Genomic DNA, 71481 nt, shown 5'->3' with positions numbered 1-71481 from the left:
TACTGCAGCAGTATGCAATATTAGCCATGGACAGACTCAGAGATGCTCACTCACTCCAGCACACACTGACACATGCACACATGATCAATTTCATGATCCTCCTGGAGGAGATTGAAGACATTTAAAAAAAAATCTTTTACAAACGTTGGGGATGAATTGGCTAGTATTTTAATTCAACTTTATACTATTACTATATTTGATAAAGTGGAGCGAAATTTCCGTTACACACTGGAGGGGAAGCGGTACACAAGGCTTCCCTCCACCCTTGTTAGACACGAGAGCCTTGGTGGATGCTAAAGATAACTTTGATGCGGTAATGCTGTTTTTAATGGTCAGAAATGACAAAAACTATTGTCTTACCGTTACACTTTTGTTTATTGAGCTACGCTTGTTGTCAAACATAACTGTGGCTTCTGACCATCTGACAGGGTGCCATTATTGTACTAAAGTTATCGCGTACTGTAGTGCTTAACTGTAGGGCTTAACTGTACGATTTCCTTTTTGTAGTCAACCTGGTTCAGAAATAAATTACTTTTTAATGCACAATTCCCTTTGATTGTTTCTTCCTTTTACTTGTACAGCTTTGCATTGTAATTCAAAACACTGACACTTGCATTCACGTTTGTAGCTACTGTATATCCATGGTAACATGTAACATATTTTCTGTAGCACAGTATCATCTGTAACAATCGTTTCTATCTCCAGGCTGACACCACTGACACGGAGTACAAACAGGCCAGTGGAGAAACACACCAGGAGTTTATGGACTTCCTCGAGGGCCCAGAGGCCAGACAGAGAGCTCAAAGTATAGTTAGTGTCATAACCAGCACCATGGAGGGTAGGTATCGTACACCATGGCATGAGTATCCCATCTTGAGATTATCTTTGGTATTGAAAAAAACAATTGTTATTTTCAGTTCAAAATATTTTTTGTTTTTCCATCACTTGTGTGCATCAGAGCTTGAAGAATCGAAGCATAGGTGTCCTCCTTGCTGGATTGATTTTGCCCACACCTTCCTCATCTGGGAATGTTGTCCAGCATGGCTGAAGATCAAGAGGGTGGTTAAACTAATTATGATGGATCCATTTGTGGACCTAACCATTACCATCTGCATTGTACTCAACACAATGTTTATGGCCATGGAGCATTCTCCAATGTCCCCCAGTTTCATCAAAATGCTGTATGTGGGCAATGTGGTGAGTGGATTGTAATTGTACAAAAATGTTGTTTTTTTTGCAAAATAGTTATGATGTTTGTTAATGATCCCCATTTCTGATTTTTGTTTTTATAAAGATATTCACTAGCATCTTCGCGGCTGAAATGGTCCTCAAGATAATTGCTTTGGACCCATACTATTACTTCCAGGAGAGATGGAATATTTTTGATGGAATCATTGTCAGTGTAAGCGTGGTGGAGATTGGCCTGGACAGAGGGGGTAGCATGTCTATTCTGAGGTCATTCAGATTGGTAAGTCTATATGTGTCATATAGCCAATATGTTCCGGTGCATTTTGTGTGGAGAAAGATTTTAAAATGATATGTTTTCCTTTTGTTTTTACAGCTGAGAGTATTCAAGTTGGCTAAATCGTGGCCCACACTTAACACACTGATCAAAATAATTGGTAATTCAGTGGGGGCTTTGGGCAACCTGACGCTGGTGTTGGCCATTATCGTCTTCATCTTTGCTGTGGTTGGCATGCAGCTGTTTGGAAAATACTACAAGGACTGTGTGTGTAAAATCTCTGACGATTGCACTATGCCCCGTTGGCACATGAATGACTTCTTTCATTCATTCCTCATTGTGTTCCGAGTGCTTTGTGGAGAGTGGATAGAGACCATGTGGGACTGTATGGAGGTGGCTGGGACCCACATGTGCATCACTGTCTACATGATGGTCATGGTTATTGGAAACCTTGTGGTACATCATCATCTCTTACGGTCAATTCATGAGTCCAGCTTGTCCAACCCATGATTCAGTTTTATAGCTCCACACATTTTGTTGTTATCATAAAGTACAATAGCTAAAAGATGACGCAGTCTTACATGAAGTCATGTCATTATCTGATAGGTGCTGAACCTGTTCCTGGCCCTGCTGCTGAGTTCATTCAGTGCTGACAATCTGCAAGCGCCGGATGATGACAAGGACATGAACAACTTGCAGGTTGCCATTGGACGGATTCACAAAGGCTTTGCCTATGTCAAGTCCCTGCTTCGAAGTAGATGCAACAGTGTCTGTCTCAGGAGGAAGAAGAAATGGAAGGGTGAGGACAAATCTCTGGATGCGCTCCACAAACCTTTAGGACCGAATGGTGTCCCCAACCATACCATCAAAGACTATCCTAAGAACGGAAATGGGGATGTGACTGGAGTAGACAAAAATGGAGACAAGTACATAGTCAGCAGCAAGAGTGATGATTCTATAATGTCTTTCATCAACAATCCCAGTCTGACTGTCACAGTTCCTATTGCTGTGGGAGAGTCTGACTTTGAAAACCTCAACACTGAGGACTTCAGCAGCGCCTCGTCTGATGCAGCAGGAGCAGGATGCCATATGGTAAGGATGCTCTTGTGAATTGGTCCAATTGGTCTTTCAAAGTACCTTTATGGTAAGAAATGAGTTGCTCATTTAAGACCTTTAAAGTCTTTTCAGCTATGTCACTAATGTTAATGATGTGTGATAGACGACAAAGGATTTCAGTGTTGGTTGTGGTTCTTGACAAACATATCTGTTGTTCTGGCTTAGTGGTTTGATCTGTCGCAGTAGTCACATTGAAGCACTTTGCCCATAGTCCATGACGTTGAGGTATGAGCGTGTTACGGGGCATTTTCCCTGAATATTCTATATACCATGACCCTTTAACGATGAGAGGCCATATAGACAGGAAAACGTAGATTACATTATGTGCCATTTAAGCCTGAGTGCTTGGGAGCTGAATCCTCCTCTTAAGGGGTCTCTTTGTGCTTCGCATTGAAGGAAAGCTCACAGTGTGAAAGAAAAAAGAAACACACTGTCTGTCTATATGATTCTTGTTGCTTTACTTTGTAATTTTTCTTTTTCAAATTTTGTCTCAACTATCAATCATTTTTGCCTGCAGGCAGAATTTGATGTGAAGATTTGTCAGCAAAGTCGTTGCTGCTTGCTTGCTGCTGCTTTACATGCTCTCAATGTTTTAGAAGACTCGTAGGAACACTCTACATTTCATTCTTTCTCACCTTTTTAACAGATCACCCATTCTTTTATGACCTTACTTCATTCAATCTGCAGTCCTGAATTTGTATTTCATTTCGATGCTGAAATATTTTTCTTCATTCAAACATCAGTGAAAGTCAATTTCATTTAAATACAATTTATTAATTAACATTAAGAATTAACATTCTCTGGGGTTTTGAAATATTTGTGATTTTGCATCGTGACATCAAATCCATTTAATAACTGCAATGAGGCATTGTCCAACCAGGATATTTGTCATTTTAAAATAACATAGTGGTTTTCTGATTTCAGCCCATTCATACAAAGGCTTTCTGCAAACCATGTTATAGATATTTAAATCACACTAAAGGAATCTTATATTTAATCTTTCACAGTTTACTCTTGAATTTGCTGAAGTGCATCTGACAGAAATAGAATGGATGGATTGAAGCACAAACCATCAACACATTGACTTTAGTGCTCGCAGTATATCGCAGTAACATGCTTACATCATTCCCTGCAAGACATCAGCTGGTCCCAGGACAGCCAAGTGCTCCTGCATTCTCCGGGAAGGCATTCAAGCTGGTTTCATCTATCAGCTATTAGGAGACACACCCTGTAGAAAGCAATACAACAGCAGACTGAGGGAGAGACCAAGTGGCTACTGTACAACACCGCCGGGCTGCAAATCTCCTATGATATTTAGATCATTCTGCATTATTAAATGTACTTAGTTTTTATTTTTCATAGATCTGGCTGTATACAACAAGTACTGTGCAAACCTTGTGTGTCTCTAATTGGCTAAGCAAACATTTGACAAGTTAAACAAGTGATGCTGGCAGACAGTTGTAGTGTGCTCTGATCTTTTTACTCTTGTTTATCTAAATGCATAACATCAACGATATCATTTTAGAAATGTAAAATGATAGTGACTAATCAGTGTCACCATCACCTTTGGTATAATGTCCTGTCTTTGAGAGTCGGGTATCCTCTATGAGAGACAACACTAGCAGCTGTAATGTAGACTTTTAATTGCTTTCTCTGTTGACAAGCACTCAACTGGTGTTCTTCTGTTAAGTCAATGATGACGTTTTTTTTAATCATTATTATTATTTTTCATTTCGACATTTAAACATAACGATGGCCGAAGAGCAAAACCTCCTATCTGAAAAATGCCTGCATCATTTTGCAGATAGGATCTTTGCAATCTGTCCATCATTTGGTGCAAGTTGGAAGAGGTTCTACAAAATGATGCTCTAAATTAAGTTTCAATAAAGGGCGGGATTATTTTAAAACAGACTGAATATGAACATCCTTCCTTGTTCTCATCATCCAAAATGAAATCCGGCAATCAGAAAATTCTGCAGATAGGAGGTTTTGTGCTTCGGCCCTCGATAAGACTTGAGAAATTGATTCATGCATGCTCTTTATTTCATCCATCATACATGTGATTCAAACTTAAACTGGGTGCATGTCAGTGATCCTTGTGAAGACCAACAACCTTAAACAAGACAAACAGCAGACATCACTTTCAGTGGCAGTTAAAACATACCAAATGCAAATGTCTTGTGCAAGTCTCTTGGTATTTTATGACTATTTTTGGATGAAAATTACTTAATTTTGAAGAGATATGGAGTGCATGAATCGTGTGGACAGACAGGTGCTCAGCATGTCAGCCTCTTACATTTGCCATGGCTCTGTTATGTTTGCTCATCGAACACCGGTTTTACTTGGCTTCATCCACAGATTGTAGATGACGATGGCCAGCTCAGCTCCTCTGAGGGCAGCACAATAGACTGTGGGCCAGGCGGGGAGGGAGGAGAGTCTGTGGACATTGAATTGGATGAAGCTATGGAACCTGACGCCTGCTTTCCTGATGGTGAATACTACTACAACCACCACTTAAACTATGGCCTTGGTGTTAATCTAATACTCCATATTACACTGGTAAATTACCATCTCCCTTTTGTCTCTGCTCAGGCTGCGTGCAAAAGTTCAAGTGTTGTCAGGTAAATGCGGAAGTGGGCTGGTGGAAGGTGTGGTGGATGCTTAGGAGGACCTGTTTCCGGATCGTGGAGCACAACTGGTTTGAGAGCTTCATCATCTTCGTAATCCTGCTTAGCAGTGGAGCACTGGTAAGACAGGAAGATAAATGTCGATAAAGTTGCTTTTGAACACCTGATTCCTTTGGGTGCTCTCATGTATTTACATATTGTAGCTGGCATCTCTCATCAGGCAGTAGATTCCCAAACTGTTGTAATTAAAGAGCATTTTGTTTGATTTCTTTGAGTTAGCGCAGTCTAACCTTACAAATATAGAACAGTTCTTGTCCTCTGTAAAGTAAGGTCAGGATATTGAATACAATGTATTTACTTTATTTGTATTAATATTGACAATGAATTACTCGCTGTCATTTACACATCCAGGCATTTGAGGATGTCAACATTGAGAAGATGAAGACCATTAAAATAGTGTTGGAATTTGCAGACAAAATCTTCACCTACATCTTCATTCTGGAGATGTTGCTGAAGTGGGTGGCATATGGATATGCCAAGTATTTTACAAATGCCTGGTGCTGGCTGGACTTCCTCATTGTTGATGTAAGTTGAAACACCTCTGCTTACACAGAAAGACATGTATACACTTACTTTTTCAAACAATTCTTAGGTTGCTGTTTCTTAAGACATTTGCTTGTGAATGTGTTCTAGGTCTCACTGGTCAGTATGGTAGCCAATGCTATAGGATATTCTGAACTCGGTGCCATCAAGTCTCTGAGAACCCTGCGAGCTCTGAGGCCACTGAGAGCCCTGTCACGGTTCGAAGGCATGAGGGTAAGAGTCACTGCATTTACACTATCACCAGCTCACTGCACTGGTAGTAAAAGCACTCTGCAGTCTGGCAAAGAGCAGCATAAAGCTCTATAACTTTGCAAAACCTAGTAAGCTGATACCCCAAACACGTGTTGCTTGTAAATGAAGCATTCCTGTCCTTCCCTAATCCTCTTTCTCCAGCTGTTTGTCCTCAGGTTGACTTATACATTTAAATGACAAAGTTGTTTGTCTTTTTGTCGTTTATTTTTCATTAAATTTAACATGTAATTATGCGCCACTGATTTTTGATTAAAGGAATAGTTTGGCATTTTGTAGAATGCGCTTATTTGCTTTTATGCCGAGAGTTCGATGAGAAGTCATATGAAGTCATATGAGCTGACCATCTTCTGGCTCCAGCTTCAGATATCAGATATCAGATAGATATAATCTGTTAACTGTCAAACTTTAACTTTTAAATTGTGCCATATCTGTTGTAACGTCTCATACTATTACAATATTTTTCTGTGCAATGCACAAATCCTGGTCTAAACAGGCATTCATTTGTCGGCTTCTGAAATCAATGTGGCATATATTGATTGTTGCTTTCATGTTGTGGTGTTCTAGCTCTTTACAGCAGTGTTAAGACGATGGTCTTTCCTCGTGTAGTAGCTAATTAATTTCCTCATTTGCATGAACAGCTTTTCATGTGCACCAGAAGTAGTGCTTTATTAATTTCCAATCAGATTTCACTGTACAGTAAGCAAATGTTGTGGCGTCGTCGTGCCTCTACACGGTGTTCTTTTTCAATGTTTCTCTAAAATGTAGTTGTAAGCACTAATGCAACTTTTAGAGACAGTAGAGAAACGCGTCGGTCTCCTGCCTTTCCTCTTAATTCTTTTCCCACCTGCATGCACAATCATTTTATTTGAGCTGTTGGTGTCAGTCATAGCTGTGATGAGCTCATACTGATGTGTATGTTGGTACTGAAACATTCACTCTTGTGTTTTCCTATTCTTACATTACTCAATTATTCTTACATTACTCTAACATTACTCAATAGTACTGTGCGTCAATTCTACATCCTGTGATTTCTGCTGTACAGATGGATTATGTTTATGTGTTGGTGTGCAGGTGGTTGTCAATGCCCTGCTTGGAGCCATTCCTTCCATCTTCAATGTGCTGCTCGTATGTCTCATCTTCTGGCTCATCTTCAGCATCATGGGAGTCAACCTATTTGCAGGAAAGTACGGCCATTGTGTCAACAGAACCAATGAGGATAAGGATTTCCCTCGAACAGAGGTGAGAAACAAGTCAGAGTGTGTGGGCAACGACACTCGCTGGAAGATTCACAAAATCAACTTTGACAATGTTGGCATGGGCTACCTTGCGCTGCTGCAAGTGGTAAGTAACTGAGCACAAGACACTTGGTGATTTAAGCTTGTAAATACATTATTTGCTGTATTGGTGGAAAACTGGAAGCAATGTAAAGATCAAAGGGCTAATACAATATTTTTTGTGGATATCGTTAATTTCTATAAAGGCTACATTCAAGGGCTGGATGGAGATCATGTATGCTGCTGTAGACTCTGGAAGCAAGGTAATCAAATGTTTGTGTGTAGCCCATCCTGTTTGTTACTTTTTATAATCTCTCTTATAATATCACAATACTTTAATAAGTTATAATACTTGATCCGTAATTATCTATCTAAGATTGAAAATAGCTAAACATAAAGAAATATTTAAAAATAAATACAATACACAGTGTTGCTATCTGACAAAATATATTTGCTTCTTGTCTTTTAATGAATGACTTGTTTTTCAAGTCATTCATTTAGGTTTTTTTTTTTGTTTTTTTGAGATTGTCCATGCAAAATTGAATAACAATCAACATATTCAACACATTTCATGCGCTCGTCAAATATGGCAACTTGCTTTCTTCAAACTAAGAAGCTCTACGCAACCTGCAAGCGTCAGTTTTGAACGTGTCAATTTCCGCTTGTTACATTCATGCACTGTCTTTTCAAAATGATCTTCCGTGTTCTCAGGAAACAACTTGGTTAGGTTTGAGCAACAAAAGTACTTAGTTAGGTTTAAAAAAAGGTGGTTTGTTTTTTACCGAGTTAAGTAGGCTACGGTTCGCAGCTAAAGTAGAGTTGCGTAACGTTACGTATCCTAGGTATTATTACTTAACTTAGGTACGTAACTTAAAATAATGTTGACTTTTGGTATAGCACAGGACACAAAAACCTGGGTTAAAGTCCTGTGTTTTTTTAACCAAACACCCACGCTCCTTTACTTGTAAATTTATTTTTATTGTCACACATACTCTGCATAGCACACAGTGAATTTTTAACCCATCCTAGTATTTGGAGCAGTGGGCAACTATTATACAGCACCAGCTAGAAGCGACAAACTGGCTCCTCTCCCTTAATCATATCCCAGTTTCAATTATCATTATTAACTTATGTGTTACAGCAACATGAGTTTGTTTGGCTTCACTGTATACAAATACACGACAGGTGTGGTCCATGAGTGTTCAATGTATGTATGAAATCGCACTTGCTGTAAGCACCAGTTGCCAAATCAACCAGGACTTAGATCTTAAGGGTTATAACTTTAATGTACTAATGTCTCCATTTTTTGTCACTATTATAGGCAAGAGACCAACCAGAATATGAGATCAACCTGAAAATGTACTGGTATTTTGTCATTTTCATCATATTTGGAGCCTTCTTCACACTCAATCTCTTTATTGGCGTCATCATAGACAATTTCAACCAGCAAAAGAAAAAGATAAGTATCAAATCTGCTGTCTAAATGTTTGGGCATTTTTGACTTGCTATTCTGACACAAATGCAATATTTAATAGTATTACTTTCTCCTCATCACCTTTGCTGTGATTTAACATTTCTCACATCCCATGTTTACTTTGGAGGTCAAGACATCTTCATGACTGAAGAACAGAAGAAATACTACAATGCCATGAAAAAGCTGGGATCAAAGAAACCACAAAAGCCTATTCCTAGACCATCAGTATGTAACTTCATGACTGCATCTAATCTGTATTACAAATCCAATCCTTGTTTCATAGCACCCAACATGTACTTGTGTTTCTCTGCCTTGTGTCTATTTCAGAACATAATTCAAGGATACATCTTTGACTTCATCACAAAACAAGCGTTTGATATAATAATAATGGTTCTAATATCGCTTAATATGGTAACCATGATGGTGGAAACTGAAGATCAGACTCCTGAAAAGGACAACGTTCTCCGCAAAATTAATATAGTATTCATTGCCATTTTCACTGGAGAGTGTTTGTTGAAGATGATCGCACTTCGCCAATACTTTTTCACAAATGGTTGGAATATATTTGATTTCGTCGTCGTCGTCCTGTCAATCATTGGTATGACTCGCCTGTTCACTGCAGTGCTCAAATATATTCACATCATTCACTTTGTCAGTATATGTCTGTGTATTGTTTACAATCTTTTTAATAGGTTTTTCTTGCTTTCTTTCCTTAGGCATGTGTCTCTCAAAACTAATCGAGCGGTATTTTGTTTCACCAACCTTGTTCCGAGTCATCCGTTTGGCCCGGATTGGCCGCGTCCTCCGCCTTATTAAAAGTGCCAAAGGAATCCGCACACTCCTGTTTGCCTTGATGATGTCACTTCCTGCCTTGTTCAACATTGGTCTCTTACTCTTCTTGGTGATGTTTATCTATGCCATCTTTGGCATGTCAAACTTTGCCTACGTCAAGAGGGAATCAGGCATCGACGACCTTTTCAATTTTGAGACATTTGGCAACAGCATGATCTGTTTGTTCCAGATCACCACTTCAGGAGGGTGGGATGGCCTACTTGCTCCCATTCTCAACAAATATGGCGATGATTGTAACAATAACACAGAGCATCCTGGCAGTAGAGTTAAGGGAGACTGTGGGAATCCTCCTGTGGGCATCACCTTCTTTGTGAGCTACATCATCATCTGTTTCCTGATCGTGATAAATATGTACATTGCAGTTATCCTAGAAAACTTCAGTGTGGCCACTGAGGAGAGCGCGGACCCACTAAGTGAGGATGATTTTGAAACGTTTTATGAGGTCTGGGAAAGGTTTGATCCTCATGCAACACAGTTCATGGAGTACAATAAGCTGTCAGAATTTGCAAATGCTCTGGACCCACCATTACGCATAGCCATGCCTAACAAGATGGAACTGATCTCTATGGATCTACCCATGGTGAGCGGGGAACGCATTCACTGCCTGGACATCCTGTTTGCGTTTACAAAACGTGTTCTGGGCGAGGGTGGGGAGATGGACATCCTAAGGGGGCAGATGGAGGAGCGATTCATGGCCTCCAATCCTTCTAAAGTGTCCTACGAACCTATCACTACCACCCTCCGCCGCAAACAGGAGGACACATCAGCCACTATCATCCAGAGAGCATTCAGGAAGTATGCAAAGGAAAATGCTGCAACGAGTCCCTCTGACAGATCCAGTGATTACAATCAAAAGGATGAAACACACATTGACAAAGGGGATCTTGTCACAGGCAAACTCCAAGACATTTCTAGTGCCGATAAAAGTGAACTGATGCCTTCAACAGCCCCTCAACCTTCATGTAACAATGTGACAACAAATGGAAAAAACAAATATGAAAAAGACAAAAGTGAAAAGGAGGTTGAGGGCAAAGATGTCGGAGAGCAATAGAAGTAAAATAATGCTGGAGATGCAACAAAGACATTTTAATTAATGACAAAATGTTTACAACCTTTGAAAGTGACTAAGTCATCCATAGACTCCCCTCCTTAGTCTGGATATCTATGCCAAACTGACCATGCTTACTTGAGTCTAAAAGTTAGAGTGTAAAATGGCTCATAGAGACTGTAGTTGGACAACTTTGGCTGTGTTCAGGAGCAAGGATGCCTTGTGGCTGTATGTGCTGCAGTGTTCTGAAAGAAACAGTAGTTAATGCTTTAACTTCTATTGCAGCTAGTTCTGCTATCCAGTGTCTTGAATTACTGTTATATCACTGACTGTTGTATTACTTTACCTACCTTTTACTCAGGCAGAGAAAAAAAACAGCTTTTATGTTATTACTTTAAGAATTCACAGTTTGATTAATTTAATTTTTAGACACTTTATTTCTTTACTTTTCAAAAGGGTTGTTTCTTCCAGGGTAGTCTTTACAACAAGCAGCACTGCCTCAAGGCTAGTCTTGCTTGATGCTTAGAATACTTGACAAATCCAAGAGACCATGTTGGAGTTGCTGCAGTTAACTGGATATGTAGACCTGCATGAATGTTTCTCCATGATTATGCATGCCAGAGTGTACTATTTTCATCTTTATGCTTCATTGTGCGAAAAATACAGACACGACATGGCTGTTTTTTTAAACATTACAGAAACATGAGATTATTCTACAGTCCAAACTAATCTGCTCTAGTATGTTTGATTATCAGTGGCAGAGCAGTAACACTTGGCAGAAATACTTTGCACATTCAGTTTATTGAATCATCAAAATCATTTACATACGTCATCTTAGCCTGCTGTGTGCTATGTACCATTTACAATATTGCTTATTATGTACAGATTTGATATGTAACTCTGCTAAAAAAAAGAGTCTTCAACTGAGGGTTAGCATTTCAAAGCTGGCGATTTAAGAAAAAGCATGTTGTTTTCACACTGTAACTGACCCTGTTATAAATGTCCTCGCTCAACCACACATTGCCGTCAGTGTGCTCCAGGAGGAGGTCGTCTATGATATTGTCTATTTGTAGGACAGCAGCATCGCTTCAAATTTTTCGACTTCAAAATACAGGTCTCCTCCATGTGTCCACCTTTTCCTCATTGCGTCTGATTTCTTTCATAGTTGTTTTTCATGATGGACCTCAACGTATTGATTATGGAATTATAGAATGTGTGGAAGAATTACTATTTATCACCTGTGATATGAAACCAAATGTATTCTCCATGATCTGCTGTATTTAGGCAGACAGAGATACTATACATATAGCAGGAGCTGTGAGGTGAAAAATGTAAATGTCTATAAAAACTTACATGGACGGTAGTTTAACTTCATAAGACAAAGCTCTATGTTTGATTACTGGTGATGTTATATGACGGTGTTGTCTAAGCTTTACTTTACTTTTCAACCTTTAACTGCATATTTTTCTTTGGAAATGGTGACCTGTATGTTTTTTTGTGTTTTGTAAACTGTTTTTTCACAGTTTACTTCTCAATCTTTATCATGATAAATATCTAAGTTGAATGAAAAACAGCTCAGAATATTCTGAATGATTGTCTCAAGGATATGGCATCACACATCTCATGTTTCCTACTTCTGTTTACATTTTATATTGGCAGTTTTGTCATTTTTCTTAGCTTCTCCCATAGCTATGACAACCCCCCTAGACTGTATCACAACCTCATCTGTTGTTCCATGTTATCAAAGTATAATTCTATTAATGTAAGTATATTTTGCATGTAAATAAAACGTTCAATACTTACACTATACTTTATGCATAACGAAATAATGTTTTGATTACATAGAATATAACATCTCCCATCATTCATATGCATAATGCTTGTAGTGTATAAATAGACTGCATGCAAGACACTGCTATAACCCATTTCACTGAAATGCCAAAAGAATAAAGATGACATGTACCTCAAGTATGCCTAAAATATTCATTTATTTTCTTTATATAAAATACATTTATGTATGGTTTTATGTATGAAAGGTCCTTCATTTAATTACTGACTGTGACAGGGGGTAGAGGTTGATTATAGGTCAAATATTCGCCCAGTGAGGCTAACCGCCCATAGGTTGGGTTTTTCTTCATTAAGAATGACCCTGTTATCATCTATGTTCTGGTGAAACTGTTCTGCTTTATCATATGATATTCAGCAACAATTACAGTACATGAGGGAGCAGCGAGTGTTTAGGAGCTTTATAATTTAGGAATTCTTTCAAGTTTGAATTGACGTTCTTGTTCAAGCACTAAATGTGTGTATAATACATAATATGTGATATGCACATTTTCATTCTCAGGAAACCAACTGAACTGGTATAAAATATTGGTTTTTAATTTATTTATTTTTTCCCGCATGCTTCTTATTCTTTTTCCACAAACAGATGAATTTTACCTTTACATATTCTACATCACAGGTGTCAAACTCAAGGCCCGCGGGCCGAATCCGGCCCACCACGTCATTTTATGTGGCCCGCGAATCCGCCAGCAAAAAAAAAAATCCCCATGGTCGAAATTATGAGATAGAAAGTTGAAATTATGAGATAGCATGTTGTCTGTGTACCGACATTAAAACTATCACAACAGGCGGACAGGAGAGGCAACAGCCCGTAAAGCGGGTTTCCAACAAGTGATTGAGTTGAAAAAGATCGACAAATAATCCCAAAATGTCCACGAAGAGAAAAGTTGATGCAGAGGGAAGAAGATGTAATTTAAGATGGGAAAGCGAATACATGTCTGTGCTTCAAGGAGAAAAACGTGTCTGTCTTCTGTGTTATGATGCGTATCGGTGATGAAGGATACAATTCACGTCGGCATTTTGACACCAAACATGGAGCTAAATTTAGCCTCCAAGAAAAACATAAAATTGTCCAAGAATTAAAAGGCAGACTGCAATCACAGCAGAATATATTTACAAAAGCTACAGCCCAGTGCATGCTAAAGGTATGTGAGCAGGTGAGCTCCGACCAGATACAGACTTTTACAAATGTTAGTTTGTGAAGAAACACCATCGCAGACCGAGTTCAGGAACTAGCAGCAATCTAACAACACAGCTAGCTAAGAGACGAGATACATCATCTATCAATGTTTGTAAGAGGCTCAAGGCAGACCTGACTGTCAGTGAGGAGCTCTTGGATGTAGCTGCCATGCACGGGACGACGGCAGGGAGGGACATTAGTGATGCAGAGAGGTGACAAAAATAGCTTTGAACAAAGTTAATGTAATAACTTGTGTTTGATGATATTTGTCTTTGTTATTTTCTTTAAAAGTTTGATCTTTGATAGAGTAATGTGAGTTTCTTAACCCTAAATTAAAATGATTTATGTTATAATAACAGAAATGTGCTTAAATATCATTTTTCATTTATATAACTGGATGTACAATATTTTTACACTTGAATAAACAATAATCAAAAGCAGAGACAGTTATTTAACAATATGTTAGGAGTAGTTATAGTTATACAGTCTTACAGTTACAACCGGCCCTTTGAGGGAAACCATGATGCTGATGTGGCCCGGAGTGAAAATGAGTTTGACACCCCTGTTCTACATGAACATTAGCCTGTCTAGCTTCTCCCAGCTTTGTCTGACAATTCTGAATGTGCAATAATTAACATCTTTAAGCACACGAATCTACATGCATTCAAAATGTACTGTCAAAAACGGCCTCCTTCTCCCTGATATGCATGAATGAAAATGTGTCAGGTGACACAATATCCTTAGAGATTAATTCATGTTTCAGAGATTTTTGTTCAAAGACCAAATGTTTGGGTTCAATGCTGTGTTTAGGTGTTCTTAACGATCGTTGAAAAGTCTAAAAGTCTTATTAGAGATTACCAGAGCACACCTACAGAAAGTGTTTATTTCTTTGGATGAAACTAATGAGTAATGATCTGACTGTTGGGATAACTTTCAGTTGAGAGGGAGGATTCAATTTGAAAAAAATGGATCTAAAGTGCTCACCACAATCAGAGACATTAAGGATCAGCTTTTACAGTTTCAATAAGCTTAATGACTGTTACATTGCTAATAGCTACCAAACCACAATCAGCATTAGTGTCAATTCAGAACCTGTAAAATGCTAGTTATCAGTGTGCAAAATGAGCACTCAAACTGTAAATGGTTGAACTTATATTGATCTTTATTTGGGATATTAAAAGCACTTATGAATGTGTGACTTTAAGCAATTCATCTTGAGTGACAAGAAAAAAACATTGTGTGCAAAATGTTCCTTAAAATCTTAACCAAGAAGGAAGCTTCTGAACAGGCTTGTGATATTTTTATTTCAGTTTAGTTTTCGCAAACATTTGTACAAGAAGAAAGAATCTGGTTTCTGAGTGCGCTTTATGGCTCCTGCCGGAAACTATTAGCATCATTAGTGGGTGGAACATTTTATTAATTATTAATAACAGTCCAAAAAGTCATCACAGTCCAACATCGCTTTTACCTATTGTGACTGCTGAATCCTGAGGGCAGTAAAACAAGAGACTGATGGCAAAGTGCTGATAATTCCTTCCATACTGTCTCACAATGATGTGATTATCAGTTTGCGCCTCACTCACTATACTTTATAGCTCACATGTTGTCTTCATAAGAAGCCAGTCAGCAGAACAATTGAGCTGCCTCTGGATAAATCTTTGTGTAACACTTTCGTGTCTATAATGCATTACATACTTATAATGCATTATAATCTGCTTATAGCACTGTATGATTATAGTTTAAAAAATCCTAAATATGTATAGTGCTATGTAAAAATTTAAAATGATCAGGCAGTTTATAATGACGTATACAGTCAAGCAAAGTACTTCATAATTGCTGGTCACTCACTGACTTTTTTTTCCAAGGATCTAACTCCCATAGTTGTTATACATTATTATAATATTTGTATAATGCGTTATAATCACTGTTATGATTTCATATAAGATTATAAATTACTCTAAGTAGTCATTGTTGGCTTTAAAGGAGCTGTATGGAACATTCTGAAAAAACAACTATTTGCTATTTGAAAAATAGAAAAGATTCTTATTCTGTAAACAATAATCTTAGCCTCTAACGCCAACTGATGTAAGAGAGCCAATGTACTTGAAATGTAGGCTACGACTGAAACCAGCACACAGCTCCAAAAGGTGGGGTTACATATTTCCTACTTTAATGACCAGTAAATCAAGAGTGATTCTGCAGATTCTCCTCGCCAGTTGCCCAGCAACATGACATCAAGCTCCTTTGTTAGCCTGCATTAGGGTGGAAGGTCGGAAGTGGGTCTGGCATCCCCACCCGTGTGTCTCGCCAGCTGTTATGGACATGTTATATGTGAAATGATGTCTATTTGGCTTGGGATGCATGGAGAGGCATAGGGGGAAAACAATTCAAAGAGAAATCTGAGAATACAGCCCATAACGTCTTTGTAATTTAATTTGCTGTAGATGGATGGGAAGAAAATCCTATTAGATTAGGTAGTGGTGAGTACCCTACCTTCCCTATGCTAATAGACACGCACACTCACTTTTTCTCTCAATCGCTAAATCACATACACTCATACGCACACACACACACACACACACACACACACACACACTCACTGTTTCAAGGGAACCACTCCCTCAGTAACTCACAACCTGCTCACAACACACGAAAAAAACATGAGGTATGACAACATACTGCTAGAAAATAGAAATCCATGAACATCAACATCTGTTTGTAGGGTAAATTAGTACATGCATCTATGTGCACTGAAGTGAAGAGCAAACAAATCACAAGTAACACATATGTAAAAAGAAATAAAGGAGTTAATTTGCAAGTGAACTGCTTGTATTATTGGGCATGGCTCTATGATCAATAATGGTCTCTACAAACCACAATGGGTATAGCCATTAGAATGCAATAGCGTCATATCCCAAGGGGTACATATTCCACTGTCTTTCCTCTAATAGGTTTTCAAATGCGTTCTTTGTAAGTGCAAAAACACATGCAGTATTCATTGCTCTTTGCTAAGTACAACACCTTGATTATCTGCCATGTAATTACTCTGTAGGATTATTATGGAAAATAATATTAATTTATTTTGGATTAATGAATTAATAAACACATAGTTGTTCATACTAAATAGTATTATTCATCATGTATATTAATTACGGTATAATTACCTCCAACATTATTGGTTTAAAACTGTGCGCTAAATTGTGTGGTACAGTAGGCTACACAGACTTTTCCCATTGCTGCACATGCTCAGGGCTCGATACCAACCCGATTTACTTTTTCATTGATGTGCGCTGCAGAGAGTAATGATTATGTGCCACAGTTAGTGCTAAATAGTATCTGACAAGGGATGGAAAGGTCTCTCTTGGAACAGTTGCACCCATACTGGACACTGACTGGTCCTGTCATGGACTCAACACTGTAGACATCAAGAGTTCATACTTAACAGTCAATACATGGCATTGCATAAGATTGGGCCACCGCTGGCAGGATGGAAATATGCTTCCACGGCAGATGGTAAACTATAAGTTAAGTTGCGCAAATGTTGTTGTTTTGTTGTTCATATAATATAATTTACATTGCACGATAACAAAAATGAGACAAGATATTGACATTAATGTCTTTCCTATACTAAGGATGGTTAATTAACTGTGTTGACAAGCAGTGGGCCAACCTAACAATAGCCTATCACCACTGTAATCCAAACTCCGTGAGTGTTATGGTGTAACTCAAGCCAGTGAGCTCCCTGAAATAATTTCCATATATTCAAAGTAGATGTAACCTCAATGTGCAATATTTGTTCTGCTTGTTGCTTCAAATGCCCTATAAGTTCATTTGATTTGGTGTCTTATAAAATCATGGCACATGATACAATTCACCAATGAATTCATTCGTTGGCTATAACCACTCCCCTTACCTTACACTCTTCCTTACCTTAAAAGCACTATCTCAATAATAATAATAATAATGATAATATGAATGATGATTATTAATAATATGAATATAGTATTATGATTATTATGATTATTTTTATTAATATTATTATTATCAGTCGTAGTAGTAGTGTCACATTTTATAAAAGGATGACTGCGCCACCTGGAGATACAAAGGCGTCACTAGCTCGACTACGTAAAGAGGGCATCTATATTAGTTGTATTTATTTCCCGAGTTTAGTCTGTCAGGCTTACGATCAGGCCGAGAGACTGTCACTATTTGTAAATCATTGCGCAAATAAACTTTACCAAGTAAACATTAAAGGCTTGGGACCTAATATAAACTATAATTGGGGTTTGGATCTGCCAATCATCCCAAAAGAGGCAGGAAAAAAACAGGAAGCCAGCGAAGAAGTTGAGCCTGTGAGGATAATTAAGGGAAATAATTAATTCCCTCGACGTAGCTGTTACTAAGTTACCGGGGTAACGCTAAAGGAGTTGTTCCAAGATGGCGTAAACACAACGTAAAAAGCAATAATGTCGTTCTTATGCTAAAGTACGATGCAGACAAGGTAAAGTGGCAGTCATCTTTTTTACACGAGTAGCCGTTTGAACACAAGCGAATCAGCCAAGATGGAGGATGAAGAGACAACGTTGGTAAGCGAGCACAATTACAGAAAACCCCAAGGCTTCAGATAACGCTAACAATAAGCCGTTTAACTTTAGCTACTGGCTGCAGCAGTAACCGAGGTCGGCTTTTTGTTTTCTAGCTATCACCACCCATAAACCCCTAACGTACATCCGCATTGTCTTCACTCTGTCTTTCCTCAGGCTTTGATACGATGCTATTGCTATGAAAAGTATTTCAATCACGCTGTGAACACTGCAGCAGCAGCTCAGAGGAAATTCAGCAATGATCCCATCTATACTTTTTTCCATGCATATGGTGCCCTGATGCAAGGTAAGCTAGAAATAATCAAATAGCATAGCATGAGCTAGTTAAGGTCACACAACTTTGCTATCTGTCTGTCATGCACTTCTGCCATCATTTTACTACAGATCAAATTCAAGAAGCCTCAATAGAGTTGGACACATTAAGAGACAGTCGAGATGTGTCTCTCTGCACGTTAATGGCTCTTGTCTATGCTGAGAAAAAAAAGATAAACCCAGGTAAGCCAGCATAGTCCTTTTTTTAGTCATGCCACATGTTTTGCTCAAAGCACTGGACACAGTTGTTGGTAAAATTCAAGTGTCTTTGTATTCCCAGACAGAGAGGTCATTCAAGAACTTGATGCTAAAGTCAAAGAGGATCGAAAAAGTGCTTCTCCCAAGAGTCTGTACTATGCGGGGACGTTTCTCTGGCTATTAGGGCGAAATGATAAGGCAAGGGAGTACACAGAGAGAATGATCAAACTCTCCAGTGGCTCTAGAGAGGTGAGATTTTCATTTTTGGCATAAGTTCGTGGCTCCTCACCTATTTGCACTGTTGTAAAACTAGGAATGTTTTTCTGTTGTTCAGGGGATGATCCTAAAAGCCTGGATAGATGTGACATCTGGGAAAGACTCCTACGCCAGAAAGGCTGGAAAGTACTTCGATGAGGGACTGAAAGAGAGAGCAGATGTTTTTGCCCTGATGGGAAAGGTGAAATAGGAATCACAAATCCATATTGAATGTTCTTCCTCAGTCACTGCTGAATATCATTTCTCATATTTCCTATGCCTTTTATAGTATTTCATATGTTTCTGATTGACTCCGTTTTTTTTATGTGTCCCTTGCCAACACTGTGATCGGTGTATATTTACTGTTTTTACTATTTTTATTCACCAGATGAAATGTCTTTCAGTTCAGGAATAGTCATATTTTGTGCTAGCCTGGGTGTACGATACTCCTTAAGTGATGTTTCCTCTGTCCTAGGCACAATACTATGAATATCGTCAGAACTACTCCGGAGCATTGGAGATGGTTAACAAGGTCATTGTTAGCTTCCCTGGGTTCTTGCCTGCCCTCACCAAGAAGATGAAACTGTTGCTCAGCCTTCAAGACTGGGAGCAAACCATAAGCGCATCACACAGGTAATTGATGAGGTGGTGAGGAGGTTTCTCCCAAGTCATACACAGGGTCACGTCTTTCTTAGCACAAGCCTGTCTGAAGCCTGTCTCTTGCGATATCATAAAGCACAAAAACATTCGCAATCACCGCCATGGATGTAAGAAGAAAAAAAACACAGCCTGCCTCTACAAATGGCACAGCATTCAAGTGCAAATGAAACACTAGCGCGATGCCTCAAACCAGTGCATACTGATTAAAACATTGTTTGTGCTCGCGCTTCTGGGCTTTGGCCAGGGTCAGACAGCATAAAAAGGCCTTTGAGCCAAAGTGCAGAAGTCTCGCACAATTCCAAGGATTCGCTGCTGCAGGTTTGCTGAAGAGGAAGAAGAGTGATTATTGAAGTCGCACCAAGCTTAGAGCCGCTGTGGTGCCCTCACTGGGATGTGTCAAGTGGGAGAGGTGCAGGGAGCATAAAGTACACTTTACATCGCTTGGCAGCGTTCACAGTTCCTTTAAGTTTTAATGTTATTTGTGACGGAGCTCAACATAGTACTGCAGCAGTGTCATATACTCTAGTACTATCAAGTGTAGCAGATGGACCTTATTCACAAACACCTTGTTTTATATTTCAGGCTTTTACAGAAGGATACAAATAACCTGGAGGCACTACGGATGCTAGCTCTACATTCTTTATGCAGAGATGGAGATATTACTGAGGTAAAGTTAAGATTTTCACATGGATGCAAATCAGCAGGAATTAAAATAACATTGTAAATACTCTCATTTATGCTGGAACGTTGCTGATCAATTTACTGAAGCTGTTTTTATACCCCCCCCCCCCCCCCCCCTTTTGGCAGTCGGTGAAGCAGCTTTCAAACCTCATCAGCAGCTTGGAGATTCTGGAACCGCACAACCCAGAGCTTTTCTACAGGATGTCTCTAGCCTTCACCCGTGTTGTAAGACAATTTTCAGAATTCTTTCTAAATTCTTAAATGCCACATTTTTGTGTCCTTCATACTGCTGAAGAGTTGTTTAACTTGTTTGGAATTTCAGCATTTACAGTGGTCTTTTTGTCACAGTGTGGACGGAATGAGAAAGTGATGGAGCAGACGTTTAGGATGGTGGAGAGAGCCTTCTCCGTGGCATCGGGGGACTCAGACTTAGCCACAGAGTTGGGCTACCAGATGGTGCTTCAGGGCAGAATCAAGGAGGCCATGAAGTGGTACAAGACAGCCATGACTTTGGATGAGACAAGTGTTTCGGCTTTGACTGGTAACGTCTTACAGTTATTAATCTGTCGTCTCCGTGACGCTCTGGGTCCATACATACATTCTTTTACATATTTCTGAAGATATAACATCTTTTATTTTCGTTTCTCAGGTATAATTCGTTGCCAGCTGATAGAGGGCCACCTTGAAGATGCAGAACAACAGTTAGAATTTCTCACAGAGATTCAACAGTCTATTGGAAAATCAGGGGTAACGTCTTTTATGTCTTATCATGGTTTAGAATCATTTATTATGTATATTACATAATAGTATACTATGCAGTTGCACCTGGCAGGAGAGGCAGCAGCTGGTCTTCAGTGTTTTCTCTTCACTTATTCTTCCCGGGAGACTTTCTGTTTTTATTCTCGTGTATTCGATCCACCTTGAACAGAATGCCTTGTCAGCTTTTCCTCTCTCCGCTACCTTACTCTGCCTCTTTTTTTATTTCCAACCATCTTGCGTCTCTCCTTCTATAAGTCAATTAAAAAACGATTTCACCCTCAGGAGCTACTGTACCTACGTGCCGTACTGGCAGTGAAGAAGCGCCGCTCCCAGGAAGAGGTGACCAATCTGCTGAATGATGCAGTGGACACACACTTCTCCACTCTGCAGAGTCTGCCTCTGGGAGTGGAGTACTTTGAGAAGCTGAACCCTGACTTCTTGTTGGAGATTGTCAAAGAGTATCTAGCACTGTGTCCTGCTAAGGTACAACTGGGAGATTCATCAATGATGGGCTGTTTGTTGGTCCTTAAATGTCTATGTCATTTCTGAGCCTTAAATGTGGGTAGTGCAAGAGAACCTCAGTCAGTTTATATACTTATTTCGCTGCTATTGATAGTTTTGTTTCTTTATTTCACACATTTGGGAATAGTATGATAAGGATATGTGGTGAGTCTCTGCAGTAAATACAACTTTGGCTGTTCTTGTTTTAGCCTCCAGCACAGGGCCAGCCTCCTGCTCCTCAGCTTCAGCACTGTGCCACATTGTTGGATACTGTGGTCAAGATTGTGCCAGGTCTCCCCCAAGGCGTCTTCATGCGAGCCAAAGTCAGATATCAGTCTGGTGAGCACTGCATTTAAAATACGTTTTGGTTTCTCTTCTGCAAATGCTTTTGTTAATCTGCATTGCTTCTGTGTTCGTTCAGGTGACATTGAAGCTGCTCAGAGCAGTCTACAACATTGTCTGGACCAGTGTCCTTCCTATGCAGATGCTCATCTGCTAATGGCACAGATTCATCTGCTGCAGGGCAACTTCACACTGTCTTCCCAGTCGCTTGAGCTCTGCCTCAGCCATAACTTTGAGGTAAGACAACCATCCGCTCAGGCTTATTTCACCCACGGCAAATGCACAAATGCATCTGTAATATTCAGTTGGGCATAGTAATACAGGAAAGAATGCAGGTGAAAGGAAGATGAAAGTTGCGTTTCTTGCTACAATCAGGAACTCAACCGCAGAATTAAACAACCTGATATTGGTTAACTACAAGGGATTGCATGTCCGTGACATCTTGCCCCTTTCAGATCCGAGAACATCCCTTGTACCACCTGATCAATGCTCAGGCTAAGAAGAAAATGGGTGAGCTGACAGAGGCTATTCAGACACTGCAGATGGCCATGAGTCTTCCAGGCGTCCGCAGAGCTGGATCCTCGTCCAAATCCAAGAACAAGAAGATTGAGCTGAGTCCAGCCGACTGCCTCTCGGTCTTCTTGGAGTTAGCTGAGGCCCTGTGGCTCAACGGAGAACAGGTAACATTTTGAGTTTTGATATGAGAAGGCTTTACATGATGCAATCCTGCTTGATTTAAAGCGCTCTTTTGATCTTTATGGTTGATGTGAAGCAATGTACTGGCCTTGAAGGGGGAAAAAAAACTTGGGTTTAATACTTCAGCATGAAGCAGCAAAGGTGATGCAGGATGCAATCAATGAGTTCTCTGGAACCCCTGAGGAGCTACGTGTCACTATTGCCAATGCGGACCTGGCCCTGCTGCGGGGTGACACCGAGCTGGCACTGAGTATGCTCAGAAACATTACCCCTGAGCAGCCCTACTACATCCAAGCCAAGGAGAAAATGGCATACATATATCTGAACCACAGGAAAGAGAAACGTCTGTATGCAAGCTGTTACAGGTGAGCAATACATCTGGATCCAAATGTACAAAAAGAAACGCTAACTGACATCTTGATGTAAGATAGTAGTTGAACATATGAGCGACTTTGAAACCTAATGCATTGTAATTGTTTGTCTGAATGGTAATGGCTGAAACTTAATTAAATAGATGACTCTCTAGGATATTCAGCCATAGTGCACCAACATGTCATCCAGCTGTGTCTGTAGTAGGCTTTAGAACCAGTGAAGATGAAACGTGCACAGTCGCCTTCAGTCTTCTGCTGGTCTCTGCTGGTCTCTGCTGGTCTCTGCTGGTACTTGTATCAACAGCTGAGATGTAGGAGCGCGTGTCAGAACCTCAGAGCAGCAGAGACATACTGCATGTCTACATGATGAACTACACCATATGTGATGTGATACCTTTGTCCTTTCTCCAGAGAAATGGTGGAGAAGCTGCCCAGCCCTCACACATATCTCTTACTAGGGGATGCCTTCATGCACATTCAAGAAGTAAGTGGGAGACGGGTTCCATCTGTGTCTAATGAAATGTTTTTACAACAATGTTTGTATGGATATTGGCCTAGAACTTAGAATGGCTTTAAAGGTGCTACGTGCTTCAAATGACCACATTATTGTGATGTCTAATCTTAACGTTCATGTAAAGGAGCCTCGCTGTGCTGTGTTGGAGCTGTCATGAAGACCATCACCAAAGTCTTACATTGGATGATTACTGTCTAAATGGGACACAGGATGTCCCTCTTAGTATGATGGAACCGAATAGTTTTGGGGATGTTTTTCCATGAAAAATAAAAAAAACTAACAAGGAACACTTCACAATGCTACTGCACTTATTTTTAAAGGAGCAGCCCGTTTACGACAGGCCTGGAAATTGACCACATTTCTGGTGGAGTGAGCTATCAAACTGAGAGGTCACGTCATGTAACTAGATCAATCTAGAAGTTGCCAAACATTGTTTAGAGACAGGGTGTCCCCATCTTTTATCGTCGGACAGCATGAGCATCTCAGAGACTGAATGAGCAACGTAATTCGTCGGCACACTCACCGGACATTAAATAAACATCTTATATCCCTTCTTCAGGTATATCCTATCTGTGTTTCAATCTATTTATCTCAATAATGTGGCCTGTTCAAGTTGACATCTGAAATATGAGAGAAGAAGTGAAATGTCCTGGAAAATAATGTGTTGAGAGTGAAGGGAGAGAGCAAACTGTTAAAAAATCCTGCAACAGCAAGCAGGAAACGAGGAAACTATTATTAATATATATATATATATATATATATATATATATATATATATATATATATATAATGATTATTTCGTCCTCTCATCCCTATACTCGTAACCAACAACAAAATACTCACAAAACAAAATCTCATCAGAAAGTTGTTCAACAAGTGGGACACATTGTGCCTGCATTGAAGTGAGTAGAGTCGGTCTGAGATTAAGTCAAAGAGGAGGAGGTATGCATGATTTCATGGAGGCGAGGCGAGCCTCCTAAGGACAGGCATGTTGACACATACTCTGGTTGTGCTGATAGGTAAGATGGCGTCATTCAGGGCTAAAATAGATCTTCCCAACTCAACCGTCAGTAATCGCATCCTTATCCAACATTCCCAACAGCTCTTAATCCTAGCCTGTGTACGGCATGTTCACAACATTTGTAAATAAGGAAATGTTATAGACGTCCTGAATAATATTTACAAAACCAACAACAAATTGTGACACCACGTACCATGCGATTCTTTTTTTTTTTTTTTATCCTCAGCCTGAGAAAGCCATTGATGTGTACGAGCAAGCTCTGAAGAAAAACCCCAAAGATGGTGCTTTAGCCAGCAAAATTGGGAAAGCCCTGGTCAAGACTCATAACTACATGAAGGTTTGTGTTGTACACTCATTTAAAGAATGATAAACATGATTCACTCACAGAAAAAGAACGGTGTTGACACAAGGCTGCTGTTACACAGGCAATAAATTACTACGAAGCAGCGCTGAAGACGGAGCAGCAGAACTTCCTGCGCTACGACCTGGCTGAGCTGCTGATGAAGATGAAGCAATATCAGCGCTGTGAGGGAGTCCTGCAAGGAGCTCTGGCCCATGAGCCAGGTACTTTAAGACGTCACAGTATTACACACACACACACACACACACAGTGAACTGCTGACGTCAAACACACCACAAGAGAATCTAGTCATGATGACAGTTTGTGCGCTGGCAAATACTGCTTGAGTATAAACAAGTTGATGCAAAAATAGAGAGAAATAGCAAATATTGTAAACTGCTTTGAATCTGTAAAGCTAATCAAAGCTTATTCCTACTTAGTTTTACTGATTGTTTTGAGCTGTCAATTGTTTTGTTGCCTTTTTGACGTCTTCTTTTTCTTTCTGTTTTTCCTGGAACGTACCAAGTGAACGAACTGCTTGCACTCTCGGATGATTGCCGCTATCTGGTCCTGTTGGCAAAGATCCAAAATAAGGTTGACAAAAACGCGGAAGCTTTACTTTCCCTACAAAGAGTAAGTGGTTGCAGTCATGTGGCTCTCTTTGTCATCTTTTCACATTTTGTATGAAATTCTTTTGCAATTTTTGCTCCGTATAGGCCCGGGATGTGCAGGCCAAGGTGCTGAAGCGGGTGCAGTTGGAGCAGCCTGACGCCGTCCCCACGCAGAAACAGCTTGCTGCCGAGATCTGCGCTGAGATCGCTAAACACTACACAAGTCAGAGGGGCTATGAGAGAGCAGTCAAATTCTACAAAGAAGCTCTTGTGTATTGTGAGACTGATCGCAAGGTCAGTGCAGCCGAATCAAAAACGTCCTGTGTACTCCCTGCAGCTGTGGTTAACAAGCACTGGGATCTTTTAGAGTCTGGTGCTTGTGTTTGTGATCTTAGTTGTTGATAGTTAGATTTGAAGCTCTGATTTATCCACCCTACATTATCCCACCAAGAGTGTTGTCACATAAATTCAAGTGAATGCACTCGCTCTTCCTAGGTGATGCTGGAGTTGGCGCGGTTGTACCTTAGTCTAGATGAGGTCGACGCTTGCCAGGAGCAGTGCAGCATCATTTTGAAGAGTGACCAGTTTAACGAAGATGCAACTCTGGTTTGTTTTGTCTGTCCTTCACCACAGTTTTGACCGTAACCTTTTTCTTTTTTTTTTGGAACGTATTCTTAGAAGTCATTTCTTACATATGTTTGTCCTTAGATGATGACTGACATTATGTTTAGGAAGCAGGACTATGAGCAGGCAGTCTTCCACTTTCAACAACTTCTGGAGCGCAAACCAGGTGCATTGGGGCCACGTTTCAAAACATTTGCGGTAAATGTGAATTGATGATTTGACCTTTTTCTAAATGTTAAGCGTAATAACTTACACCTGTTGCTTCCAGACAACTACCCAACACTGTCACGTCTCATTGACTTGTTGAGGAGGGCAGGCAAGTTGGAAGAAGTTCCCAGATTTCTTGATATGGCAGAAAAACATTCTTCCAGGACTAAATTTGACCCCGGGTTCAACTACTGCAAAGGACTGTATCTTTGGTAAGTTTGGAGGAGCGTTTGCTCGAAAAATTGTGAAATCCGTTTTAAAATTTGTGGCTCAACTTGTGCTTGCTGCTCAGGTTCACAGGAGAACCTAATGATGCTCTGCGGCACTTCAACAAAGCCCGGAAAGACAACGTTTGGGGTCAAAATGCCGTGTATAACATGATTGAAATCTACCTAAACCCTGACAATGACACCATGGGAGGAGAAGTATTTGAGAATTTAGATGGCGAAGTAGGGTGAGTGGCAGTAGAAGCATACTATGAATCTATACAGTATATCTTTTTTTGTTTAAAATCCACAGACGTCCATCTAATGCTCACCTCTTTCTTTCACCAGGACCTCCACGGAGAAGCAGGAGTCAGAGCAGCTTGCTGTGAGAACAGCGGATAAGCTGCTGAAGGAGTTAAAGCCTCAGACATCAGGAGGACACACACAGTTCCGCATCCTGGAGAACTACTGCTTTCTGGCCACTAAACAGAAGGCCAATGTAGAGAAAGCCCTTGGTGTTTTCACAGAGATTGCAAACAATGAAGTAAGTAAACCCCATTTGGTGTGCAGTTAGAGTACTCTCTTGTGTAAATACACCCACACCGGGAGCTGTGCATTAATTCAGGCTCCCTCTTAATGTCAGTCATTCTATAATCTGCACATTACACTGTGTTAGGCTGAATGTTAATGGAGTATAGTATAGTCATTGCTTGTACAGGTGTATAACCGTTCTGTGAAAAGACCATTAAGAGGGAAGTCGGTATGGTTTAGGTGTAAACAAATGGAAGTGGGATAGTGGGGGAGGTGCTGTCAGGCTGATCCTGTCTAACCAGGAGTCTTTGGTCGAATTCAGAAAGAACACGTACCGGCACTGTTGGCCATGGCGACAGCTTATATGATGCTGAAACAGACTCCCCGAGCCAGGAACCAGCTCAAACGCATAGCTAAGATGAACTGGAATCTTGTTGACGCCGATGAGTTTGAGAAGAGCTGGCTGCTCTTGGCAGACATCTACATCCATTTGGGGAAGTACGACATGGCCGGGGACCTCTTGAAGAGGTGCCTCAATCACAACAAGGTCAGCCGGAAAATATTGTCAATGTTTGAATGTTATGTGGTTTACAAGGCGGTCCAATTCACACTGAACATTTTCCCCTTATTTTGAAAATGTGCGTTACTATGTAATGGAGAGGCTGCCTTTTATGTAAATTTCTTTGTGATAATAATTGCACTTTTTTTCCACAGTCATGCTGTAAGGCTTATGAATATCTGGGCTACATAATGGAAAAAGAGCAGGCATTCCGTGACGCAGCTCTCAACTATGAACTGGCTTGGAAATATGGAAATCGAACTAACCCAACTATTGGTATGTCAGCCAAAATCCATTTCTATTTATACGGAAAAAAATGGATTCTAAAGATTATATTTCCAACATGCAATGTCTCTTTTCGTTTCAGGATACAAGCTGGCTTTCAACTACTTAAAAGCAAAGAGGCATGTTGATGCCATAGATGTGTGTCATAAGGTGAGACACCAGTGGATGTTTACAGTTTTAGAGATTTGATCTTGTTTTTATCCCGGGGATAATCTTTTTGCTTCCATCCACAGGTTTTGGCTGCTCATCCAAATTATCCCAGAATGAGAAAGGACATCCTGGACAAAGCTCGTGCTGCCCTGAGATCTTAGTGTTGGAACTGTGTGCGTGTGTGTGTGTGTGTGTGAGAGAAAGAGACAGAAAGAAAGAGATGAAGCCAATGTTTCTGTAATAAAATGTGATTGAATCCACTTTTATTGTTTGGCTTTATGTGTCAAGTTAAAAAGAATGTACATTTATTTGTAGTATTTCTTTGGGGAAAACTTCTTTAAAAACCTTGCTATGTAAATGTGAGTAAATGAATAGTTGGGTGCTGGCAATCCTGAGGGAAAACCTGCAGTGGAGTTCAGGCACTCAGCTGAAAGCATTCTTTCTTTTATTGCAAAACCTAAACATGTCAACTGATTTTGGAGCGTAAAAACAAGAGGTCTTTAACATTTATGTTGAAGCTTTATTTATCTGGAATGGACAACCTATTTTTAATTTGATACATTCCATATTTACATTGTCTTTGAAACTATTACCTACAGTTTATTTTAATAAAAATCGATATTGAAATATTTTGTGATGAATATTAGGACGTAGATAAATATGTATATATGTTAGTGTTAAGCTAATATTTGATAAATATCAAATAAAAAATATTCTGCTATATGATTGTGTCTTTTTGACCTGCTTTTTTTTATTTATTTAATTGCGTTTAAAAACACACATGAACTCTCCCGATTAAGACGGTTCTGAATCGACAATTTACATCATCAAACAAATGTCACATAGTCAAACATTTACAAGCGTGACTGGAGAAAAAGTAGAACACACAGTGGACATTTTAATGGACATAATAAAGTGGAAGCCTGCAGTGGATAGGAAGTGCCGGGAAACACAGTCACTACAGATGGAGTCACTGTGCAAGCCAAAGGCTGCGAACTGCACTGAGCAGGCTCCCTGCTGCTGGAATCCGCGTCTTTACTCCCTCAAGCATCCAACTCTTTATGAAGACCATCCGCTGTGGGGGACCGGGGAAATTAACGGATTAGATAAACCAGAGTCCGGCTGGTGAGTGTCATCTTTTACAACTTTTCAGTACGGACGCTCGGGCAGTTTCGCTTCCATGTGAAAGAACGCGTAACTTTCACCAGTGCGCGCTGGACCATGTGCGTTTATACAGTTTGTGTTCGCGTTCATAATTGAATCTGTGTGTGCAAGATGTGGTGGTCTCTCAGAGAACCTGATTGGATGCGGTGGGCCGTGTGGGGGGGGGGGGGGGTACAGCGCGTTCCTACGTTATTTGTAACCCAGCAACTGTTCCAGTGAATGACCAGTTGAACAAATCCTATTAATGGCACCATTATTGAATCTGAGGGACTCGGTGGAGACCACACTCTGCAATATCCCTGAAGTCAAAGTGAGTGCAGACCTTATAGTTTATTTAGAGGTTTATTGCGAAAGTATTTAAATCAGCAGAGATTTTGCCATGTTTTTTTTTTTTTTAACAGTTATCACATGGCTGTCATTTTGCAAGAATAACAGTGCAATCGCTATACTTAACGGGATATCGTGTCGTGGTTTTCTCAAATGTATTCCAGGTATGGATTGTGACACGCAGAAGTTCTCTGTGCGCAAGCGCGCCAGCACGTCTCCTCCCTCTACCTGAGAGGAGCGCACCTGGATCCAACGAGACGGAAGTTCTGTGAAAGGAAAGAGCAACTCTTTTTGTCTGCGCGAAAAAGTTTCTGTGGAGTTCAAGCAGCCGACAGAAGATCTACAGTCGAAGCAGGATGTCACTGGTTGAAATTTTCAAGAACAATTTAAAGGTCTTTTCGAACCGAAGTCTGTAGTTGAGCGACTGAATGGTAAGTGGTCGTTTTCTAAAGGATCACAGAAGACGATTTAAGTTGTGATTTGTATTTGGTAGCAGACTACTTTTAGCTTTACCAGGGACTGCTACTCACCTAATTAGTTTTATTTCAAAGACAAAAAATATAAAAATCTTGACGTAGCCATTAAGATGTTATTGTATTGACATGGAACGTACCATTATGTTGTATTTTTCTGAACCCCCAGTGTTTTAGATTCGACAGTTACATTAATGCTAGTTAATCATCATTTAACATCTGAATATATGTATTGATTACAGCTGAATGTCAGCCTGATCGCAGCCTGCTCTCCATTGAAGAAGAATGAAAGCTCTCCGTAGAGTGCTCCGAAGGCGATTGCACCCAGTTAAGCTGGCGATAGTGGCCCTTGTCTTTGTCACATTCGTGTTCCTCATACAATGGGAAGTTGGGAGCCCAAGCCAACAGGAGGACCCGTGGCTGAAGGAGATGGCAGTGAAGCGGGATGCCATGCTGGGCATGGTGATTGGAGCTGTCAATAACTTCAGGGATGTGATTCCAAAGATGCAGATCAGAGCCCCAGTACGTCAGCCGGACAGAGCAGACGGTGTGTCTTGTCTGCCAGGTCACTACACTGCCGCTGAGCTCAGGCCAGCTCTGGAGCGGCCACCTCAGAACCCTAGTGCTCCTGGAGCAGCTGGGAAACCTTTCCACGCTGACTCACTGAACCTTGAGGAGCAGAAGGAGAAGGAGAGGGGTGAAGAGAAACACTGCTTTAACCTGTATGTCAGTGACCGCATCTCCTTGAGCAGAGACCTCGGCGCAGACACGAGACCACCGGAGTATGCCAATTTTTTACAATCTTTACACTTTTGGTAAAACTGTTCAAAATACCTCATGTTTACCTGTTTTTTATACTCCAAATGTGCAAGAAAGCTCAAGGTGATCATTGTGTTGTTGAACATAGTAGACCAAATAATGTTCATTCGTTTTCCAAACGACTTTTCTTTCGTAACAACATGTAATTGCACCACCTAGTGGGTGTGAATGCAGCTGTGGTGCTGTACAATAAGTACTCCTCTTTCCCTATTTACTTCTCCATGGATTTATGTACTGGCCCGAGAATATCATTTAAACTCACAGACTGACAAACACCCGAACAGATTAGTGTAAAATAGATGGGGTCTAACCCAAACACATTGATCTGATTTGCTTTTTGCTGCTGGGGAAAAACTCCAGCAGAAACCACCGAGATGATTGTACTGACTGGGGCTTTGTTTCAGCATCCCTGCCCAGTTACTGTGGCCAGTTCAGAAAGCAGCACAGTTGTCTTTGGCAAATTACAGTACATCCAATTGCATGTAAGTCCAAGAACATGTCAGGAGATAGCCGGTACATGACACAGACATAAAGCCTGTCCATGTCTTGGCTATCTTTTTATGGGGAATTACAAAGTCTCTCCCGCTTTGATATGGCAGGTAGTTCAAAGGCTGCCACACATGCAGTGTCGTGGCTGAAATGGACACCCCACAGGGGAGAGTCTGCAGATGTAATAACTACACTATTGTGCAGCTCAGGAACTGTACAGGACAGTTAGATCTTTGTGCTTTTTCTCCTTCTTTCTGCAGATGTATTGAGCAAACCTTCAAGCGATGCCCCGCCCTGCCGACCACCAGTGTTATAATTGTGTTTCACAATGAGGGTTGGAGCACCCTGCTAAGGACGGTATACAGTGTCCTCCACACCTCCCCTACCATTCTCCTCAAGGAGATCATCCTGGTGGACGACGCCAGTGTTGATGGTAAAATTCAATAGGGCCCTTCAGGGCCGCTCGGCTCTCTTTGATTTCATGCAGCATGTTGGGTGGGCAGCTCTTTGGTGTGCCACATAACGTTCAGAGAGGAGCCTCCTGCTCCTTTTGTGGCCCATGAACCGGGTTACGACAGGAAGCGAGGGGCTGCTAGTGAATACTTTCCTAAGAGGAATGAGCAGCGGTTGTGCTTAGAAAGGAGTCTGCGTTAACAGTTTTAAACAGGTCTGATGTAGGAAGGAAACAAAACGCTGGTCAGGGAAGGCAGTCAATCTGACTCACTAAGCTCAGTTATTTGTAAGGAGCAGACCACAGACAGAGAGGCCTGCTGTACAGCAGCTCTCCTGACAGCCAGCCATGTTGAAGATGAAATCAAGACTCCTTTTTAATGAGCTTGAGTCTTACCTTCCAGGCTGAGAGCTGTGAATATTGTCTATTCAGCAACACGTGTGACTATATCAGACTGTACAAGAATCACTCGTATGTTATTTCGTTGTACTTTTCACAATGTTCTTCTCAATCTCTAGCTTTACTCTATGTCTAATGGAAATGTCGTACTTTCAGATACGTTGAAGGACGGGCTGGATGAGTATTTGAAGCGGCTGAGCATCGTTCGAGTTGTCCGCCAGCGAGAGAGAAAAGGACTCATCACCGCTCGGTTGCTGGGTGCCTCCGTGGCCACCGGTGACACTCTCACCTTTCTGGACGCCCACTGTTAGTCAACACCCCTGACGTAACTCGCAGATTAAAACCAGTTGCATGCCAGCCACACCCTGACTTACACACCCACAGCTCAGCAGCCTCATGTGTGCTCTTTTTAAAGTCCTTGGCAAGGGCGTGATGCCTTTACGTTCCAAAATGTGTCATTCATTTGGTATTGTCAAGAAAAATATTGTGGTGTAATGTCTGATTTGCGTGTGTTAATAATAGGTGAATGCTTTAATGGATGGCTGGAGCCCCTTCTGGCCAGGATAGCAGAGAACTACACTGCAGTAGTGAGTCCTGATATAACCACTATTGATCTCAATACCTTTGAGTTCATAAAACCGTCCCCATATGGCCAGAACCACAACCGGGGAAACTTTGACTGGGGCTTGGCCTTCGGCTGGGAGAGCCTACCAGATCATGAGAAACAAAGGAGGAAGGATGAAACATACCCCATCAAGTAAGCAAAAGACATTAAGTGTATTTTAACTCTTGTTGGTTGTTGGAAATCATTGAAAACCTTTACGAAATAATTTCCACAGGACTCCCACATTTGCTGGTGGCCTCTTCTCCATCTCAAAAGAATATTTCTACCATATTGGAAGCTATGATGAAGAAATGGAAATCTGGGGTGGTGAGAATATTGAAATGTCATTTCGGGTAGGTCTATCTCGTTTTACCTGTCGAATCAATATCACCACTATCCAAACGGCTGCCTTAAAGGCGTGTCTTAACTGCATGTCATTATACATCTGCTTGTGCTGTCTCCCCTTTAACTTGCAGGTGTGGCAGTGTGGCGGACAGCTGGAGATCATCCCTTGCTCTATTGTTGGTCATGTTTTCCGCACTAAGAGCCCCCACACCTTTCCCAAGGGCACACAAGTAATTGCTCGTAACCAGGTTCGACTGGCTGAGGTCTGGATGGACGACTACAAGGAGATCTTTTACCGTCGTAACCAGCAAGCTGCACAGATAGCAAAGGATGTACGTAGTACACACACACACACACACACACAAACACACACTCCCCTTATTTAACCTTTCATTTATCAGGATAATCTCACTGAGATTTAGAATCTCTTTTGCAAGGGGGTCCTGCCCAAGATGGCAGCGTAAAAGTTTCACCTGGTAAAAGCGTCGCTTTAATTCGTTTTTTCCTTCCAGCATAAGAAAAACAGTATTTGTTTCTGTTGTAGAAACCTTTTTTTTGTAAGAAACTCAATATGATGTATAAAAGATAGATTGTCTTCTCGAAAAAAAAGTTCGATGATCAGATTTTTGCAGTAGCCGTCAAAAAGGCACATCATCAGCTGGCTTCTGTGACAGAATTACACACCGTAACATTGTACTATTGTAATTGTCAATGCATGATTTCTGTAAATTAAACACATTCACTGAGAAGGAGACAATTAGATAACCAATTAGGGGCTGAAAGCTGTTAACAGACAGAGAAAAATGGGCCTGAAGGACATCAGCTCTGGTAAATGACTCGGGCTCTCAATGTTTCCCAACATGTGGTCCCGGAGGTGCCATAAATGGTTCCCTCAGGGCTGTACCTCACACAGCAGGCCAGCCCTCACCCGCTGGCTTTAAACAGACACACCGTCGTCAACAGCTTCAAGGAATGCACTGTATTAGTTATCAGTGTGCCCTAGTGTGAGCAGCATCCTCATCATTATAGTAAGTGCTCTCATTATTCAAGAGCATTAGGTGCCTGCAAACCCTTTTAAATGTGCCACTATGCTTCCTTTTTAAAGGTACACTGGGTAATACTTGTCTGTTGTTAATTTGTTCAACAAAGGAGTCATTAGAGCACTGGAACACAGTCATTGACTGTTGGAAATTAGGGTGATGATGAAAGTAAGGAGAGTAAAGATAAAAAATAAGTGTCTTTTTTCTTTTTCTTTTTTGCGTCGTGTTTTATTTATGTAATTGGAGGGTTAGGGTTTAGTACATACATTCACATCACCCTCAGGTTTGTAAGCTAGCACTACCATCAGGTCAAATATTCTTACTACAGCGTACTTTACTTTAGGATCAAATAACTGCAAAACTAATGGCATTCCCATCAGCCTCAGGTGTACTGTATTTTGACTTCAGTGCTAATTAGCAAACGATAGCATGGCAATTTGCCAAACTCAGAAAGTGCACATGGCAAGCACAGCCTTACAGAACCAGTATTGTGGCTGTAGGCTCTTAGTGTTGTTGGTCTGAAATCTTGTTTTTAGTGTGCTTGCGTTGTCTTCAGACTTTGAGCTCTCCATAAATCTTAATTTCTGTGTGGATGGCAACCTTCAGAGAAATATTTGAAGAAACATTGACCCTTTCAGTGCATAAACAGCACTTCCAGATTCATCTGGAAAACAGCTACACAGCCTTTGCTAAGTCATCTTATTCTATACCTGACATTTCTTTATCAGGATGCTAGTATCCAACATGCCTGCAGTGTGTTGTTGTGTTGACGATCAATGTAAAGGAACTGCTTTGCTCTCCTGCCTGCCATTGTTTCAACAGAGGGCCTTTGGAGGGATCTCCAAACGCGTGGACCTCCGTGCGCGGCTGCAGTGCAAGAGCTTCTCGTGGTATTTGAAGAACGTTTATCCAGAAGCCTTCATGCCTGATCTCAACCCACTCCGCTTTGGCTCAGTAAGATCACACACACCTCACCACCAGCTCGCCTCTTTCCAAACCTCAGAGCCCTGTCTAGCCACTGTGGGTTTCCACTTGGGATCTCCAGAGGGTACTGAGCAGTTCCAATTTGACACCACTGAAAGCACTCCAGAGACCAAAGTTGTTTGAACAGCTTGCATTGGATGTTGGTTTTTCATTTTGTTTCCTCCCACTGCTCTCCCCTTCCCTTCTCTTCCTCTGTAGGTGAAAAATGTCGGCAAAGACTCATGTCTGGATGTTGGAGAGAACAATGAGGGTGGGAAACAGCTGATCCTTTATCCATGTCACGGACTCGGAGGAAATCAGGTCAGTCAGAGAATGTACCCTCTATCTCTGACATTTAATTCACTTTAATTGCAGAGGCTGATGGCATTTTCTGTTTCCTTCGCTGTAGTATTTTGAGTTCTCCACACATCACGAGCTTAGACACAACATTCAGAAGGAGCTGTGTTTGCACGGGGCAAAGGGGACTGTGAAGCTGGAGGACTGCCAGTATAAAGGCAGGAGCACATCTGTAGGAGCAGAGCAAAAATGGGAACTGAAGGAGGTGAGTTTTCTCTGCACTGATGTGTGATTTTTAGATGCTTGGGTTATCTTTTTAGGAAAGTAATAGTTTTCTCTTCTCCTCGCATAGAACCAGTTATTCTACATGCCAGGATGGAACATGTGTCTGAGTGCCCGTCATGTGCACCCCTCTCTGGCCCTCTGCAACTCCTCAGACAGATACCAGCTCTGGTCCTTCGTCTGAGTGTGCAAACTACCACTTTGCAAAATAGCCACTCTATGCTAGTAGGACACAAGTATACTACACTGTATGCAGTTAACATACAGTGTTAGATTAATGACAGTTAGTTTTAATTTATTTTTATACATGGAAGAACTGAACTGCTGCTGCTGCTGGGAAATTTGGACTTTGGGAGAAACCACAGTGTGCCACTGCTGGAAGGAAGCATTGAACTAATGCTCCCAATCAGACTGTGAACTGAGATTTTCTGGAACAAGTGCCTCTTTTGTGTTTGAGATGTATTCACTACTCCAAGTCTTCGCAAACAACACATGCAGTATTAGGTATATACATTTTTTACATTGAATTTAAAACAAAATTATACAAACAAAATACTGTAGATGAAATATATATATATATAAAACAAGGGGTTGGACAGACAAAAATCCAAAATGTTATGCACCAAAGAGACTGGAAATGAAATATGGGGTGCATTGTCCCCTTTTTTAAAATTACTTTTAAATAATGCAAAACCTCTTATTTGCTACCATCCAGTGCCTTAAATGTAATTTTATACTGGGTGGGTGGAGTGGAGGGAGGGGCGGTGGTGTGGGAGGATTGCTGCAGTTTTCTGTTGATAATGCAGAATAGAAGTTTCTGCAGTCTTGTGATCGAAAGAGTCTTTGAATCAGGAGTCAATACACTATGATTAGATTTGCTGAGATTAGGAAACTTTTGCAAGAGAAATATTGTATGTCTACACACTTGTTGCCAGTTTGTTAGGTCCACTTAGCTATAACTAATGCAGTCTAATACATAGACATGAAAAATGATCATTTGAATACCAGTTTGGACTTTCATTATGAAAGAGAGTGAGCTGGCCCTTAAACACAAATTACATACAAATAGTTTGTACTTCAGGTGTTTTTTTTTTCAAGTGCTCATTACATAAGTGAAATGTAGGTTATTGTTGATGATTGAAATGCATTTTTATTTGACCTACAGTCAGTGCGTTACTAACAACATACATGTCAAACGTCATGACTGTTTTTTTTTTATATGAATTGATCTCTTTTAAATAGCGGCATTGTTAATCTGTATTATTTCAAATTTTATTCTCTGGTGTTTATCAATGGGGAACTTTTAATGTGAAATGAATGCACCGAAGGAATTCTATTTGTTGATCGAAGGTCAAACTGAAACGCTCCCTCTACATCTAAACTGTAGTCCACTAATGAATCTCTGGTGCAGGCACTATTGTTGACATGGCTGGGGATCAGTGTAAATACCTTTTTAAAGCTTGAGACTGGGTGAGAAACGGATCAAATGTGTGTGTATGCTTAAAATGGAAAGTGTCTATTTTTGTCTTGGTATTAAGAGGTCTTATTTTTAGGTCAATAAATTAAGTTGGGTAGTACTCAGAGCCACTTTGTCTCATTTCTCCCTGTGATCTGCAGAGGGCGCCTTGCACTAAGAAATCACTGAACTGTACAATGTTGACTAGCAATTTGAATCAAATTTATTTCAGAACCATGTTAAAAATGAAACGACAGAAAATGAGGTTTGCTCTATCGACAGTTGGAAAACCAAACGCATTGAAATGGTACCATTTTGTGCAAACGTTTGCATTTTACAGAATAAGAAATATAAATAAATCAGGCACATGAAGCTTTACAACTCACAACCAGCATGAAACAAAAGACAATTTTAAGACAGTGAAGCAATTTACTTAATACAGACTTCATAGTAAACCACAATAAATACACATTTCAATATATCATTCATAATAAATACTGGAAAACCAAAAGCCAACACAGGAGTCTTAACTGGATGCAGGGTTATTGTATCTAGCCGTCTCACATTGTATGCTTTGGCACGATTGATCTAATCTACAGGCTATGTTGATGCCACTGATTGCCTGAAAGCAGTCTGTACACTTTTGTAGCACGAAGTAGCACGAGAGGTCCCAGCTACTCGACAGAACCACCAAAACTCTGGTACTGACCCTTCTGATTATAAAATATGGGCAGATATTTGCAAGCTTGGAAGAGGGACAAATATCTGTATTCATGCAGGAACAGAGAGCTCAAGGTAAAGAACTTCAGCAACATAGTACAGCAGTTCTATTCGCTAACTTATTGCAGACCTCCAATTGTTGAGCGGCCACTCCCATTTCCTTTTTGTCAGTGACTTTGTAAAGATCTCTTAAAAGGTTTTTCACAGATTTTTGGTAAACACTTTTCTCACATCTGGCTGTTAAGTCACAATCAATGGCTCATGGAAATCAGGAGTCATTTTGTGTAGCTGTTAATTACTGATATGAATCATGTTTGATAATGAGCTTTGATTGTCAACCTTGAACATTTGCTTCCCCCGTATACAACTAGCAAAGCTGTGGCATGTTATCTATTAAACTAATGGTGCTTTAAGTACAATAACAAGGGCCATGACAGTCTCTAAAAGCTTCTCATACTTTTGGAGATATGTCAAAGTGCTACTTTATTAATATCCCAGTATCAATGAAATGCTTCAAATAACTCGTCTTTATTTGTGGCACCTGCTGCAAATTATAGTATTCTAAGAGTGAACAGTGGAGACATAAAACAAGTGAGGGGCAATATATTTCCACAGTTCAAGTATTCATCAGTTAAAACTAACTGCAATGCCACTGGACCCCACACACAAGTCCAAAATGCTGTGAATTGATTTCTTGACATTTTATGCTTTTGATATTGTATTCCATACATACAAATAAGAATTCAGGCTTTTTCATGCTTTTCAAAACCATAGAAAAGCATATAATAGTGACAAAAAGAAGAAGAGGAATGTACATTATGTACACAACACATTTCATATAAAACAATGGCAATTCTTTTTTTTCCTAAATGTCACTGAGATTGCCCAAACAGCATGCATATTGTTATCAAAACATTTACAATATGTAAGTATACACATAATTCAGAAACAATAAATAAACTGACAATAAACCTTTTTGCACATTTGACACATACAGTAGACATAGAAAATCTCCATCTACAGTACAATATCTGCTTAAAACTAGAACTTTACATCTGAAATTACAAGATACATTGCAAAGCATGACATAACTGATGTTGAACAAAAGATTTGTTTTATCTGTTCCATCTTGCAGTTCAGCACACGCTGTAGTGGAGGAACCCTCAGGAACAAATAAATAAAACATTTCCATCATGACCCTATGGCTTTATAGATACAGATGAAAATGTACTCCGGTGCTGTAAATTGCTCAGGTCAGATAATGCAAAAAGAAAGGCCATGATTATGCTCCCTTAAAATACCACTTGGTCAGGCTCAAGTGAAGACGTAATGATGAAAGAACACTTCGAAAGGGGAGGCCCACTAAATGGCTGTGACCTCAGGGCAATGGTCTGGTAAAGGGAGGTTGTTAGTGTTGTTTCCTAGTAAGCTCAGGTCAGAATGGCCATTGACACCGGACTCTTGCTGCGGCTGTTCAGCTGTCATACATGAAGTGCTGTAAGAACCCTGTGTGCTATTGTTCAAGTAGTTTTTAAACTGTGTCTGGTTCTGGATGTCCGGCTGCTCCGCAAAAGCTGCTTTGGACAGCACCTTCTTCTCCTGATCAGATGTGTAGCAGGTCAAAGGGGCGGCAGGAGCGCCGTTGGTCAGCGTGAAATGGTGATTAGCTGTGCATTGTTCCTCAGTCTGATTAGAGTAGTCTGTGTCCTGCTCGGCAGGCATGTTGAATGGTCCTTGGGCCGCGTTGCCGTTGGTCGTGGCGACTGGATCTTGGAATGCTAAGGCTTCCCCGAAGGGTTCACTGGGTCGGCTGGTTTGGCCGTTAGAGACGGCACTGGAGCTCCCCAGCTGATAGTACTCAGCTGAAGAGGAGTTCATTAAATAAGTGTTTCCGTTTATGTGGTTATCATGAGCCACAGAGCCATTCTTGTAACACAGCACAGAGGACAAGGGGACAACGTCGGTATGAGACACTGACGGGGTGACACCCTGAAAGTTCTTTGACTTCTCCTCATCTTCATCATCCTCATCCTCAGAGTCGCTGTTGGCTAAGCTTTGGGTGCTGGAGTCAGACAAGACACTGCAAACACTGCTACTATCCTCCTCGTCCTCATCGTCGTCTTCATTCTCCTCTTCCTCCTCCTCCTCCTCCTCCTCCTCCTCGTCTTCTTCATCCTCCTCCTCGTCGTCCAGGGGCTCCTCCATCTCCTCCGCAGCCTGCAGGTGCATGCTGGCCGCCTGTGGAACGGCGTCTGACAGAGAGTACTCCAACCTGTGCTGGGACTGAACGAGAGAGTTTCCGCCTCCCAGGTCGTTAGTTTCGCTGTGGTAACCGTTGGTGGGAGACGCCTGCTGCTGCTCACGGCTCTTCTCCAGTTCCAGCTTCATTATGGTGTGCAAGAAATGGGTCCGAACACGAATGGGATTGAACTCCACTCTCCCAGTTGAATTGGTGCAGCCTTCTTTTGTGCAGCCACATGGAAATGACATGCGGTCCACCTAAGGTAAACACAACATTTACTGTGCCATTCATTTTATTTTTAAACAGGCGACCTGTGTAATTTGATAATGACATGATTGTATCAAATAATGAATGTGCTTTATTTAATATACTATATCAGTCATTGATCCCTGCACCTTCTCTTTAAATGTACAGCAGGGCAAGGATAAAGCTGAAGACGTGCATGTCATGGGATTTACCTGGCACTTGATCCCTGCGATGCTGCAGGCACATGTCTCTGGGTCACAGAAGACTCTGCAATCACAGCCGCAGTCCTCTCTGGACATCCGGATAGCCCGCAGTTCATGTTTCTCCTCCACGTCAATCTTCTTTACCCCAGAAGAGCGCAGCAGTGCTCGTCGCTTTTTAGTGGTAAGTGGCTGCAGGAAGAAGTACTCGTCTACCTCCGTGTTGTCCAGATCAATGTCGTCGTCAGAGATGTCCTCTGCCGTGAGCGTGTTGGCCTCTTCAGACTCCACCGTGCCATTCTTAGTCAGCTGAAATCAAGCGGAATCAGATCCAAGCCATTTTATAAAAGTGAGAGAACAAAAACAAAGTGAGCCAGATCCCTTTCAAATTCACTCACATATTTGATACTGATATATTCTGTGCTTATGAAATCCCTTATACAGAAATATTTGTCAATATTGCTCTGCTAAAGATTACCAGGCATTTACCTTGAGTTTGACTGAATTGAGTTTCTCCTCCTTCAGGTGATCTCTGAGCATGTCTCTGTGGATCCTCTCCTGCTCCACGGCAAATTCCCCTAGGGAGTACTGCCTGATCCAGCTATGCCTGTTGGACATGCCCAGCGTGCTGCCTCCCTGGCTGGGCACACTGGTGAAGCCCTGCCGCCGGCTGAAGTAGTACACGGTCACATTCTCAAAATGTACCCTCCTCGTCCGCAGCCGCTTCTCTCTCTTCAATATTGAGTCAGCTGCAAAGGAAGACGGTTAATGTTAAAAAAAAAAAAAAGTGGCACACTGCCAGTACTTTTCATCTTGGTTGTAAACTGTTTCTGACAATTCATTAATCCAATGTGGAAAGAATTAAAGCTCTACACTGCAAACCAATGCATCTTTTTTTTTATCATTCTTTCATGCTGCAGCAGAACAGACATGCTGAGAGTTTAGTCCTTAAATATGAGGTATTCTTTCTTGCCATTACAGCAAGCTTCTATGTATCTTAGTGCAGCTTTGTAGGGAAGGATTTCATCAGATCCACAAGCTTCCGCTTGGCATGCGAGTCATCAGTGTGTCTTTTTAAGGAGAGCTCTACAAGAGGGAGAGGCAGAGAGGGGGGCAATGATGGAGCATAAATAATCCCCTGCCTGGCCCAGAGATGAAGAGTGCTGGTTCACAGAGGCAGTGTTCCCAGCGTTCACCCCATATCAGACAGACAGGACAAATAGAAACCATCTGGTTCCAACCCCCCCCCCCACCCTTACTATCTACAAAGAAAAATGCAAACAGCTATCAGCATGTTTTAGGTGTAAAAACACCGAGCCGATGTTAAGGTCTTTATAATTAGCTTTTTTACCCGATGTCTATATTAACCGATGGGGGAAAAAATCAACAACTCACAGGTATTTTAAAGGTATTATAATGTTCCTTTACTCTCTAGAAAAACACAACAACACAGGTGTTTTCCTCCTCTCTCTAACACAACAGCACGGGGATGTAAAACCACTCAGGATTCAATCCTTTCATCTTTCTGCAATGACAGTCAATCACTGTACATGTCACTTCACAGCAGTGAAGTCTTCCCAGGAGCACAGCTCCCTTTTTGCTGCAGACCTTCTCCCCAGCTACCAGCAGCTGCAGCTGACACAGAGGCCAAGCTCAGCCTCCAGGGTTGCAGCACCCTACTTATGTCTCGCTACAGGGCCCCTGTCACCCAGGTCATTTACACAGATTTAAAAAAAATAAAAAATAATTGGGCATCATAAAAATTGCTCTTAATTAAAGGTTTAAAAAAAAAAGGTGAAATGTAAGTATTTGTGCACATACATTTAATAATCTACAACTGTATTATCTATTACACTCACATGCCGTCTCATCTCTTAGATATTAAGATGTACATGTAGACTGCGTTACTTATTAGTGATGTCTTCAGTATCCTTTTGAGCCTGCAGAGGAGACATGTCTATTTGTGGTTGATTTATCTTCGATTACAGTACGACTGCATTCTTTAATACAAAGTCAATTCAAGCCAGAAATAACTCTCTCAGTAGCAAACCTCTTTTGGAACTGGTGAGCTTCCCATAATCTTAGCTGTGAATTTATTTTAGTGAACCAAAAACAAGCATTGCAGATCTGCAGCTGTTTAGGTCTTGTTAATATTCTATTGTAATATAATTGTTGCTGCAGCTAAAACAGTTAGTTGATCAACAGACGATTTATTAATTACCCAAATATTTGGAGATACATTTTTTCTGAGTCATTTTTAAAAGTGCAATTGGTGGTCTCAACCTATTTGATGTGAAGAAATATTTGCTGGTCTTCTCTGTTTTAATTGTTTGACATTTGAAATTGTCACTTTAGGCCTCAGGAAATAGTGAGAGGCATTTTTCTCCACAACATTTTATAGACCAGTCAATTAACTAATTAAAAGATAAATAATCGGCAGATCTATCCATAATGAAAATAATAGTGTTCTGAGAGAGCGGTACATTTATATTTTTACATTACCATCAATGTTGCACACACACAGCTTGAGACTGCATCAGCAGCTGATGCTGCTCCCTAATGAGGGAGGCTGTCTGTGCATCCCTCCCCTTTATTACAGCACTGCACTCTTAGCATCAATCAGCCTCCTATCCTCTCCTCAACTCAGCTACGACAGTAAATTCATATTACACTCCCTTATCTACAGACATGCAGATTTGTTTTGCCTGACCTGCATCCTGCATTGATTGTGAGCTACAAAATCAGATTGTATCTGAGTGTTATTCCTTTCTTGATTAAAAACCCCTTTCAGTGCTTTAGCATGTTTTCCCCTTGAGATGAAATGACAACATTAACCTTACTCTCAATAGCCACACTGAGCTCAATGTATGAATTTAAAAAAACACAGTCACTCACGGGTAAAAGGGCCTGAGGCAGAGGGGTTGACACTGTCACTGCTATCCCCACTCTCACTGCAGGAGACCTCATCATCAGACTCCCGCAAGGAAGAGCACGGGGAGGAGGAGGCTTCCACCTCCTCAAATTTCCTCTTCAGTATTCCACTCATGGCCCGCTGCATCTGCACCTGAAACCGAAAGACAGCAGAGGGGCCACACATTATTTAATATCCAGTTAAGGGCCTTCATAATCCTCAACACACTCAATTAGCAATGAGACCCTGACTCCCCCTTCCTCCTCCCTACACACACACGCACACACACACACACACACACAAAATCTCTCCTGCCACTATCCCAGCTCCGAGGCGTTCCCTAGGTGAATGATCACATTGGCACAAAGGAGCTGAGATGGAAGGAGAAAGCTGCTAATTACATACTGCATCTGCCTTACAGGAAGTTCACTCCACTGTCTTTGATTGAGAGGCTGGAGAAAAAAAGATACTGGACCAGCTTGTCTTGCACTGCTACCGGTCACGGTAAAATTATGCACAATATATATGCTTGATGTATATTATTAAATGGATAATTAAGCGACTATGTATATTTAATTGCTGATACTATAAAATAAAATAAATATCCACAGGCTTAAAATGTATTACACTGCATCTTACAGGGGGGGAAAAAACATCTGCAGCTTTTTCTAAAAGCCAATGCAACAAATTCCAACATGCATCTGTAGTATTAGTGTGACGTTGCATTTCTACAGGTGCATACACTTGCAGATGTGCACTTGCTGATGTGCATTGTGTAGCTATTGAACTGTGGCAACAATCTGCACAACACAAAGTGATGTGTACTTTTATCTTATATCATGCAGTGCTGGAGGAGGAATTGGTGAAGCTGTTGTTGACAGGATAATGAGTGACATCCTGTACATCTGAAATGAGCTTCTGTTAGGTCAGATGCTTCCTACTGAAAAAAAAGGCCTCAGGTGAATGCACCTACAATCACCGCAGAGCAGGGAAAGAAAACGTACTGTGATTGGCTCTCATTTTCTTTATAATCAGCAACAAAGTCAAGAATTACAAAATTATAATATCAGAAATGGACCAAAGGATATTATCCCGGCTACAGAGCTCTCAGTGATAGCTATCATTAAATAGTGCCATGATAATACTATCTGTAACAGTATCTCTGCTGTTAAATCAGGGACAGCACTGTTGTGCCCATGTCTCTGAAAAATAAATGAATAAAGCTATCTATTTTTTATAGCTGTGTAGGTGCAGCTAAATGTTTGTGGCAGCACTTCATACAGAGGCTGTTGAAACAGAAGTGTTACAAACTACTTCGATGTCAATTGAGAGGGGCCATTAACTCCCTCTGACTGATGATGCAATTAGACCAAGCTCATCAGTCAACTACACTAAAACTAATCTCACTTACACTGGAACTACTGCATTGTAACTGTCAAAAAGTATATTATTTTGATAACTGCTTTTTCCCTACAAATATAATTATTTGTCAATGTGTAATGACTGTAATATTGCAGGACGCATTTAATCCCTCATAATATGAGACATTGCTGAAATTGCAGTCCTTTAATGTATTTAGTTGAAGAGCCCTATGTTTCTTTTTTTATTAGCAGCAGCTGGAACGTCATCTCACACTTTAAAATAAACCCACTAACACAACAGTGCTGCTGTGGCACAGCAAGTATTGCTATGACTGGCAGCTTCCCCCTCACCGCTTTCTCTCTTGGCAACTGGAATCAGTAAATGCAGCATGCATCTTCACCCGGTCTCCACTCTGTCTATCTAGCCAGAGCAGCTTGTGGGGGAGTTCCATTCACAGACAGCCACGGCGTTTCATCTGGGCTCTGCTATCGAGTCATTGCAGATGCAAATGCTGCCTGAGAGAAAGAGGTGCAACCCAGAGAGGACTAGCGCTGCCAGCAAGAGGGTCATTGTTCCCAGGAGGCTGTGCGTGTTCAGCGCAGTGACATGGCACCGCCAGCATTTGGAGGACCTCCAGAGTAAACAATTCTACCTTCAACTAAGGAATGTGAGGCATCCTCCGTCTGGGAGAAAGTGGAGGAGAGAGGAGCCAGTCAGGGTATACCCTCACTGAAAATATTTCCTTTCTGAAAGAACTGATATTAATTTGGAAGCAAAATCTATAAGAGGCATCCTGAGCTGGAGTTAACCATCTTTTTGATTCTCTAAACCCAATAACTGAAGTTACTGACAGAAAACAACCAATCTGCTTTCTCTTCTGAGCAATTTTGACAAGACATAATGACATTAACTAATTACCTAATGCTGAAATATATTAAATTAGTCTCGAGAGATTTAACATCTCACATCGAAACAGTAAATAAATTCATGTATTGCACAACCCACGTCATTTGTTGGCAAACAGGAGTGGAAATTTCCACCAGAAATGTAATTTGAATCCATTTCGTAGCGAGGGTTCCAATTAAATACCATTGTTGGAAACCTATTTCTATGCTTAGCCCTCAGCTGATGCTGCACTCGGCTTTGATACCAAAAAGTGGTTTCCATGGAGATTCTTATGTACCCTCACAACTAGTGCGTTTCCATATGACAGTGTTTCCAGCGTTGCATAGTGTGTATAAGGGTTCTTCATACTAAAACACCAATGTTAGTTAACAAGCAAATTATGTAATTATATTTATATAGTTACTTTCTCAGATGAACACATTACTAATTAATTTGCATTCTGTTATGACTGCATGAAATCAGAGTTAAAATCGTGACACTGGATGGGCATGACATCATAAAACAGAGAGCTGTGGGTAATCTGGCTGAACCCCCTTTTTTTTATGAAGGCTAAATAAAAACCAGAGATTGTTTCTCATATCTAACCGCTCTTTCTTTGTCTTCTCTGTTGCCTTACACTATGATACAAGGGAGAAAATCACAGAGAAAATAATGCAGCAAAAGCCAGCTTGGAAAGCCCCTCCCTGTGTTTGCCTGTGCACACACATCAACTGTGGAAACCAACTCCTGTCCTTAATCAACAGCGCTCTCGGCACTGTAGCACACTTGCACTCTGAATACAATTATTTCCCCCCCTCGTCATTCACAATTTTCCCACAGTCACAATAAAACCAATGTGACAACTCAAGGCTCAAAACACTCATCACAAGTGATGCTAACAAGCCTATGGCATCTGGTGCAAGTCATGACACATCAGTCCTTCGATGACCAGATTGCACTTCTTCTGTGTGTGCTGGCCCTAACAGGAAGAACTGACCTGTATCCACTGGCAGACTGAGACTCCTTTCACCTCTTCTCACAGCAGCTCAGCCACACAATCATAAATGTGGCTATTCAAAAAAGGTGAAACATGGTGAGTGAAGAAGTTCCCATTTTGTTTCAGTCCACTGATTTGCAGCGACCCCTGAGCTCCACGGGAATAAGAAAAAAGGGTGCAGGAGTGTGAGAGAGACTTGTAAATTTCCAGCTCTGACTGCACTGTCAGTACCATATGCTTTATTGTTGCAAGACGACAGTCTTTCTTACTTTAACTCCCTGTCACTGGGTTCCCCCCCCCCCCACCACCTCTCTCTCTCTCTCTCTCTCTCTCTCTCTCTCTGGCCACACAAAGGCTCATTAGCTGCAGCCGGCTGAAAGGCAGAAGCCAGACTGGAGCAAAGCAGAGCCAGCCTGTGAGATCACATGGGTGGGATGTCTGAGAGAGAGAGAGAGAGAGAGAGAGAGAGAGAGAGAGAGAGAGAGAGAGAGAGAGAGAGCGAGAGAGAGAGAGCGAGAGAGAGAGAGAGAGAGCGAGAGAGTCAGGAGTGCCTCTGCTCCTGCTGTCTGCAGATATTTTTACCAACATGAGCTGCGGGGAGGGGGGCGAGTAGGGAGTAGGAGGAGGCAGAGGTATGGGGGGTCAGAAAGAGGGAAAAAGACAGAATGTCGGAGAAATGGATAACGGGAGAGGTGTAACGGGGGGATGTATGAGAGATGGAGGGCAGTGGGAGAAGAGCTGGGGGGGGGGGGTATAACTGGGATGGAGAGAGGAGGGGATTCAGGGGGAAATGGCAAATGGGAGGGGGAGAATGAGAAAAGTAAAAAACATCCGATGCAAAGAACAACACAATAGGACCATCAAGTGAGCATAAAACTACAAAATAAAAGCTTTAATAACTTATTAAGACAAAAAACATCCAGGATAAAATCAAATTGAATGACAGAATATTGCAGTGTTTACATAAGAATGATTTGTCAGCACTGTAGTGAATGTGATCCCAAAACTTCCTATGCCAGGAAGTTCTGCAGAGGAGTTAGAGGGGCCTCAACATGTGCAGTCAGAGACCCATTATTTCATTCTTGCACTCAATTGGGCCGTACTTCAACATAAAAGGTCTTGCACTTCCTCTTACGATAGCTTTAAGCTTAAAGGCACAGCCAACGTAGCATTACAGTCCTTACAAACGAATAATCTTTTCTGAGAACAAACACAGTATACAATGCAGTAAGAATAGTAGCGACATAAAAAAAACTCCCAACTGCATGATTTAAATCAATTGTGTTTTCTTGATGCAACTTGGAGAAAACAGTCATTCGACTCTGCATCCTCACGGTGCACTCACTGACCCTCGCCTCCACAGCACTGCGCACCTCCTCCACCCCTGTTGTCTCTCTTGTATATGCAAGCAGCTTTAAGTTAATTTGGCCTTCAAAGATCATGATAGATCTGAATCTCAGTTTTTTAAGCAAAGATCGGTATGAACTGTATAGTAATTAAGAAGCCAAATTATTATTTTTCTCAGTGTTATTATTTCATGAAGTAATTTGACTACTGTCAAGCAATCGAAGCTGTATTTAGTAGTAGTAGTAGTAGTAGAAAGAGTAGTAGTGTTAGTAGTGGGAATAATACATTATTTAAGGGTTTATATCCCTTCTAAGAGTGACTTCGGCCATTGAAATGGCTCCTTTTAAAGATGCAGACAGCACACAGGAAGCCAGTGGATGTGTACTGACAGTACTCTGACAGACTCTGCTGAGTGCTCAAAGATTACAGTCGGTTATTATGGCTGAATTAGATGGGCCAAAAACCAAGGAAGCATCATAACACAACAGCAGCAGCAACAAGATACACACACTACTGCATATACCTTCGGGTGGATAGACGTGATAAAGGAACACCTGTTCAGTCTATTACAGTAATTAAAGGCAATTCTTTATTTTGTTCCCCGTCTGTATGCCGACAGAAACAAGAAACAAAACGACAAACACAGTATATTTGCAGAAACATGTTTGGTGATGTCACAGTTGATATGCGTGTGTGTGTCTGTGTGTGTGTGTGTGTGTGTGTGTGTGTGTGTGTCTGTCTCTCTCTATCTCAATCTTAACTTGAAGGACATCAGTATTAAATGTGTTTAATAGAAATGTGAATCCATAAGCCAATGCCTGGTTTTCTGTTTTTTTTTTAAAACTGTTTGATATGACCGTAATTATATTATGAATATGAAATGAAATAAATACAACCCATACTAATACGTCCTGATTTTCTTGAGGTTTTGAAGCTTCCAAATGAAATGTCTAGGCTTAACTCTGGCTGCCATACTGAACAAAATGAATGCTTCCAACCAAGCAGGTTTAATAATTGTGACACAACAACAATAACCCATGAATAGACTGTTATTGAATATGAATAGAACCATGAATATACACTTTACAAGAATCATAGAATAATTCTATTTCAGGGGTCTTCTGCTTACAATTATCTGAAAACATCAACACAGTGAAGTACACATCACAGAACTCCAATCTGGATGTCTGATTTAAGTGCATTTGATATCTTCTGTGTTCTGTTACATTTCAGGAGCAAAAACAACTCAACTGTCACTTTCTCTTCAAAAGTCAAAATGATGTTACAGCACAGATTAACACTTCGCTGTGACAATAACAATGAGGAGAGTGTAATATGATAATACATATAATACAATATATTTATCCAAGTTTAGCCTTTTTGTTCTTCTAATCACTTTGATGTAAGGTATTATTAGACGACCCCGTCTGCATTTCTTTAATGATTCATCCGTGAGCAGAGCATCACACATATATACTGCCCCATTACCTAAAAATGCAAAACATAAGCTGGGGAGATGGCATTTGTTACACCATTGCGCCAGTAATGGTGACCTATATCTGCTCTGACTTTCAAGAGGCTTTCTTATTTCAATGAAGAAGATTGAAAACAGCAGAAAAAAAAAATCAAACAAAGAAAAGGTTTAGAATAAATCATTTGTGTATGCGTACTGTTATTGAGGTCATATGCAAAAGTCCTGCCCAACTCCCCACTGTAACAGATGAAAGGCAAATTCTAAAATATGTTTTTAATGATATCGCCGAACAGAGTCATATTGTTTAACACAGATAAGCAAATAGAGGAGTGCTTGTTGTTTTCACTACAAATACTGGGGACGTTTTTTGAAAAGAACAGTATAGGTTAATTTACCCTGTTTGTTTGTTTCTGTTTTACAGAGCATGAACAAAGCGGAAGCGGGAGAAGAAGAGAGTGCTTGCCTTTTGACTATACTCTGACACATGACCTGCCTGCCTCTTCAACAACATTCCTACAATAGCTATTTCCAGGGTTCCTTTGCACAACATTAGTGAGACAGGGCCTTTGGGAAGGTGTGCATGTGTTGAGTTGAAATGCAAATTGTAAAAGCAATCATTACATAAACTCGTCAGTGATCTCGCCAAAACATTTGACTGGTAACTGTCTGGCTTCATGTCAACACATTCAGCCACTGTTAAGCGGCAGTGGCCATGAATCAGAACCTTTAATGGAAGAAACTGGAACGAACCAAACATGAATCATTGCACCCACTCTGCTCATCATCTTCCTCACAGCCATTATCCATCTCAACACTTAACACAGCTATCTCACACTATTAAAATACCATACAGGACAGATGGCAGGTTTTTCACCCTGTATAGATTCAAGTCCAATGTCCAAGGGTCTCCATCAGGTCGCCATCAGCTGCATATTGCAGCTCTACTATGAAGCTGCACCATACAGATCAATGCCATCTGCCATCATTCATAAAAAGATCTGTATTGCACCTATGGTGCATTTCCGAAGGTATAAAAGATACCTGCACTGGCCATAAACATTAAGTGGATGAAAAGTTCTCCTGGACCGTCCCACATCCCCACATGTACCACAGATCACTTTGAAAAACACATAAGCTACACAAGCAGGCTTTTGCCAACCTAAAGCTACTACAACATTCATACCAGAGCTGCCTCCTGAAAAATAATGGACATCCAGTGAGAAATAGATCCACAGATGTTAGTATGTAAAAGCACACAAACATTTGCTGGATTTCTATTACAATCATCAAACGCAGCTCTGACAGATTGTCGATGCAGTTACAATGTTTGACTCATGTTGAAGCAACTCTCATCTACATACTGGCAAACAGGCACCTATTAAAGAGAGTGGCACAAGGACCAACTACAGATCCTTTTGTATCAGTATTTTGTATCAGCGAGGTACATTTGGTAGAGTGTATTTATACCACAACTTGATTCATGTTTGGGAAGGATCGTCATGGTCATGGTTAGACATGCATTAGGAGATAATTTGAATATTTATTGACACTGACTGCAGCTTTGAGCCTCCTCAAGCTCCTTATTTTAGTTCACATGAGTGTGAATCAGAGTGTATGGTTGAGTCTCACCATTCTCATGATCTAACGCCTATAACGTCATAGATAGCTATCTCTGGCTAACACGCTCAGATCAGAGTATTTAATTAAACTGGATACTGCATTCCAAGATGACACTCCATTCATTTCCATTAAAAGTTGATCAATGGGTGCATACTTCAAAAAGTGTTCAGACTTCAATGGGCATCTGTGTTTTTTGGGCCCACAGAACATTATGCACAAGAGCACTGCTCTAGCCGAGCCAATTGAGATTCTACACAGTAGAGACACAGTAGAGCCAGCTGACTTCCAACAAGCTGCTTGTGGAGAAAGTCAAGCATTTAGCAAGCTAAAGGAGTTGATGGAGACCAAAAAGGCCAGTGAAGACCTAGGCAACCAGAAACATGACTCTAGATGGCAAGGTAGATGCCAAAGTGTTTGCTTACACATTAGCTGCACTAAATCAACTAGCCAGCTGTATTAACAGAGTTTGCTTTGAGCATTCCTATCCCCTGGTGGTCAGAAATTGCTTGTTGCAGCTTTAAATGTTACTAGTAGCAACAGTGGTTGGTCGAAGTCTGTGTCAAAGTGAACAGCCCTTCACACTCTCACCTTTCCTGTGCTACACGAACATCCCATCTGCATTGGTGTTAAATATTGCAGAATAATATCCGTAAATCATCCGTAAGTCAGTTACATACATAAACACTAATTATTTGCATATACATATCATTTTTAGGGGACGCAATTCCTCCAGGAGGACCATCAGACTCTTTGTACGACCGCCAACTGTGTATGTGTTGGGGGGGGGGGGGGGGGGGGGGGGTTTGTGTGGATATAGACTGGTATAAATTGCAAATCTGCTTCCTTGCTGTGTATCTGCGTTTGCCAAATGGCTATTACATTCAATATGGCTGATCGCATCGCAGACTACTAGTGTTTCCACAGTGATGAAGCACACATTTATTCAGCCCAGATGGCTTGGCAGATCTTTTTTATTAATTCTTTCTTATTTTTTTATAACGTGAGAAACGCTTTTTTTCATCACAGGAGTAGACCTGGTCTGAGTGACTGAGGGTGCACTCCAGTATAACCAACGGATGGGATCACGACGCAAAGACTAAGCAAAGATCCTGGGCCATGCAGCCAGTCTGAGGTTGTGTTCGAACTCATCCATCACTGGTGTCACACACGGCCATACACGGCAACCTTGAAGGAGAGAGAGAGAGCGAAAGCTATGCACAGGGTGTGAGAGAGATAACTAGATAGATATAAAGAGAGGGAGGCTAGGTCTCAGCTGGACTCCCCTGAGGAGAGGCTGTGGCCTGGATGATTATACAGCTACAGATGATGTCAGTGGAGGAGATCCCTGCCTCAGAGAGAACACAAACACACTGCTCATATATTCATTGACACTGTTTTGTAGGGTGCAATAGATTCCTAAATCATACATGACAAGTAGAAAGTGTTTTGTGAAAGGTCAGGGGGCATCTGCCTTAATCTGCATGTGCTAGCATCATGTTCAGGACACAATAAACAGTCATTCGCAGCCTTTCCCTGGAGAACATATAGCGACCACGCACCAAATCTACATGTATGCGAAGGATGGATAAAATCAAAGGGTTGTAGCTTGTGCATAAAAACCTGAAATAGTGCAGCAGCAGAAAAACAGTTATGTTCAAAACATCCGTGTGCAAATTTTACAATTAAGCTATAGCATCTACAAACCTTATATCTATGCAGAATCCCCTAGCACATTTGCAACTGGCCCAACTCATTGCCCATGTTAGGTACAGAGCACTGAAAAACACCTGCCAGTTGTTCAGTGACAGTGACAATAAATATTTGCTCGGGCTGTTCTTCCATTGCACTGCAATAAAGGTCAGACGGACAAATTATGCTAATAAATAACAATCATTGTAAAATGCAGTCATCTTCATTCTCAGTCAGCCTTTAAAGAATTCATCACGCAGAAGGATGAAAAAAACATTCAGCAATTAAACACAAAGGAATCCATTTAAAGAAATGCAGCGACATCTACAGATTTATGCAAATGAGACTTCACATGCTCTCTGTACATTTGTTAACTTGCACTAGCCTGAGGCTGCAGACAGATCTGCTCCACACACATGAAAGGAGGGAAGAGGGGGTAGCAGGAGCGAGAGAGAGAGAGAGAGAGAGAGGGAGAGGGAGAGGGGAAGGGAGGAGAGTGTATAGCCCACTGCTCAGCACTCAGCACACGGAGGAGCTGCAGCCTGGTGATGCCGGCTACAGCCTCCCTCCCGCAGCTACAGTACAGCCGAGTGCTGGGAATCATTGATCTGTTCTTCCTCCTTATAGAACAATAGAGAAAGCGCAGCACCTTATTAACCACATGGGTCCAAAGCAAAGGGTGGCTCTTATATCTAGTTGCCCCAGTTTGCAGCATAATGAGTTAGAATGAATAAACTGCCAGTACTATGAGTGGCCAGTGTACAACCGTAAATTATTTGAATGAGAAAAATCTGCCAAGAACTTACTGAGGGCTTGTGAACTCGTTTGACTTCTGGCATGATGTGTATTTTCATCTTTCTTATTTCACACCAAACAGCACAAGCAGTGTTTTAAGGGAAATTAGCTACATGCATAAATTCAAGTGTAATCTTTGAGAAGACATTTCATATGCAGCATCTCAACCGTCTTTGTCGTTACAAGCAGTGATCAAAAAATACGCCAAAGCAAACAAGCGTGAACGAACAAACTCCACATCCAGACTCATGTTTTGATTTGCTGCAATTCAAGTCACTCAGAGCGGGGGCATAGTCAGGTACTCTCACCCTCATGTCAATCGCAATGCTGGCCTAAATTATTCATGGCTCTATATTTTATTTATGACGATATTTTCCCATGCCACCTGAAAGTTCGCAAAAGCCGGTTTTGCTGGCAGAAACAGAGCTGCCAAAGCATTTCATAGAGACGGGGCTGCTTTCATCTCTCACTCAGACTGGGAAAGCTGTGGGATGTGGAGTTCATATTCTGCAGACAAGCCTTATCATTTATATATAGCCAGTATCATGTGGAGATCTTGAATCGTTTTTTTTATATGCAAAACATTCACACTGTTATCTGAGAAAATCCGTGAAGTGGGCCAGCTCTGCATGTGATTACAGTATGGTGAATTAGAGTGTTATTTAAAAAAAAAGAATTTTAACAAAACGCTTCCTGAGAAATATCGATAAGAATAGTTATCCAGGATACACACCTAATGTATTATTTATTATTCAATGTGTTGCTGGTTAGGATTTTAATTGCAATTGTAAGTGTGTGAAATAGGCATGTAGTTGCATGTAGTTAATTTTCACTTATAGATATATTACCCTTTATAACAATAATTCAAATATACATAAGAAAAAAAACCTGTACTTTTTACTTCTAATTCTGTCATGATGTTGAAAAACTATGTGAGGATCCTATAATTACAGCAATGGTGCTTTTTTCTTTTTAATTACGTTTTGAGAACAGTGCTTTCCTTCGCATAGCATTTCCGTTGATAAAGTAGCCTATGACAGGTAAAATAATCAGACCTTTGGTTTAAAGTGTTCTGGAATAAAACCAAAAAAAACAGAAAACATCCGCACACATATCTCCATTGTGCAAATTGTACTATCGAAGCTTTTGGTCCCAATGACCGTCGTCAGACTATGAGACATGGCAAAGTGTGCCAACACATGCACATAAATAATCATGACTCAATAGCCAAGCATCAATCAAATGTAAAGCTATCAAACAGCCATGGTTAGATATTATTTATGAAGACGTCGAAAACGCTGCTTTATCAGGACTGTGTGGGTGATTTGAAGAGATTTGACGGACAGTGATCAAACTAACCCACTAACTGTTATCGGATTCTGACTCAAATCCTTATGGGTGCATGAATAGCATCATGATTTCCCAACTCAGTCCCGCCAAACACAAACCACACACCAATGAAGACAACTGAGAAAACTAGAAATACAGAAATCTTCCAAGTGTGATAACCAAACATCCATTCTAACCTTGGCAGAAAACTACTTCAAAGAAGCTGATTGACAACATGTGTATTCAATGCCTTTAAACGGTACTACAGAGCATTGCTGTAGCAGCAAACAACCATTTGCTACATAAAGATATACTGCAGTCTGTCTACCTGGGAAGAGAATTAAGTCGCTCTCCTTTTGTGTATGTTGTTATCCGAGCTTCTCCTTGTTTTGTGGACATGCTTTTAGTGCGTGTTAGTGCATGTGAGCCTGCCCCATTGGTTAACTCAAGGCCGCCGCGCTGCACTGCTCTGCACTGCTCTCGTTGACCTCATAGAATTATACATTTACATGTAGCACAACAAAACCCAACATGAGAAGCACTGAAGAAGTGGTTCAACATTTTGTGAATGTGGTGTTTAAATGCCTTATATGAAGGCGTTTCAAAATATAGTTTATCTTGCAAATTATAACAAGCTCAGGGGGCAAAACTCCATGTGTATCAATGCAGTAGCATTACAAGTATCACTGAATAAGGGTATTAATTGTGTTATTATTGTATTAATGTGAACTGGAAACTGAAATGTACAATCTGTAGCCTACTGACTGTCGAATATTTGCAAATAAAACAAATAATTACAGAAATACTTCAGATGTTGACGTCTTTACTAGCTATAAGACGTTTATGAGGAGGTGCACCGACAAATAAAACACATCAAGGCAGAGCAATGTGTTTTCTTTCCTTAACACTTAATTAGCTGGCAGCAGACAAAAGATTCCAAATAGGTGTCATGGCAACATCTCAAGAGAGCACAGCCCTGAACCGTGAAAGCCCAAAGCTCAGCCAGGAAGGAGCCGGAGACAACAAAAAAAAGAGTCACATCAAAAGCATCTAAATTGGAACCATGAGCCCTGCTGAGATGCACAAAGCTGCTCAGTAATCTAAAAGGTAGATATTAGTTCACACGACAATCCTCTACTTCGTTGATGCTGCTCTTTTAATTTGGTGTTCGGTGAAAAGAAATAAAACATGTACAGTGACAATTAATAATGAGAAAAGGACTGAATGGAATTACTGGGGGCTCCGGTTAGAAGATCATTGGTTGTTTGTATCACACAGAACATCTCAACTGATCAAAAAGACAAAATAACCATATAGAATCAGAGAATGCTGCCTAATCTACCAATCTATACGTTGCTGCCTTTACCTGCCTGTTAGCTTGTTGTCTTATCCTCCAAAAACTACAGAAAATAGAACATAAAATCTGCAAATTTCAGGAAAATATCGACATCTTCTATATCTTATCTTGGTCACGAGTAAAATGAGCTGTATTTAGAATATGTCAACGTGTATGAGTCATTTCCTTCTTTTTATATATACTTCCTATGCTTATTATTTCATACATCAAATATTTAGTTGTAGCCTTTGAGCCTGAGCATTATATGGAGTTCTTTTTTCTGGGTATGATGGTGTACTCTTTAGCATATAGAATGGTAAAAACAAAAAAAAAAAGAGAATTGTATTTTTAAAAGTTGATAATGTTTGTTAGATTCTTCTCACTCATAGAGGTGGTAAGATGTTAAGCAAGGTGCAAAAACCTTCTATTCTTTTGGACCAACAAAGCCAGCAGATTGTTTTCATTTCTTGCTTAATCTAAAGCCTTCCCCACATCAACTTACAATGTGACCTTTAACCTCACTCAGTAAATCTGCCTGAACCTCCAGGTGCAGCCCGAAGCCACGGATTCGTGTTGTTCCCACATAGAAGGAAAAAAAATGATTTAGCTGTGCATGTGAACCTTTGTGTGCAGACAAGTCACCCACACCAGCCTCCTGCAGAGAGACTCTCCTTAGCGCTGTTAAGCCATAACACCTTTCCTGTGAATCTTTAATGGATCTTTAATTCACTGTATCAAGCGTTATGCCATCTGTGCTACAGTATGTAACAGCAGCATGACTGAATCACATATTCAAATAAGCCAACTTAATGATGCAGCCTTTAGCAAGTAAATACATCTACTGAATGTTGCAATGTCCTTAAACTCAGTGGCACGTGTGCTAATTATATTCGGCTCCTCTGAGGACTGGGTGAAGATAGATTAAGGAGACAGATGATAGGACATCACTCATACACACATCGCTCACCCCCCCCCCCCCCCCCCTCACTTTTCAAATCTCAATCACAAAGATGGAATGGTTGTGTGATTGCATGTTTGAATGGTCTGTTGAGGATGGCGGAGGAACAATAAGAAAGGCATGGAAGGATAATGATGCTGCCATATTCAAGCGTTATGTGTTGAAAACATTGAAAAAAGAATCAAGACAGTTTACATATCTGCATCTTTTGATTACATTAACATAAACATATAACTGCGTGGCTTGATAGGCAACAGTAAAAAGAAAACCTCATCTATCAGTCTGCCTTGGAAATGTGTCAAAGCCTGTAATCAAAAATAAATATCAAGCATATAATACAACGTATACTCTAGAAAGGACACGCCGTCTTTTCATCATTTTGATATCACAGGCATCTCTCTGGTATAATCCAGTGAGAATAGCGCAGCTGTCTGTATTGACTAAACACTGTTGTCTGCATCAACATCACATCATATCTTGTTATCAAGAGGGTATTTTGTGGCAGCGTATAGCAGCAGTTGCGCGAGCTTTGAACGCCGTCTCTCTCGCAGGCATGAATTCAATATGTTAATGCCTTGTGAAGGCTGGCAGTATGATATTTCAGACTGCAAGAAATAGACGTGGTCTTACCTTTAGCAAATAATATTACACTGCAGTGACCCGCCTCTGTTCTGTGGAGAATAGAGAAGAGAAATAGAAATATTTAGTTTGCAATAGTAACTGTCTAATTTCTAGAGTTCTACGAGATTGTGCAAAACGTGACTTTAACTCATGTTTGTTGTACCAGCTAACACAAGGTGCCTAAACAAGATGAGCACAAAGTGTTTTGTGATGTACGTGTTGCAGTGCACAGGTTTTGTCAGGGAAATTTCAGCGTTGATGTATAAGATGATTGACAGAGCTCTATCCAAATCTCTTTGTGAGCCACTCTTATAGCTAAAGGGGGGTATCCCCAGGGAGGCAGGAGAGGAACAGGCTCTCTGCCTGTTCTGCAGAAGGCTCTGCGGGGAACCAGACTCTCTTTGGCCATACACCAGTCAGCTGGCTCCTGGTATAGTAGCCTATACCACAAACATGTGCGACCTAAAATATTACACACAAAGGCACCGGAGCTCTAACATGTAAGACCCCTCTGAGCTCTGTGTTTATTTTATGTGCAGTGAACTGAGATGGCCAATAGTTTGGATGGAACAAAGAAAACATGGTCCTTAATTATTAGTGTAATTCCTTAATCTTAATGACTGTTCAGTTGCCCTATGCAGACTGAGGTGTGATGCTCAGAAGAGTTTGACAAATGGACCATTCAGGGATGGGTCCCAACATATTGAGGTCACAAAACAGCCTGCAAACACAGAATATGTCCAATTCCTCTATGCAGCCGAGAAAAGACGTGAGACACAAATATTATAGACCCCCCCCCCCCAATCGAATCAATGCATGTGTTTAAATACAGGTCTATCACTTACGATTTGCTCATACTCACCATTCATTTCGTTACTATCATCTGTATCCAGCCAGTCAAAGACGCCCCTCTCTCAATGGACTTCACAGTTTTTCCGCTAAGCCAGTTTCCCTTTCCTCCGCTGTGAGATCATTAAAACCCGGTACCGGTTCTCCCGGGTACCATTGGACTAACCGGCACAATCGCCGCATATAACGGTGCTTTAACAAGCACTTCTTTCGGCTTGCTCAGGGAACAATGGTGCAGAATCGGACTGACAGCTTCACGGACAACGTGACTCAGTCTGTCCAATCATGGATTTACAAAGCAGGAATCAGCCGCAGAGCGCTGCTGCCTGCCCGCTGTAGGCTCCAGTGCACATCGCACTGTATCATCATGTGCGCCGACTATTGCCAAAGAATGTGCGCTTCATTGTGACTTTAAAACATATTAAACAGGAATGTGTGGACGTCTTAAAGGCTGCGATTACTTAAAAAAAAATCTAATCGTATGTTTGTCCATGAAGACTCTTAGTCATTTGTTTGAAAGTGAACCTACAAGGAAGTCACAGTTTTGCGGTTTCATTCTAGGCTTTAACAATAATTAAACAGGTAATCTAGCTGACTTCGACTTCTAGGTCTGCATGTTGTTTTTCTCCTGTAGCTTTGAAGTTATTTACATAGAAACTGAACTTTGCACCACTGTTGCATCACTTTTACATCACCCGCCTTAAAATGTATAGTATTCAAGTGATCTCTGTGACTTTGTAGCCACACGTGGTAATGCAACTGATTGAGAGGCTTATACAATGAAACAGATGCCTTGGCAAACACAGTCCCACTATATCAAATTGAGTTAGGATCCTACTGGGTCCTGTAAATTAGATCAACCACATGTAAAGGGCCTCTGCTGGATTAAAGCAGTTTGTAACAGGAAAGCCTTTGTTTGTTTTTAGTGGAAATAAAATATGCAACATCAAGGCCTCATAACACATGACGTCTCGGAGTAGAGGGTTCAAATATATGGTTGAAGCACACCGTCATCTTGTGGCCACAGTGTTGAACTACAGATGTTGTGCAGACCCAAACAAACCGATTTAGAAAATGTCTCGTCATGTTCGTTTACAAACAGAGATAAACGAGTGGGTTTTATTGCTCATTCTGTCGAGATTAAGAAGACCCTGAATCATTATGATATATATATATTAGTTTGTTTGGTAATTACTGGACATGAAGGGAGAAGTGAATGTTGCATTCATTTTGTACAATTTCAGAATAGTTTCTTTATTCAGCCAGAGAAAGTGTAGCACATTACTGTATATTCTTCCCCAGAAAACACAGGTGTTACTAATAGCATGAACAATGGCTCTGCTGTAGAGCGCCCCAGTAAGAAATGACAGTAGGCCGTTACAGTGAGCCAGGATGAACTATAGCCTTGTTACTCTTTTTTTACCCCATACTCAGTCACTTCTTAGTGAGGTATCACATTTCCACAGATGTTTGCATAACATGATATGTATGTGGTTGAACAGGCAGCAGCAAGGCCGCCTGTGCTTCTCACTGAGGAGCTCATGCTGGAGGGAAAAAAAAGGATGCAGTTACACCTCAAACACTTATAGTCCTACCACAGTCCCTTCTGTCCCTTCTGTGGGAGTCAACAAAGACACGGTAAACCGAGACAGACGGCGCACTGTGTCAGCCGTGGGTGAACATAAAGTCCAATGGACCGGATGAGTTCAAATGAAACGCTTTTTTGTTGAGCCCTATTGCCACAAAATCAACATGGAATGCCCTCGTAAGTGTGACATCACGTAGGTGGGAGGAGCAACGCATCAAACAGGAAGTTGACCCTTCAATGCATGAGGTGAGGAAAATGTTTTCATCATAAGGTCATAAAGTTGTCACAGCTAGTATGTTGAACAACCTTTTTATGGGAACATGAACATGGTGTACTACTACAACAAAATCAGTAACAATGTTATTATTAAAAAAAAAAAAAAAGTTTAGCCTAATATACACCAATCAAGCCAAACACTAACAACAAAAATGTTGCCTTGTCTCACAAGCAAATTTTAAACAAGGCTGAAATTCAATCACCCTTAATTCACCTCACAGTTGCATGCTAATCACATTATGTTTAAACAGAGACATGATGTTTACATTGCTAATTTCAAGGAGTACATTAATAAACATGAATAAACAAGGTGGATTTCAAGCACAACCTTGCCTTCATGTAAGGACAATGAAAACCAGAGGCATGCATAAAGGGAACATGGCAGCATGTCTTGTAGTCAAGTACGAAATATGTTATTATTATTCTACTTTAAGCAGTAATTATTCAAAAACACTAACACAAAACTTACAGTATTTACATATAAAACAACTATAAAGAGTACAACAAATAGATCAGTGAGCTATTTACACACATTTGGATGAGCACAAACTCCTGGTTTAAACCAGTCAAATATTGTATAATGACTTCAGCTAACAGTCGAGTGAATACACACACTATTCAATTAGTTTGGGAGCATTGCTGCACTTGAATTTTGAATCAGTGCATGTGATTGTCTGTTTCTTCTTTTGCTCTTTTTTTTCTGTCTCGTCTAATGTCTGGTCGCTTCTCATATTAATTGAAATAAATGTTGTAATTATCACAAATAACTGAAGAGGGCCTAGAAAATAAACAAAGCTCAGAGGGACCACACACTTAAAAAGCTAATACTATTCACCCAAAACTGCAAAACTATTTCTGAAACCGTTATTGCATTACACAGCAAACTAAGTAAACACTGTCAGTAAATTTGGTTCTGAGATTTGACAGTGCACAAACTGTTGTATCATTAAATGTCTTCATTTCCAGATCCAGATGGATATTTTAATGCTTTCATACTCCCAAGTGGTATTTGATTTCAGCATGACTGTTACATTAGCACCTAGCACATGAAAAAACAGAAATAACGTGTGTATAAAATTCACTTGAGGTCAATTTTAGGAAAGTTGTGTCAATGTTTCCCTCTTCTTGTGTTATTGAAAAGTACAGGTTCTCTGTGAAGCAAAGTGTTCTGCTGTCAGTCGTCTCCTGTCAGTGTAACCTGATGTGAATGCTTACAGGCTACACAGGACACTCTTTTCTGGCCTGTCTGAATTATGCATTCCTCTCGGGTTAACAGCGGCTATCCGGTGACCTTCATTCAACGCATCTCACTGGACAGAACTATCATGAGTATTTTTTTCTTGTGTACTTTTTCCTCAAGAACATTTTTTAACCACTGGAAGAAAAAAAAAAGCTGAGCTTCTATATGTTAGATCAGGTAAATTATTTCTATACTGACTTATTTACATACTGTCTAATGTAATGTTTTGTGGACACGTGTGTGTTTGTTAGGGTGTTTACCTGTGTGTGAAAGGCCTCTGCCGTACATAGTACCAGAATCACTCAGCGTGTCTCTCTTTAGGGAGCTCAGAGAGCTTTTGTGCACAGCCTGTCAATTCTCTGCCGCTGAAAGAGGCCCCCCCAGGCTGCAAAGAAAGTGGAACCCTGTCGAGTGTAGTGACCTGTGTCCTCTCCCTTCTGTAGTCAGAGTACCGGGTGATACATTTGCACCACAATGGAAATTCAGCCAAGAGATGGACCGGAGTGAGCAGCAACCAATCTCCTGTCCCACTCCCGCTGGCCTGCTAATCGATCAATTAATCTAAAGGGGAACTTTGAACACATCTAGAGACACTTCAGAATTGGACTGTGGTTTGTGGGAGAATATCATCAACTTCACTTTCACCAACCGTAAGTACAATTATCACTCTGTGTGTGTGTGTGTGTGTGTGTGTGAGTGTGTGTTTGTGAATGCAGTGAAGCTGATAATGGTGTCAGCTCATTTTATGTGAAGTGTATAAAAGTTGTCACCTGCAGTTCAATTTTTACATAGTAACACATAACCACCATGCACGTCATCAGGGATGTGTCAAGTGAAGAATGACATGTTGGCATCACTGACACCATCCATGAGAGGCTTGGTCACAGAAATGGTTAACCACGACAGACCGTGCTTTGTTGCAGTATGCAGTCCCCCGCTGTAACACTCCACTGTAGCCACAGAAATCCACCTGTGGCTGTTGAAAGAACATGCTGTCCGAATGGTATTTAGTGAGGGACGGGCTGATGTGGGAAGCAAAAAAGGTAACAATATGCTTATTCAGCTCAAACAAACAAGCATGCAAGAAACTTTGCAGCCCCCCCCCCCCCCCCCCCTTCAGCTCTGCAGAATGGTTTAGTGTCTTTCAGGCCCACGGTTTTACTGTATTGCTTCACTCTCGCCATTTTCAAAAACCCCGTTTCCAGCTACAGTGATAAACTCTCGCTACCTGCCACGGTTTAAACTGCAAACATTACAAAGAACAATAGCATCCAACGACAGGTTACTAATCCTCAAACTTTACAAAATCATGCAGTAGCACATTCATCAGACTTTTTGGTCGCACACATAAGCTGTTTGCAATACATTTTCTTTCATTATTAATTAAAGGTGGTGTGGATTTAGAATAGTTAAAGCAGTATTCATTTATTTATTAACTTTGCCTGTTACCCTGTGAGAACAACAATTACCATAATCAGTCCATCATGACTGATTTTAATAGAGTGAGACAATCTTGCAGGAAGGCATGATTAGCAGTGTGTGTGAGCCCGTCATGTTACTTCCAGCACTGTGGACCGCTGGTGAATTTGAATGACAGGGTCTCCATGACAACTGTAACAAATGAGTTTGTGCACAGTATTGCATCCCCAGTTAGATTGAAAGAAACCAACATGTATGTCAAATGGGCCATGAAGCACACTAGCTTCCTAGATTTACAATTTTGTTTTAGATGTCTCAGTCCAGCGTTGGCTGCCAGTATTTCTTTTGCATGAATAATGAAACCAGAAGTATTAAACTCTGTGGGGCTAAAAGAACAGTGGGTTTCTGTTGCAGCAGGCTGGCTTGCTTGATGCATGTGGCTCATTTGCATTAGTGTAAGAGGCTTGAGGTATTACAGCTGATATATGTGCGGACTTGCCCGCAAAACATTTTTCCAGTTCGCTTAAAACGTGCAACTTTAATGTGCGGTCAATGTTGTATTGTGCGATCAACATTAACCAAAGGGTGTTTAGGTTTAGGGCCCTAGAATAACTGGCTCACTTCACAGCAAGAAGAACGACACTTTCATGTCTCTTTTTGTTATTCTTGTTGTACACTTGCAAAGCAGTTGTCGCTTTGCCTTCAGTACAAAGAAATGCTTGAAAATGATCCAACACCCCATCACCCTGAAAAGAATTAAGCTGTCACAAATGAACGAATCCCTTGTATTTCATTGCCGACCATCATGTACACCAAACTAAAGTTGTAGTAACTCTATCTGACCACAAGGTGGCCGTTAGGTACATACAAGTTGAGGGTGGATACTTTCTCCAAGCAAAGTGAAATGTATTATACAACTACTACTACTGTACAATACTGTGTTCTACTCATATAGTTACTACTTCATAACACAAGTAGATCAGTGGAAAAAAATTAATGAATGGTTGAAATGTATTAAATCCAAATAAACATGCTGTGCTCATGAAACATCATGAATAAAACATTATGTATCTATTGTGAATCTTCAGACTTTATTATTAATTTTTCATGAGTCAAAACCATTGCAGTGATGCTACGTTTCTACTTTATTTCAAGCTGTGGTGACTTATGATTTAATATGCGTACACCACAAGACACTCACCGTAGAAAAGATTTATTAAGCATGATGCATTCTGCATAATGGGCGCTTGTGTTTAGTAAACAACTTCAGTGAACATAAATCACTATGGGGAGTCTGGTGATTGATGCAGGGATACAGATCTGTTTTGTGGGTGTCTTTGAGTTTGCCTTAACCACTGCAGAGCAGAACCAAAGCTTCTCCACAGTCTACCGGGTACAACGACCCTCTGCCTTTACACCATTGTGTCTCTGTTGCTCACCTGTTTTATACAGTTTATTGCCACATTAAATTAGAGTGTCTCATGACTGTCCTGTTGATTAATGCGAGTCCAAGTGTTGTATATCAGCTTTAATGCACTTATGAAACTCAACATTATAACGACCTCAAATTTACCACAGTTTAATGAAGTGTGCATCGTCTCACATGATGGCCTATTTCATTTAATACTGTGCTTTATGTAGTACTTGGAGCTGGTCGGAGTTTGAGGTTTGGTTCTTCTTGAATGCCTTTTGCTTTTTTGTTCACATGTGATTTAAGTTTTCTAGTATGACTACATGTCAACGTCTGTGGCGCGGTGATGCAGGGGTTAGCACTGTCGCCTCGTTCTGGGTTTGATCCCCTTTCTATGAGGAGGCGTAAAACCTATGCCAAATCAAACATGCGGATCATAAAATCAGATTTCCATACTGGATCGGTCATGGCCCGGGTTACCAACTAGATGTAACCGCTGTGGCGACCCCCCCTACAGAATACCACATGACAATGTCTACCTCGCATGTATAAACAGCATGGATGTAACAATACATTGTCCCCATTCATACTGCATCATATTGTATCATATTGTTCAATACAAAGAGCTTGACTCAGTATTTGTTGGTGTACTATATCTAACAAGTCGCGAGATAACATCGGCAGTTTGTGTCACCACGAAACAGCACTGCTGAGTAACTTAAGAGGACAATCTGGACTTGATTGTTTCATTAACAATTCTTAAAGGCCCAATCAGGGAATTCCCTGACCAATATGAATTACAGATATATTACCCTATTAATGTTCACTGATTCACAGAAACTTTTAGATGATATTATTTTATAACCATTAATGCCAGGCACATGTTTTCTACTCTATTGTGGCGGGAATTTTTGTGAATCGTTGCAGCTCTAGTAGATCGTTTTTAGCAAAATAAATATACTTATATGTGGAGATTCTATGAATTCTAATGAATTCAAAAGATGTTTTCAACTTCTGCTATGATTTATAATTTCCTGAAAGGAAAATGGTTGTATTTGTGTTGATGTAGGCGTTCATACCAATCAACATTGGCTTAGTATTGGTAAGAGTTGATTGGAGGACATTACATGGAAAAGAAAAGATGCACTTCTCTCTATGTGTAGTACATCACTGCCCTCTGTAGCCACCTCTTGCTTTGGTCAACAACTTGTAGAGACACACTGTTCACAAAACCAAGCCTCATTTAGGTTTACCGTCAGTGTAAGTATGGGTCACCATATTAAGTCACATAACATAGTAGGCTAAAGTGCAGCTGAATATATATATATATATATACACTAAGTAAACAAGGGGTTGCGCAGCTTGGCCTTGCAGCAGCACCTATAGCATAAAAATGACCAAAACGTAATGGAACAATGGTGTGTAAATAGATTTTTGACTGATAAGTGTGAAGGAGTTGACAATTGCAAAAAGCTCAGAGCTCAACTCTGACAGCAAAAGACAACTTCGTCATCTCCCATCTCGATAACTTGAGGAAACAATAATGCTTTTTTAAGTGTTGTTGTAGATTTAATGATACATTTTCTGTCATGGGGTAATTAATGTAATTTAAAAAAAACATAGCTTTAATTTTTAAAAAGGTAAAAGGTAAAAGTCACTCTTCAAGTCTACATTTCTACCAATAGATTTACTGTATCCTTAGTCAGTCTCATAGAGATGTGGCCAAATTTGGCATTTGGATGCATTTGACGATGCTGAAGATTTAATTGACAGTAATGTAGCTCGCCCGTCTTTGAGTCATGGCACTTAGTCTTTTGTCACTTGAGACAGTTATTTTTAGGCTCTTTTTGACTTTCCGTCATGGCTTTTGGTGCCGAGATTGGGTGTCAGGCTAAATATATACGCCCTGTTGCTATGAATGTTGCTGATGTGTGTTTCTTTTGCAAATTGATTGTGTCATTGTCACAGCAACTTATTTCACACATGTTGTTTGTAAAAGGCATCTTAAAGTTTACAGTAGAATTTACTGGAATGAGATATTAGGTTTATCCTTGACCACCCTGTGTCAACATTTATACGCCTTCATTGTTGTTTCCCTCAGACAGGATTTATGCTGTACGGTGCTGTTATCTTTCCCTTCTTGTCTTCAGCTTGTTGGTTAAACTGAGCCTTACAGGTTGAGCAACAACGTCTTGTGATATCACAGTGAAAGAGTTGGGTGATTGTTATACAGAAACCCGACACCCTAATTGATGGACAGCAGATGCCAAAGACTTGCTTGACGATCATAGGAAACAAAAACTTGCTATTCCATTTTAATGATGTTCCCCCTCTTCAAAAATGACCCAGATTTCAAGGAAGTTGTAACGTTTGTTTCTGCAGATAAAAGTTAAGTAGTTCCAATTATTTTGGGATGTATGGAGCAGAACAGCACCAGAGATAAATCCTTCTTTACAGTCCCTGTAATACTGTGTCATTTAAATCATTTCAAAGAGTAATGAAGAAATAAGGTCACTGAATTGTTAATGCACTATAATCTTCCTTTGGATTGCACAGATCTAATTAACATGAGGATTGGTTTAGACTTCACCTGTGGCTGTTTGCTGTGATGAGGTGTTGCATTTCTGTATCTCTAAATGAAAGGTTAAGAGTTACTTTGTATTACTGATTGAAACATTATTGCAAATAACTGTATTTTCCAGGAAAAGGTTAAGGTGGTACCAGTGGTTTTTGAAGTGTTGAAGGTTTTCTTTAGTTTACGGATAGAGTCATTGCATCGCAATCCCACTGCCCCTATTCAGCAAACATGTTGAAATATTTAAAATGCCTTGATGCATTCCGGTCACACGTTAACCTTCAGCAGTGAGGGAGGGCCCTCCTTCCAAACACACCAGCCTTTCACTTAAAGGCTTATGTATTGTGTGCATATTTTCTCTCTTTTTTTATTCTTCTATGTGTATTTGAAGTTGACACATGATCAAGGTTTTATAGTCATTTTTGTTGCCATGGGCAAAGCAGTGGTGCAAAGAGCTTTTCTGTGAGAAATAAATCAATGTGAAGGAACCTGACACCAAAGCAAATATCATGGCTTTAGTTATAATGTTCATAATATGTGTTAGTTGTAATGTAAATTCAATGAGTGTTAATAATTGATTTAGGTTATTCCCTTTTTCCTTCATCTGAACTGTGAATTACATCCATGTTAGTAAGTGAAACATAAATGTGATGTAATTAGAATAGTTCTCTGAGATATAAATATAGGCTAAGATTGGGGTGAAATGAGGGCAGAACATAGGTTATAATTTGTCGTCATTTAATGCTGACTGCTTTTGGTGGAAAATGGCCTTTTAATCTCATTACTACAGACCTGGAAAGTCTCTGTGCAGCACTGAAGACCTCTTGATGTTCGTGTAGGTTTTTGCCCTTGCCGTGCAACTGATTATTTTAAACTGTATTCAGCGGTAGGATTGGTAATCTTGAGGAACTAGCAAGAGTATGCCAGATCTTAAAAATCATCCAACCCGAACACCCAGCCCAGTGTTGCCAACTCTTTTCCAATGAAAGTAGCAAGCAGCACTAATTCCAAAAGTTGCTAAATCTAGCAAGAAAGTCGCCAAGTCGGCAACGCTGACAGCCAGTCGCTTCAGGCCTCCCTCCAAAGCCACTCCCACACAATTATAATTATCAATGTAAACACATGATAATACAACAACTAACATGGCTATTTTTAGTACCCACAGCTGTCAGGCTAGCAGCTTGTGGAAGACTCCTTTGACGAGCAATAAGTGGACGGGCAGAATATGTGCAGGCGGGCAGGCAGGTAGACGGACAAGTAGCCCGTCCAATCATTGCAATCGGGCCGAAGGAAATAATTTGACTGGTTTATTACAGTCCTGCAACAGCCACAGATACTGGATTTACCACTTCCATTGTCAAATCATTTGATTTATTGATTACCGTCAGGATGTTATGAGTATTTCAACAAAAACATCCAAAATATCTTTGAAGAAGATTACCAACCCTGCCTTTAATGTATATTTCTTCTCATAATTTAGGGCCATATTGACTGGCAGTCACCCAACAGGCCCAGTAATGAACCTGCTGTGCGACTCTGGGAGTCCCCAAAGTATATCTTGAACAGTTGCAAAGCCTCAGCGAGTGCAGTGTTGCGTGTGTGTGTTTGTCGCAGTGTAGTCAACCAACTCAAAGATGTCCCTGTGCTGCCTGTTCCTCACTGCAGTCGTAGGGAGAAATCAACCACACAGCTTTATGAGCATACATCTACCCACCATCAAACAACACTGTTACATTTGTAATAAATGTATTCATTGTATTGTATTGTGCTGAATTCTGCTGCACAGTGTTGTACAATAGTGCTTGCTGTAGCATTGTATTGATAATATGGCCACTTATTTGTGATACCCTGCCCAAAGACTACAGGCAAAAATTCCCTTTCGCTAACTCTGGCAGATTTACGTTGAGATGAAAACTGAAATGTTGATTAATGTGCACTGTCCCTGGTAAATAAATAAATAAATAACACAGACGCAGGCTCCACCCCACTGAGCACCTGAAACAAAGTGCTTTGTTCTCAGTGGTGGGAGCTCAGAAAGCCGGCTGGAGGCTTGAAAGCACAAAGTACCTGTTTGTGTGTATGTGTGGGTAGGCAGTGCTAGAACGCATTGATTACATGCTCCAGAGGACACTTGCCTCTGTGCATCAAAGACCTCAGTCCAATATAGAGTGTCAGACATTCCACTGTCTCCACTGTGTTTTTTTAATTTGTGAATCTCTCTGGTGTCATCATGTGAAAAACACAATGTTTTGGACATACTGACTAACACAGCAACATTTGGAGAGTGTGAAATCTGCCTTATGCAGTTTGATGTGTTAGTTAACTAATATATCAGTTTTTTTCCTCAGCAACCACATAAGTTACAGTACAACTATGCATTTCTTCCTGAATTGGCAATTTTGATTATGGTCCTTAGTAGAGTAAGTGAGAGTGGTTTGAGTGCCGTGTTGAACTGTATCTACCTCATGGTACATTGCAGGCTTTTTTTCTCCGTAACCTGACCGGTATTGATGATAACCGTGATATTTTAGAAAAAAAAATGCAAAATTTATATTATGTGAATAGTAAAGATATGATAATAATGAAAATATTGTGTAAATAATCCAGTGCCTCTTTAATCATTTTAGATATGGTTACAGAATCTTTCTCCACTTCCTTACACACCATTTTTGAGTGCGATTCATTTTCCAAAAAGAGGCACTACGCACAATACACAGCTAGTATATTTAGAGTTAAATATGAATTTTACTGATATCATTTTTCTATTTTTTTACAACGATGCGATAAGATGGTTCACATTTATTCTTTTGGCAACGATGATCGCAAAGTGAAAATCTGACATTGTGACAGCCCATAACCTGACGATGAGCACATAATAAATAAATCAATAAAAAGCAATTTCATATATTTTAGGCAGTGAAATAACGCTAGAAAACTGAAAGACAGAACCCACACAGACACTTACGCATGCAGCGATGAAAGAGGAGAGAGAGCTGCAGTATCAGAAAGGCCTTTCCAAGAGAGTCACACATGAGCTGCTTCCATTCTGTCTATCAGTTTTCCCCAATGAGCCTTTTTCCTAAAGGCCAGCTTTGGACAGCTGGGAGTGATAGATTGGAGCTTTCACAGAAAACCCTTTGTCTTCAGACTCTTATGAGGCGCACACACTCACAACACAGTCTGACTCTGTAATGCACATTAAACTCTGACAACTGCAAATCTGTGCAGACTGATCTGTGAACTCTTGGAGCGATATGTTGTTTGTGTGCGAGTCTGCAGTGTGATAACCGCTATTGAAATGTTTTGTTTGATAATATTTTCTTGGAATGGTAGTTAGTTAGTTGGTAATAAGTTAGCATAGAGACTTAAAGCAGGGGAAACGGGTCGCCTGGCTCTCTTCAAACTGCAATAGCCCCTTTTAATGTGTACACAAACAATATAGATGCAGATCCTTTTAATTTAAAGCATTCCACTGCTTTCTTGTTGTCAAGTTTAACATTCACCTTTTCATTTTTAACTCTGTCTGTGTTCGTATTCAGCGATTCAGACATCATGTTGGAAACCACCTTTCTTCAGCAGCCAGTGACCCAACACCACACTAAATATATCACAGACAAACATAGAGTCTGGGAAGCTTTGACTGCCCTCTAAATACTGTAAACTACTTCTGGGTCTGAAATGAACATCTGTGCATAGCAACACTAAAATGTCAAAAATAGGCATGTCGGCATGACAGTTTGCAACAAATATCTGTATTTACGCCCTGAGCAGCAACACCTGCATTATTGTGTGTGAGTGGTAGTGGGAGAGATATGAGATCACAGTGTCAATTTGAAAAGGAGCATAGCTATTTTGAAGACAGTTAAGGAAAGACTGCCGGAAGAAACCTCCCGAGGAGCTCTACTTTCAGCTTTGTTTCTTGTCTTTCAGATTCCTGTTTAGCATTTCCCACTCTTATAAGACTTTGATTCCAGCCCATAAAGTGTTTTGATGTGGGGGCCAGGCTTTGTAGGAGAAGGCTCCTCGCTGCAGGAGCCAAACAGAAAGGGGGGCACTGCCTCGATCTCAGACTTGTTCTACCTAGGAGAAGCTCCTCCGGGGGTTTATTTCATTTGCAAACAA

General features: G+C 40.6%; 4 protein-coding genes across 5 annotated transcripts in view; 3 read left to right on the top strand and 1 right to left on the bottom strand.

Annotated features, from left to right (window-relative positions):
• scn1laa (sodium channel, voltage-gated, type I-like, alpha) overlaps positions 1–11038 on the top strand; it is a 24122-nt gene extending 13084 nt beyond the window's left edge. Inside the window, exons 13-28 of the mRNA XM_076107994.1 lie at positions 706–838; positions 959–1197; positions 1295–1468; positions 1562–1918; positions 2069–2523; positions 4189–4205; positions 4944–5069; positions 5171–5325; positions 5617–5790; positions 5899–6021; positions 7132–7401; positions 7541–7597; positions 8656–8793; positions 8929–9033; positions 9136–9406; positions 9525–11038. Of these exons, the coding sequence (XP_075964109.1) occupies positions 706–838; positions 959–1197; positions 1295–1468; positions 1562–1918; positions 2069–2523; positions 4189–4205; positions 4944–5069; positions 5171–5325; positions 5617–5790; positions 5899–6021; positions 7132–7401; positions 7541–7597; positions 8656–8793; positions 8929–9033; positions 9136–9406; positions 9525–10711 (3981 nt within the window). The 3' untranslated portion in view covers positions 10712–11038. The remainder of the gene's footprint in view (positions 1–705; positions 839–958; positions 1198–1294; positions 1469–1561; positions 1919–2068; positions 2524–4188; positions 4206–4943; positions 5070–5170; positions 5326–5616; positions 5791–5898; positions 6022–7131; positions 7402–7540; positions 7598–8655; positions 8794–8928; positions 9034–9135; positions 9407–9524) is intronic.
• Positions 11039–18192: 7154 nt separating this feature from the next.
• Positions 18193–28804, top strand: ttc21b (tetratricopeptide repeat domain 21B). The gene is made up of 29 exons (XM_076108005.1): positions 18193–18319; positions 18494–18623; positions 18722–18832; positions 18930–19096; positions 19182–19304; positions 19578–19735; positions 20345–20429; positions 20570–20668; positions 20792–20984; positions 21093–21190; positions 21485–21685; positions 21913–22042; positions 22125–22282; positions 22501–22725; positions 22868–23106; positions 23524–23596; positions 24874–24984; positions 25073–25211; positions 25514–25620; positions 25704–25892; positions 26094–26204; positions 26307–26388; positions 26491–26641; positions 26722–26883; positions 26984–27179; positions 27489–27713; positions 27881–28001; positions 28093–28160; positions 28244–28804. Exons 1-29 carry the CDS (start codon positions 18296–18298, stop codon positions 28319–28321), a joined length of 3954 nt encoding a protein of 1317 aa, XP_075964120.1. The 5' UTR covers positions 18193–18295; the 3' UTR covers positions 28322–28804.
• A 469-nt stretch (positions 28805–29273) lies between these two features.
• Positions 29274–35997, top strand: galnt3 (UDP-N-acetyl-alpha-D-galactosamine:polypeptide N-acetylgalactosaminyltransferase 3 (GalNAc-T3)). The gene is made up of 10 exons (XM_076103868.1): positions 29274–30906; positions 31693–31865; positions 32439–32588; positions 32805–33039; positions 33122–33239; positions 33363–33563; positions 35094–35225; positions 35454–35555; positions 35644–35796; positions 35884–35997. Exons 1-10 carry the CDS (start codon positions 30410–30412, stop codon positions 35995–35997), a joined length of 1875 nt encoding a protein of 624 aa, XP_075959983.1. The 5' UTR covers positions 29274–30409.
• Positions 35998–37475: 1478 nt separating this feature from the next.
• Positions 37476–59134, bottom strand: csrnp3 (cysteine-serine-rich nuclear protein 3). Of its 2 annotated transcripts, XM_076107972.1 has the most exons (6): positions 58864–59134; positions 58011–58051; positions 43573–43741; positions 41167–41426; positions 40690–40986; positions 37476–40488 (listed from the first exon to the last, which is right to left on the bottom strand). In XM_076107972.1, the coding sequence occupies exons 3-6, from the start codon at positions 43733–43735 to the stop codon at positions 39352–39354; spliced, it is 1857 nt and encodes a 618-aa protein (XP_075964087.1). In that variant the 5' UTR covers positions 43736–43741; positions 58011–58051; positions 58864–59134; the 3' UTR covers positions 37476–39351. The 2 variants fall into 2 exon arrangements, with proteins under 2 accessions (XP_075964087.1, XP_075964097.1); XM_076107982.1 differs by lacking the exons at positions 58011–58051; positions 58864–59134 and adding an exon at positions 46833–47122.
• Between the last annotated feature and the right edge of the window lie 12347 nt (positions 59135–71481).

Source organism: Anarhichas minor, unplaced genomic scaffold, assembly GCF_050575085.1.
Source record: "Anarhichas minor isolate MPS153535 unplaced genomic scaffold, ASM5057508v1 ptg000004l, whole genome shotgun sequence".
In the NCBI taxonomy this organism is placed as follows: domain Eukaryota; kingdom Metazoa; phylum Chordata; class Actinopteri; order Perciformes; family Anarhichadidae; genus Anarhichas; species Anarhichas minor.
Note: the sequence above shows the minus strand (reverse complement) of the source record. Positions and strands in the feature narration are given on the sequence as shown.

Coding starts and splice junctions, on each gene's coding strand:
- galnt3 (XM_076103868.1), top strand. CDS start 30,410: ATGAAAGCTCTCCGTAGAGTGCTCCGAAGGCGATTGCACCCAGTTAAG. Junction 33,240..33,362: donor ATATTGAAATGTCATTTCGG/GTAGGTCTATCT, acceptor TTTAACTTGCAG/GTGTGGCAGTGTGGCGGACA. Junction 35,556..35,643: donor ACGGACTCGGAGGAAATCAG/GTCAGTCAGAGA, acceptor CCTTCGCTGTAG/TATTTTGAGTTCTCCACACA.
- csrnp3 (XM_076107972.1), bottom strand. CDS start 43,735: ATGCAGCGGGCCATGAGTGGAATACTGAAGAGGAAATTTGAGGAGGTG. Junction 40,987..41,166: donor TCAATTCAGTCAAACTCAAG/GTAAATGCCTGG, acceptor GCTTGATTTCAG/CTGACTAAGAATGGCACGGT. Junction 40,489..40,689: donor TCGCAGGGATCAAGTGCCAG/GTAAATCCCATG, acceptor TGTTTACCTTAG/GTGGACCGCATGTCATTTCC.
- ttc21b (XM_076108005.1), top strand. CDS start 18,296: ATGGAGGATGAAGAGACAACGTTG. Junction 20,985..21,092: donor AAGTGTTTCGGCTTTGACTG/GTAACGTCTTAC, acceptor TTCGTTTCTCAG/GTATAATTCGTTGCCAGCTG. Junction 22,043..22,124: donor CAAAGTCAGATATCAGTCTG/GTGAGCACTGCA, acceptor GTGTTCGTTCAG/GTGACATTGAAGCTGCTCAG.